Here is a 72089-nt window from a genome sequence, read left to right as displayed (position 1 = left end):
AACTCAGGCGCAACGACGCTAATTGTTGATCCAAGCAGTACGCAGACGAAAGTAAATAAGGCTACACTGCTTGTAATCATAGTGTTATATACTAGGCCTAATATAATTATAAACTAGAATGTATATAGTATTATGTTTATAAGTAACTATTAAGTTATCAACGATAGGAATTTATAATTTAAATTCCAAAAAGTACACAATTACTAAGTTCTTTACATATATATTATGTATAATATTAGCAACAATAATTAATAATATACTTATTTTTAAATGTATTCATATCGATATTTAATTCTTGATTTCAAGTGTTGATGGTTCACCTTGGAAACCAACACCCGCAACAAGAATTTGCGGTATTCATTTTATTGGGAAAGAGATCAGGACACCCCCAAAACTAGCATACCGTTCACAGTATTTTTCTAAAAGATTACACGAAAAAGACTGCCTCATCTCAACTAGCTCCGGAAAGATACGAAAGAGACGCAAAAAGAAGAAGAAAAGATGAAAATTTAAGTTTTATGGAAGGCGAATGCTCAACAAGTGTTATTTATAAAATTAAGTAGCCATACAGGCAGAAGTAAATCAAACCATTCTTAGTGATTTTGTTTTTCCTTTCACAATTGAATTGTGTGAATTGTCTACTCAAGTGTCTACTCCATTACATGCCGAACTGCAGTCACATAAGAAATGTTATGACAAGAGTTCAGGAACAGATGATATGTTTAATGAAATGCAAGGTTTCCGAGATTATTCTACAATAAAATATGAGACAGAATTACCAGACTTAATGGGAGTGACATTTGTGGTTTTGAATATTTTGTTAAAATTGCTGCCAATTGAAACACAATCATACCCGTAGAATCATAATAAGAAATATTTCCAATTCTATCATTTAATCCAAAAATAGCTACCATAGGCCTAGATAGTCGAAACGACCCACGATGTAGACAATACATATTTTTTTTTTCCATTTTTATTAGTGGATTTCACATCGAAAGCTTTCGAAAAATTCTGTCCAAGAGTAAGATTAGTAAAGAAAATCGTGTACTCATATTTTCAAATTAAAATGAAAACTGGATTGTCGTATTCTGCTATGTGGGTGATGTTCGGAGTTAATCGTACAATAATTATAATTAAGGTGTATTTTTACCGCCACTTTAATGTTGTTGACATCCATAATGGTTAGTGTAATTTTGGGTTTTGGCCTAGCAGAGAAAATATTCAGGAAACAATGCCTGCAATATTGAAAAATGCAGAGTGACAATTAATTGTTCAAAAGTGGAACAGCCACCCAACGTGGATCAGATGGTGGCCTTCAAATCTAAATGCTACCGAGGCAGATCGAGTGACACATTTATAACAACTGATTGCGGATTATTGACTTTATTACAAGGTGGTGATGAAGTCAGGTTTGCCTGGAATGATAACAAACCTCTCCGATAAAGGGATCATTGTTGTTACTCCACCGTATCTGCATGATGACATGGTAAATTAACAGCTGAAGAAGTCGAAACTACTTACAGCGTTGCCAGTGTTCGAATTCATGTTGAAAGGTGCATTCAGCGAATTAAAATATACAGTATAACATTTTACACAAACTATCAATTGAACTGCTTCCGCATGATGATCTTGTTGTTTATTCAACTTTCCAAAAAGAAGTCTGATCCTCACAAGTGATACCAACAAGGCACCACTTATGAGGCAACTAGGCCAGAATATCACGGGGTAGGGTGGCCAGTTCCTTTTCTCTTCCATTGCATATATCGCCGACTAGCTACATATTACACTAGTCAGACTTCATATGCATACAAACAATATTATTCATCCTCTGGCACATATTGTCAAGTGAGATGTACAGCCTGGTAAAGATGTACATATCAGCCAGAACCTCAGTCAGAGGTAGTATGTTATGATATTGTTCATTATGTGTTGTGTTTTAGAGAATTTGCAATCGCCCATTATTCAGGAAGTGTAATGAAGACTACTTTTAGAATTAAATCACATTAAAATACGTAATTTATACAGACATTATACACACATAAATATTACACACGTCATGACATCAAATATAAGTACCGGTATATCAATATTTTCGTAATATGACTGTTCACCCTCATTCAATGGTCTGAAATCTGATTTAAATGCCGAACAACTACACTGATATTTCAGGAACTTTGTAGTTAACATTTTACACTCCTCTAGCAGTACTGAACTTTCCACTGAGTCTATTAAATAATTAAAGACTGGCGATTGCTGGGTTTGCAGTGAAAGACCTGCCTCTGGGCAGAACACTATGAATCAATGAACCCATTCTTACTAATATTACAACTTTTTATCGGCAGAAAGCCGCATGTAATTTCTATATCACACATGACTAGTGAATGACTGCGAGCCTGTAGTTAATTAGGAATTGAGACATTGCGCAGCGCCACCAGTACGAATTTGAGACCCATGCACGGTGCCTATAGGGGTTGAATCATTTTGCAACGCAACTTATTTGCATACATATTGCGAGTTAAAAGGTTTCATGGATTAGATGAGGGGATAGCTAAGCGACAAAAGGCCGAGGAATGCGACAAGGTTGGAGTGGATTAGATAAGGGGATAAATAATGTGAGAGGAGACATTTTATTGTATTTGTATTGCATAATTGTTTGTGTATTGTAATTTTATTTTGTATTGCTTATATTGTTTATATAGGTCTCGCAAGTACGGATTACCGACGGAAGGAATGCGAATCAAACACTGCGATAAGGAAGAGCGGGCGAGAGGAAAGGTCAAGAGATAACTTGAATGACATTCAAGAGTACAGTCGGAAGAGAAATGACATCGATAGAATCAGTCTAGCGTTGAGATAGTTACATTACGACTTTATTTTCTTCCATTGCATGTGAATACGTGTCTTGTATCGCACGGTATTATTATTTCATTCGTAAACAAATGTAGCGCGTTTAATTAGTTTCGAATTTTTCTCTTGCTACGTTCTTTATTTCCACAGCGATGTCCTCATTTGTTCATCTTCTTGGAAGAGACAGTACTTCCATCGGTTCGCACCTCTCCCCCCTCGGTTGCCAACATACACACGTCAAAATAGACAGCAACGCCACCATTGGTTTTCGGTAATCGTTTCTTGCGTGAGCTATACCACTGCCACCGAGTGCTTGCCCACTTGCAGTGTAAATAAATACACTAAAAACCCGCTCGCATTTTCTTTTGTTTCAATATGGTCGAATGTGATTGCGCTTGGCTAATGATGTATTTTTTGTAGTGGGTTTTTTACGACGTTTTATCCACATGTAGGTTATTTAGCGTCTGAATGAAATGAAGGTGATAATGCCGGTGAAATGAGTCCGGGGTCCAGCACCGAAAGTTAAACAGCATTTGCTCGTATTCGTTGAGGGAAAACCCCGGACTAAACCTCAACCAGGTAACTTGTCCCGACCGGGAGTCGAACACGGGCCATCTGGTTTCGCGGCCAGACGATCAACATCTATGGTTATCTAGCGTCTGAATGCTATGAAGGCGATAATGACAGTGAAATGAGTCCAGAGACCAGTGCCGAAAGTTACCAAGAAATTGCTCTTAATGGGTTGACGTAAACTCCCGAAAAAAATCTCAACCAGGATTTGAACCCGTGCCCGCTCGTTTCACGGTCAGGCAAACTAACCGTTACTCCACACACAGCGGTGGACGCTAGTGATGTTTCTAATCGCCCATGGTTCTGATGATAATTTTTTTCGTAAAATTGATAGGCCTAAGCAATGTTATGAACACAATAATTAATTTTATGGGAGCTGAACATTTCTTTCGTAAAGACGAGCTATTTTCTCTGAACCAAAAATACAATGCCAATGCAGTAATAATTACGTAGCCTAGCGAGCGCTTGACGACGATTGCCACGAAATTTGATTTCGTGATTTCAGTGATATTTCCTATAGCACATCATATTTCTCCTTCATTTAGCTGTAATAACCAGATATATCATCTTACTAAATCTGTATTTTCTTCTAGTACATTCAAAAGACCCACGTTATACTACGTAAACCTTGCATTTGAAATAATGCTTAAAGAATATAGTCGCGAATTTACTAGCGAAATTTCGATTGTCCTATTTCGGTACGGCCAGGTCACTAGTGGCGAGCATAGTCGGCGCAGCTATGCCGTCCGCCTTATCCAGTTGTTCCGAGAGATGAAATGAAGGAGAAGTGAAGTGTTGGAATGAAAGAGGGAAACAGAGTACCCCGAGAAAACCCTTATGCAACGTCTATTTTACCATTATACATTCCACGCAGACCGAACCCGGACCGTCTTCATGGAAGGCCAGTGCACTAGCACTGTAGCCACACATGCGGCATGAATAGGTGTTACACGTCCAGCTTCCATGCACGTCCACACTTACTGCAACTTCAACGCTCTGGATCCTTTGATTTTTCCTTGGAATAAACGACAAGTGGTGCAACTCAGTGCCCCTCGGTCCGTAACGCTCAGGTTGCGGGCTCACGCTACGCGCCGATGTTGCTAAGTATCGTTCGCTGTCCAGATAGGATCGCTGTTCTCTGCAAGTCTGGACGCAACTCAAGAACTCAAAAGGAGTACAGCAATGGCAAAGGAAGATTTAATAGAAAGATTTGCCGTTCTCTGGAGAAAGAAATAAGAATGAGGAGAGCTTTGTGTGGATTGTAGCATTGTACACGACAAAAACATGGACATTACGACGAAGTGAAGAGAAGCGACTAGAAGCAATTGAAATGTGAGTTTGGAGAAGGATGGAGCATGTCAAATGCACAGTCACAATAAGAAACGAAGCTGTGTAGGAAAGAGTGGATGAAGAACGAATGATGCTGAAACTGAGCAAAAAGAGGAAAATGAATTGGTTGAGAAGAAACTGCCATCTGAAGGATGCACTGGAAAGAATGGTGAACGGGAGAAGAGTTCGGGGAAGAAGAAAATACAAGATGGTAAACGACATTAAGATATATGGATCAAATGAGGAGACAAAGAGGATGGCAGAAAATAGGAAAACTGGAGAATGCTGGATTTGCAGTGAAAGACAGACCTGCCCATGTGCAGAACACTATGAATGAACGAATTATTTTTCTTAGTTATTAGGTTTAAAGACATAGACAAATGAGTTACAATTCGTAAAGTGCTCACATTTAAATATAGCTCTACAGCAGTGGTCGGCATTACTTGACTCGCGTGTCAACCCCACATTAGGCCAGAGGGCGGAGGGGTAAGACTTGATCTGCGTCCCATTACTAATCACTTGTTCATTCAATGTTACGCAGTTTGGGTATACTCACCCGCCAATCTTCCCCTTTGCTGTTTATGAGGGCTGCACTTTATATGACGTAATCTTCGCTGACCACTGGTTTACAGTAACCATCGAAATCATAAAATTTCACACACAACAGTTATCTGAACGTATTCAGTTAAGATAAAGTTAATCTTCAGGTTCTATACATGTTTTGACTCTATTTCCGCCTAATTTTCGGTAACAGATACTGTACTTGTTGCCTACATTCTAATAAAATTGTCTTGTATTTCGAAATTTTAAATAAATATATGGGGATATTGTTACATGACAAATATATTTCATAGTCAGGTCCATACTCCACTTTTCATTCAATAAAATTCAGCATTTCACAATATTCTATCATATATTACTCTTTTACTTAACATAAAATTAATTATTTTTTATTTCATTACTTGCCACAACATAAGCAATTTTATGCGAATTAGTAATAAAACTGTGAATTAAACTGATTCATGAATTTATACCAATCAATTGTTTGTCACGAATGAATATTCCATAATTAAGATATCAGTCATATTTGTCAGTTTATTCTCCAAGAAACAACAAATTCAAGAAGAAAATCCTCCGAAATTAACGTCTATAATTAGCTAGTTGTGATGACATTTACAGTCAATTAACAAAGACGAAACAGTGGTAAGTTTCTATTAAAGCAATGGTGATATGAGAACTAGCTATTTTTCACTTTATCAAAACTGTCACTTCGAACTGTTACAAACTAAAAGTAAGTCAAACTACACGGAATTGTGTGTGTCGTGTGTGTAAAGAATGACAAAAGTTTCCATATCAATCATTCGTATTAATAAATATCTCACAATGCCGGCTGTTTCTATGGAAACTTAAGGACAAACGTAAGCTGAGGCGTGATGTTCTTGGAAGACAATCAAGCAAGATCGCTAATTTCGTATTATAGAAGGTGAGTTACCCGTCATCCCACTCAACTCTCTCCATGGGGCTACATTAGAGTTCCTCACATTATTAAATTCTAGTTACGATCGGGTATCGGTAAACCACCGCCGCCATCTTGACTTAGACCACGCGGATTACTCCGGTCCAACATTCTTCACCTTCCTAAACTACGAGTATTTTTAGGCTGATACTTCCAGTACTGCTTTCGGAAGGCTATGACTGTCCAGTCTCTATCCGTTACTTTTAAATTTGAAGGATCCACACAAAAAATATGCTAATTCACTAATCTTAAATTTTACAGGGTAGCTTTTCCAATTCACTGCGGGCTGAAGCAGGAAGGTGCATTGTCACCTCTACTTTTTAACTTTACTCTAGAATATGCCATTAGGAAATTTCAGGATAACACAGAGGGTTTGGAATTGAACGGGTTACATCAGCTTCTTGTCTATGCGGATGACGTGAATATGTTACGAGAAAATCCACAAACGATTAGGGACAACACGGAAATTCTACTTGAAGCAAGTAAAGCGATAGGTTAGGAAGTAAATCCCGAAAAGACTAAGTATATGATTATGTCTCGTGACCAGAATATTGTACGGAATGGAAATATAAAAATTGGAGATTTATCCTTCGAAGCGGTGGAAAAATTCAAATATCTTGGAGCAACAGTAACAAATATAAATGACATTCAGGAGGAAATTAAACGCAGAATAATTATGGGAAATGCCTGTTATTATTCGGTTGAGAAGCTTTTGTCATCTGATCTGCTGTCAAAAAATCTGAAAGTTAGAATTTATAAAACAGTTATATTACCGGTTGTTCTATATGGTTGTGAAGTTTGGACTCTCACTTTGAGAGAGGAACAGAGATTAAGGGTGTTTGAGAATAAGGTTCTTAGGAAAATATTTGGGGCTAAGAGGGATGAAGTTACAGGAGAATGGAGAAAGTTACACAACGCAGAGCTGGACGCATTGTATTTTTCAACTGACACAATTAGGAACATTAAATGCAGACGCTTGAGATGGGCATGGCATGTAGCACGTATGGGCGAATCCAGAAATGCATATAGAGTGTTAGTTGGAAGGCCGGAGGGAAAAATACCTTTGGGGAGGCCGAGACGTAGATGGGAAGAAAATATTAAAATGGATTTGAGGGAGGTGGGATATGATGGTAGAGACTGGATTAATCTTGCTCATGATAGTTGTACTTGGGGATGTATTTTAGACCCGGCTGGCCCAGGCAGCGTCAAGGTATATTTTTCGAGGAGAGATGTCGCCAGGACACATTTTTTTTTTTCTTTTGCGAAAAGTTGTATTTTATTCACATTTAAACATTTTCACAGTGAAATGTACTCCGCAGACCAAACAAACAAGATTTGATTCCATACATTTTCGACTCACATTACGTAAGTATTCCTGTGTAAATGATAGTCAGAAATTAATAAATATTCAGCAAATCAATAAAAAATAATATAATAAATATATACATAAATATCGCAAAAATTACAATGAATACTCTAAGAATACATTCGAATTTGTCTATACAGAAATAAAAATGTAAAGAAACCTGCACTAAAAAAGAATAAGAAAAAAAGATGGTGGCGATGACGACATAAACAACCACCGATACTACCGAAATTCCAGAACCAGGGCACATTTTGCTTAGAAATACATCACTCGTTCTGCTATACCCCAGGCGGGCGCAGTGGTGACTCGACGGTCGTCCAATATCAAGACGACAAACGTTTACAAATTAAAAAATGCCGCAATGGTGGCAAGAAATTGATAAAAATATAATAGCCTTCCGAATATATTTATACAGTTACGATATGTTCGTGCTATACTCAATCACGTGTTCACATCTCGGCATTCGAATACTAACCTATACAAGTATTTCTTCTAAATCAACATATGACCATTACCTCCCTAATGGAACAAACACAACTATTCTTGATACACCTATATTACAGTACAGAATGAAAGATCGGTTAAATAAAACAGCTGTCCTAATATAATTCGAGAGTTATTTTAAGCCCGTAAAACTTACAACCCATATAATAGTACGTTATGCAACGAGCCTATAAAGATAGTAATTAAGAAACGAGTATGGATGTTTCTGAAACTAGCGCAATCGAGTTTCATAATTTTCATACGAGCTTCTTAATTACCGTTATAGGCGAGTTTCAAACGACTTTTTATGCTCGACCATATTTCTAACTTAAAATTATTCAGATGTATACATTTTATTTGCATCTGACTACATCGGAAATTACTTTGTTCTAGGTCGTGAATTCTGAGATGTGCGCAGACGCGAAAGAATTGTTTTTTTTTCCAAGGAACAATAAAGTCATTGACCTTGATGTAATCCCGTTAAACTTGATATAACCTTGATTATTGAATTCGACTTTGAAAAACGAGATGACAATTTGAATTAATTTGAATATTATCTACAATTAACACTAATTATTATAGTAACAGAACATAACATTCTGCGACAGTATTGGATTTCCAGCCTTCGTGACTTTTCGCTAATTCTCTTTCGATTGCATATCCGAGAATAATCGATACTTGCGGTTTTATAACGGTACAAAGCTGACTTTACATTGGCTGAACACCTGTAAGCTCAGTAGTCATTGGCTGAGCACCTGTACTTTAATGAGTAGGTGTACTTTAATGACATGCATTAAAGGACTGCTACCAGGTGTATAATTACTACATTTCGGCATGGTCGAGCATTAAGTAACATGTTAACTACAAACCGTAGAACTTTGAGGTGTCATTATTTCTAGTGGCTAATTTCACTATTCCTGGTAGGTCTAATTTCTTTGTTCGAACTTATGCAAAAGCAGAGAGACAGATGTCGAAACAGCAACAACAGAGATCTTGTATTTCGTGTAACCATCGAACATATGTTCCAATTCGAGTCAGTAGAGACACATATTTCAATTCAAATCACCAACGATAAAGTTGTTTCAATTAAGTTCAAATGTACAATGACACAAGTTTCAATTCGAGATAGTGACGACACATGTTTCAATATTCTATTCCTTCTATTCCAGTCAGCGGTGAAAAATGTGCAACAAACAGCGGTTCTCCAATTGCCAGAGATAGCGGTGTCACATTTGCCAGAGGCTGCAATGTCAGTGTTGGCAGAGGCAGCTATGTCGGTGTTCCCGCTGGCAGTGTCATCGGTGACATCAGAAGCAGCTCTTTCGGTACTTCCAGCTGCAGCTGTTTCGGTATTTCTAGCTGCAGCTGTCCGGTATTTCTAGCTGCAGCTGTCCGGTATTTCTACCTGCAGCTGTCCGGTATTTCTACCTGCAGCAGTCCGGTATTTCTACCTGCAGCTGTGCGGTATTTCTACCTGCAGCAGTCCGGTATTTCTAACTGCAGCTGTCCGGTATTTCTACCTGCAGCTTTCCGGTATTTCTAGCTGCAGCAGTCCGGTATTTCTACCTGCAGCTGTCCGGTATTTCTAGCTGCAGCTGTCCGGTATTTCTAGCTGCAGCTGTCCGGTATTTCTAGCTGCAGCTGTCCGGTATTTCTACCTGCAGCTGTCCGGTATTTCTACCTGCAGCTGTCCAGTATTTCTACCTGCAGCTGTCCGGTATTTCTACCTGCAGCTGTCCGGTATTGCCAGCTACAGCTGTTTCGGTATTTCCAGAGGCAGCGGCTTCTTTGTTGCCGGAGGCAACGGAATCTGCGTTACCAGATGCTCCGGTGCAGCGGTTGCCAGAAGCGGCAGTGTAAAAGTTGACACATGCGCCGAAGTAGCACTTGAGAGAAGAGAATCAGTAACAGTTCAGAGATCTGCAGAGTAAATCTAGAGAGAATGGGCGGAGTAACAGTTAAGAGACGCGGCGAACTAATATTTGAGAGAAGGGGCCGAAATGCTGCGGAGTAACAGTTAAGAGATGTGGTGGAGTATCACTTCAGCATAAGGGGCTCACTAAGAGTTCAGAGATGCGGGGGAGTAACTAATCAGAGAAGGGACTTTGTAATAGTTCAGAGATACGAGGGAGAAAATCTACAGAGAAGCGGCGGAGTAAAATCTGCGAAAAGCGGCGGAGTAACAGTTTAGAGATGCGGCGAAGTTAAAGCTTTGACAAGCTGCAGAGTAACAGTTGAAACATGGGGCGGAATAACACCAGTGAGAAGAGCGGAGTAACAGTTGAGACATGCGGCATGGTAAAAGTTGTGAGAAGCAGCAGAGTAACAGTTGAGACATGCAACGGTGTAAAAGCTATGAGAAGCGGCGGAGTATAATTTGAGACATGCGGCGGAGTAAAACCTGTGAAAAGCGGCAGAGTGACAGTTGAGACATACGGCGGAGTAAAACCTGTGAGAAGCGGCGAAGTATCAGTTGATACATAGAGCGGTGTAAAAGCTCTTTAAAGCGGCAGAATAACAGTTGAGAAATGCGGTGGAATAAAACCTGTGAGAAACGGCGGAGTAAAAGTTGAGATATGCGGCGGATTAAAACCTGTGAGAAGCGGGGGAGTAACAGTTGATACATAGGGCTGTGCAAAAGCAGTGAGAAGCGGCGGAGTAACAGTTGATACATATGGCGGTGTAAAAGCTGTGAAAAGGGGCAGAATAACAGTTGATACATGAAGCGGAGTAATAGCTGTGACAAGCGGCGGAGTAACATTTGAGACATGCGGCGGAGTGAAAGCTGTGAGAAGCGGTGGAGTAACAGATGAGACTTGCGGCGGAGTAAAACATGTGAGAAGCGGCGGAGTAACTTTTGAGACATGCGGCGGAGTAAAAGCTGTAAGAAGCGGTGGAGTAACAGTTGGTACATTGGGCGGTGTAAAAGCTGTGAAAAGCGGCAAAATAACAGTTGAGACATGCGGCGGAGTAAAACCTGTGAGAAACGGCGGAGTAACAGTTGAGATATGCGGCTGAGTAAAACCTGTGAGAAACGGCAGAAAAACAGTTGATACATAGGGCGATGTAAAAGCTGTGAAAAGCGGCAAAATAACAGTTCAGACATGCTTCGGAGTAAAACCTGTGAGAAGCGTCGGAGTAACAGTTGATACATAGGACTGTGTAAAAGCAGTGAGAAGCGGCGGAGTAACAGTTGAAACATAGGGCGGTGTAAAAGCTGTGAATAACGGCATGATAACACTTGAGACATGCGGCGGAGTAAAACCTGTGTGAAGCGGCAGAGTAACAGTTGATACATAGGGCGGTGTAAAAGCTGTGAAAAGTGGCAGAATTACAGTTGAGATATGCGGCGGAGTAAAACGTTTGAGGAGCGGCGGAGTAACAGTTGATACATAGGGCGGTGTAAAAGCTGTGAAAACGGCAGAATAACAGTTGAGACATGCGGCGTAGTAAAACCTGTAAGTAACAGCGGAGTAACAGTTGAGACATGCGGCAGAGTAAAGCTGTGATGAGAGGCACAGTAACAGTTGAGACATGTGGCGGAGTAAAATCTGTGATGAGCGGCACAGTAACAGTTGAGACATGCGGTGGAGTAAAGCTGTGGTGAGCGGCTGATTACCAGTTGAGACATGCGGCGGAGTAAAAGCTGTGATGAGCGGCACAGTAACTGTTGAGAAATGCGGCGGAGTAAAGCTGTGATGAGCGGCGGAATACCAGTTGAGACATGTGGCGGAGTAAAAGCTGTGATGAGCGGTATAGTAACAGTTGAGACATGCGGCGGAGTAAAGCTGTGATGAGCGGCGGAGTACCAGTTGAGACATGTGGCGAAGTAAAAGCTATGATGAGCGGCAGAGTAGCAGTTGAGACATGCGGCGGAGTAGACGCTGTGATGTGCGGCACAGTAACAGTTGAGACATGCGGCGGAATAAAGCTGTCATGAGCGGCGGATTACCAGTTGAGACATGCGGCGGAGTAAAGGCTGTGATGTGCGGCACAGTAACAGTTGAGACATGCGGCGGATTAAAGCTGTGATGAGCGGCGGATTACCAGTTGAGACATGCGGCGGAGTAAAATCTGTGATGAACGGCACAGTTACAGTTGTGACATACGGCGGAGTAATACTTCAGAGAAGGGGCTCAGTAAAACTTCAGCTATGCGACGGTGTAACACATTCAATAAATTAACGAGTTATTGGGAAACTTAATGTTCGCTATGAATTAATGAATTATTGAATCTTAAACTAAATTTTGCAGTGACTGTAATAAAATACTTATCGAATTAAAATACATGTTTATTCAACAATTATTGTGTTGAAAACTTCTTATTCTCCAATTCGAGGTCCGCTCAGAGTTACAAATATATGGCGGACTTCGTCTTGGACATACGACACATTCTGCAATATATGAATAAATTTACACGAGTTATCAATATTATAAAACAGTTTCAACCTCTGGTCATGAGTGCTTTATATGGAGACTTTAAACTCTGTAAACATTAATTAATCCAAAGCCAATATCAGGATGAGAACATAGAAGTTCCCCAAATGTTTTGAGCTGTGTAATTTTAATTGAATCGGTCATTCCAGAAAGGGGATATCATGAAGAACGCGAAAATGAGTTAAGAGTGCCATTGTTTTCTCCAGACCTAGACACAAATTTCCATACGGAAATGGGACAAATTTGTCCATTCTCAACGCAAAGCAGAGTACCATAAGCGGTGCAGTCATCGCAGAAAGGGGACAAGTCAGCGACTTACCTTCTTTCTGCACTGACTGACGACGTGACGCAACTGAGTATCGCGGATCTAATAAGTTACGCTCCCATCAGCTGATTAGGAAAATGACAGATAAGCTAGAAGTAGTAAGTGACCCAGGGGAAGAAAGCTGTTTTATTAGTGGTAAATATAAACGCAATGAAATTAACTACTGCAGAAATGTATATAAGAAAAGTAAACTGAAGGCATTGAAACGTCAATTCCATTGGGAAGGCTGTAGCAGCACGTACGACAGGAGAACAATGTGGGTAAGAAACTGATATTTGTTTTTTTAGATGCAGCTTGGGGTTATCAATTTTCAACATTCACAATTTCGAAGACCATACGGCGCACTTCTATTCCTATCATGAAATTATAGGCCACAAATCTTCAAATGAGATGTGTTCCTTCTGAACCACATTGCAAATGTCCCTTCTTCAGTCTGATAACTGTGCAGGGCAAAATAAAAATCATTCCTTAATTCGATTGTTGCTTGCACTGACCCAAATGGGGAGATTTAACAAAATCATTCATTATTTTCCACAACGAGGCCATTCATTTTGTTCCCTGTCACCGCAACTTTGGTTTAGTGAAGGACACACTAAGGAAGATTGGGAATAAGTGCCAGACCAATACAATACCTTGATCCACCAGGCAGTCCACACCTGTGAAGTAAAGGTCAGAGTGTCTGGACGCGAAACCAGGTGGCCCGGGTTCGAATCCCTGTCGGGGCAAGTTACCTGAATGAATGAATGAATGAATGAATGAATGAATGAATGAATGAATGAATGAATGAAATAGCCTTTGTATTTCCCGTGAAGGGCTATGGCCTCCTGAAAAGGGGAGCTCTTTAGAGATCATGCGGTGAGCTACCTAAGATGAGGTTTTTTTCCGGTTTTCCCTCAACCGAATACGAGCAAATGCTGGGTAACTTTGGGTGCTGGACCCCGGATTCATTTCGCCGGCATTACCACCTTCACTTCATTCAGACACTAAATAACCTAGATGTTGACACAGCGTCGTAAAATAACCCAATAAAGTAAAATAAATCCACCAGGCAAACACAAACAACAGATTTTCTGTAGAATCAGTTACTACTGATGATATTTTGAATTTTAAATACTGGTGGCCACAGATTTACAGGAAAACCACCTGCTCATTAGACACACTAAGAAAGAAATGGAAAGATGAGAATATGTTTTCTTCAGCACAATTCAGTGAATTTGTTCACTCTAAAGATGATCCAGGATGTGTGAGTGAATTGAGGAAACACAGATTCTGTATTTAAAAACCAGGCTCTGGACGCATAGTAATGCCTACACAAAAGCATACAATGGGAAAATTCCCATTAATACGAAAAAAAACTTGGAGATGTATCGAAAGTGAGGCAATAAATTCCATTGGAACACACTTTCTATTACGAAGAGATCCTGAACTGGCCACCTTGTGACAAGGAATCTACAAATGACGTGGCTTCCAACGTCTAACAATACACTCTATAACAATTAAAACAAATGATTTTGTGTAGTGTTTTAGTGTATTTTTATTGTGCTCTCCTATATGCAGTTTTTAAGTATTAGTTTAAAAGTAGAGTTTTGATTTAAAACTGTGATATAAAATCACATTTCTATAGTAGGAATAATGATTAAAATGCAAAAATAATTATGTAAATGGTGACAGTAATGTAGTAATTACACACAAAAACATCGTTATCATTGTAATTATTAACATTTAGTTTATTTTCAAATATTACATTAGCCCAAAATTGTAAATTATATATATATTGTGACAGCGACGTGAGATTCGAACTCACGACCAGCGTTCCGCAAGAGAGGAGATCGCGCGCAGCAATTTGGGATGGCGCGCGGCGTAGAGGGGAAAGGGCCAACGCGGCGAGAGAGTGGAGAGAGTTTGCGCGCGCATCTTCTGCTTGCCTAGAGAGGCCGAGAAATCCGTCGAAATGGAAGACTCGCGAATTCGAACTTTCGAGGCTACGTCGCTGTAGTTATAAATTACGGTCGCGAAGGAACGACAGCAGTTTCAGAGTTTCAGAGTTTTAAGTTATTCAGTCAGTGAGAAAGTCAGAGCAAGCAAGCCAGCCGGAGTTCGACTCGAGTGTGCGTCCGCATCTGCGTCAGCATCCGAAGGCCTGAGTTCGAGTGCAGTGGACCGCAGTTGGAGGGACCTGAGTTCGAGTGCAGTGAACTGTCTCTGAAGGTCTGTGGTTCGAGATACCGTGAACTCGAGTGACTGAGATAGAAGAACTGTGAGCTGAGAACTGGTAGTTCTGATTTGTAAATAGTGCTTTGTAAATATTAGTTAAGATTAACAGTTCATTGTTGTGCGTAATATTCCAAGTAAATTGTCATTGTCGTCGGTGGAGTGCTATAACGAATACGGTGTTGAGTGAAGATCCAATTGTTGACGAGAGCGTTTAAGGTGAATTGTAGAAAGGAATTATTGTTGTGACGAATAAATTACATTGTTGTTACTAATAAAATTTACAATATTTTTATATTTAACAATTCCTTGCAGAAAGATGACAAGTCATGGTTCAATTAAACAGCTTTAAACAAAAGTGCTTGAGATGTCAGATGTCTAACATGATGTATTATACTTCACTATTCACATAGAAAGTAAGAAAAATATTTATAATTATTACTCCAGTATTGGAAGAAGAAAACAGTTTTTATTGATTATCTCAAAAGTAAGATTATATGGATTGTCCCCTTTCTGCAATGACCGATTCGATTAAAGTTACGCTTAAGCATCAATGTTTACTGTCTGCTACAGTAGTATCATTCATTCTCAATAAAGGGTTTCTGATATTACATAATACTTGCAGAACTTGGAGCGACAAAGTTTTACTGAGAATGACATTCTCAGTAGGGAAACAAAATGGAAAAACATGTATTCAAAACCTGTATTTCTGTGTATTATTTGGGTTGCACCTAAGAAACCAAATTCATGAATATCTCTCATGAAGGAATCCAGCCAACAGACACCCTGGCAATAGAGTAATTCTGCCTACAACAATGAGGATTGTCAATATTGGCACCGAAAGAATTCAAGGCTCTCCAGCAACGGGACATAAGGATAGAAATGTGCAGTATGTAATGGAATGCAATTGATGGCAAATATTTGTTGAAAATTTGTTATGTTACATAGTAACCAAAGTTATAATTTCTTCGAATGGGTTTATAACTACATTTTGGTCACCCTATTTTTTTATCAAGGTGAAACGTTTTACGCATTTCCCAACAATCCACTTTTATTTTATAGCGAATTATACGTATTCATTTTTAGAGTTTATTTTCCATTAATATTTAAAAGTCTTATTTCAAATAAAACTTTACAACCGAATAATAAGGTACTTTTTGTTTGTTGCAATAGCCTACATACAAAAGAAATATAAATGACACTCGGGAGGAAATTAAACGCAGAATAAATATGGGAAATGCCTGTTATTATTCCGTGTAGAAGCTTTTGTCATCCAGTCTGCTGTAAAAAAAAACCTGAAAGTTAGAATTTATACAACAGTTATATTACAGGTTGTTCTGTATGGCTGTGAAAATTTGAGAAACGGATATTAAGGGTGCAAATCAAGATTTAAGGTATAACTCCCTGTAAAGTTGATTTGAATAAGTTCGAGGGAAAAATTGTTCCGGGGCCGGGTATCGAACCCGGGACCTTTGGTTTAACGTACCAACGCTCTACCAACTGAGCTACCCGGGAACTCTACCCGACACCGATCCAGTTCCTCCCTCTATATCCACATACCTTAAAGTGGGCTGACAACTGTCAAGCAACCAACTTCGAGTGCACACTAACTCCGTGTGACTTACATTGTGGTTTTCTGTTAACGAACAGTGACGTGTATTATGCAAATCAAGATTTCAGGTATAACTCCCTGTAAAGTTGATTTGAATAATTTCGAGGGAAAAATTGCTCCGGGGCCGGGTATCGAACCCGGGACCTTTGGTTTAACGTACCAACGCTCTACCAACTGAGCTACCCGGGAACTCTACCCGACACCGATCCAGTTCCTCCCTCTATATCCACATACCTCAAAGTGGGCTGACAACCGTCAAGCAACCAACTTCGAGTGCACACTAACTCCGTGTGACTTACATTGTGGTTTTCAGGTATAACTCCCTGTAAAGTTGATTTTAATAATTTCGAGGGAAAAATTGTTCCGGGGCCGGGTATCGAACCCGGGACCTTTTGTTTTTTGTAATCGTTTTTTTGCACGAGCTATACTTTACGACTGTAGTTTGTTCCATTGCATGCGAATTCGTGTCTTGTATCGCACGGTATTATTATTTCATTCGTAAACATATGTAGCGCGTTTAATTAGTTTCGAATTTTTCTCTTGCTACGTTCTTTATTTCCACAGCGATGTCCTCATTCGTTCATCTTCTTGGAAGAGACAGTACTTCCATCGGCTCGCACCTCTCCCCCCTCGGTTGCCTACATACACAAGTCAAAATAGACAGCAACGCCACCATTGGTTTTCGGTAATCGTTTCTTGCGTGAGTTATACCACTGCCACCGAGTGCTTGCCCACTTGCAGTGTAAATAAATACACTAAAAACCCGCTCGCATTTTCTTTTGTTTCAATATGGTCGAATGTGATTGCGCTTGGCTAATGATGTATTTTTTGTAGTGGGTTTTTTACGGCGTTTTATCCACATGTAGGTTATTTAGCGTCTGAATGAAATGAAGGTGATAATGCCGGTGAAATGAGTCCGGGGTCCAGCACCGAAAGTTAAACAGCATTTGCTCGTATTCGTTGAGGGAAAACCCCGGACTAAACCTCAACCAGGTAACTTGTCCCGACCGGGATTCTAACACGGGCCACCTGGTTTCGCGGCCAGAAGATCAACATCTATGGTTATCTAGCGTCTGAATGCTATGAAGGCGATAATGACAGTGAAATGAGTCCAGAGTCCAGTGCCGAAAGTTACCAAGCAATTGCTCTTAATGGGTTGACGTAAACTCCCGAAAAAAATCTCAACCAGGATTTGAACCCGTGCCCGCTCGTTTCACGGTCAGGCAAGCTAACCGTTACTCCACACACAGCGGTGGACGCTAGTGATGTTTCTAGTCGCCCATGGTTCTGATGATAATTTTTTTCGTAAAATTGATAGGCCTAAGCAATGTTATGAACACAATAATTAATTTTATGGGAGCTGAACATTTCTTTCGTATTTTCTCTGAACCAAAAATACAATGCCAATGCGGTAATAATTACGTAGCCTAGCGAGCGCTTGACGACGATTGCCACGAAATTTGATTTCGTGATTTCAGTGATATTTCCTATTGCACATCATATTTCTCCTTCATTTAGCTGTAATAACCAGATATATCATCTTACTAAATCTGTATTTTCTTCTAGTGCATTCAAAAGACCCACGTTATACTCCGTAAACCTTGCATTTGAAATGAAGCTTAAAGAATATAGTCGCGAATTTAATAGCGAAATTTCGATTGTCTTATTTCGGTACGGCCAGGTCACTAGTGGCGAGCATAGTCGGCGCAGCTATGCCGTCCGCCTTATCCAGTTGTTCCGAGAGATGAAATGAAGGAGAAGTGAAGTGTTGGAATGAAAGAGGGAAACAGAGTACCCCGAGAAAACTCTTATGCAACGTCTATTTTACCATTATACATTCCACGCAGACCGAACCCGGACCGTCTTCATGGAAGGCCAGTGCACTAGCACTGTAGGCACACATGCGGCACGAATGGGTGTTACACGTCCAGCTTCCATGCACGTACACACTTACCGCAACTTCAACGCTCTGGATCCCTTGATTTTTCCTTGGAATAAACGACAAGTGGTGCAACTCAGTGCCCCTCGGTCCGTAACGCTCAGGTTGCGGGCTCACGCTACGCGCCGATGTTGCTAAGTATCGTTCGCTGTCCAGATAGGATCGCTGTTCTTTGCAAGTCTGGACGCACCTTTAGGTGCTGCCAAGAACTCAAAAGGAGTACAGCAATGGCAAAGGAAGATTTAATAGAAAGATCTGCTTTTCTCTGGAGAAAGAAATAAAAATGAGGAGTGCTTTGTGTAGATTGTAGCATTGTACACGACAAAAACATGGACATTACAACGAAGTGAAGAGAAGCGACTAGAAGCATTTGAAATGTGAGTTTGGAGAAGGATGGAGCATGTCAAATGTACAGTCACAATAAGAAACGAAGCTGTGTTGGAAAGAGTGGATGAAGAACGAATGATGCTGAAACTGAGCAAAAAGAGGAAAACGAATTGGTTGAGAAGAAACTGCCTTCTCAAGGATGCACTGGAAGGAATGGTGAACGGGAGAAGAGTTCGGGGCAAAAGAAAATACAAGATGGTAAACGACATTAAGATATATGGATCAAATGAGGAGACAAAGAGGATGGCAGAAAATAGGAAAACTGGAGAATGCTGGATTTGCAGTGAAAGACAGACCTGCCCATGTGCAGAACACTATGAATGAACGAATTATTTTTCTTAGTTATTAGGTTTAAAGAGATAGACAAATGAGTTACAATTCGTAAAGTGCTCACATTTAAATATAGCTCTACAGCAGTGGTCGGCATTACTTGACTCGCGTGTCAACCCCACATTAGGCCAGAGGGCGGAGGGGTAAGACTTGATCTGCGTCCCATTACTAATCACTTGTTCATTCAATGTTACGCAGTTTGGGTATACTCACCCGCCAATCTTCCCCTTTGCTGTTTACGAGGGCTGCACTTTATATGAAGTAATCTTCGCTGACCACTGGTTACAGTAACAATCGAAGTCATAAAATTTCACACACAACAGTTATCTGAACGTATTCAGTTAAGATAAAGTAAATCTTCAGGTTCTATACATGTTTTGACGCTATTTTCGGCTAATTTTCGTTAATATATACTGTACTTGTTGCCTACATTCTAATAAAATTGTCTTGTATTTCGAAATTTTAAATAAATATATGGGGATATTGTTACATGACAAATATGTTTCATAGTCAGGTCCATACTCCACTTTTCATTCAATAAAATTCAGCATTTCACAATATTCTATCATATATTACTCTTTTACTTAACATAAAATTAATTATTTTTTATTTTATTACTTGCCACAACATAAGCATTTTTCTGCGAATTAGTAATAAAACTGTGAATTAAACTGATGCATGAATTTATACCAATCAATTGTTTGTCACGAATGAATATTCCATAATTAAGCTATCAGTCATATTTGTCAGTTTATTCTCCAAGAAACAACAAATTCAAGAAGAAAATCATCCGAAATTAACGTCTATAATTAGCTAGTTGTGATGACACTTACAGTCAATTTACAAAGACGAAACAGTGGTAAGTTTCTAACAAAGCAATGGTGATATGAGAACTAGCTTTTTTTCACTTTATCAAAACTGTCACTTCGAACTGTAACAAATTAAAAGTAAGTCAAACTACACGGATTTGTGTGTGTCGTGTGTGTAAAGAATGACAAATGTTTCCATATCAATCATTCGTAATAATAAATATCTCACAATGCCGGCTGTTTCTATGGAAACTTAAGGACAAACGTAAGCTGAGGCGTGATGTTCTTGGAAGACAATCAAGCAAGATCGCTAATTTCGTATTATAGAAGGTGAGTTACCCGTCATCCCACTCAACTCTCTCCATGGGGCTACATTAGAGTTCCTCACATTATTAAATTCTAGTTACGATCGGGTATCGGTAAACCACCGCCGCCATCTTGACTTAGACCACGCGGATTACTCCGGTCCAACATTCTTCACCTTCCTAAACTACGAGTATTTTTAGGCTGATACTTCCAGTACTGCTTTCGGAAGGCTATGACTGTCCAGTCTCTATCCGTTACTTTTAAATTTGAAGGATCCACGCAAAAAACATGCTAATTCACTAATCTTAAATTTTACAGGGTAGCTTTTCCAAAACTGCGGGCTGAAGCAGGAAGATGCATTGTCACCTCTACTTTTTAACTTTACTCTAGAATATGCCATTAGGAAAGTTCAGGATAACACAGAGGGTTTGGAATTGAACGGGTTACATCAGCTTCTTGTCTATGCGGATGACGTGAATATGTTACGAGAAAATCCACAAACGATTAGGGAAAAAACGGAAATTCTACTTGAAGCAAGTAAAGCGATAGGTTAGGAAGTAAATCCCGAAAAGACTAAGTATATGATTATGTCTCGTGACCAGAATATTGTACGGAGTGGAAATATAAAAATTGGAGATTTATCCTTCGAAGCGGTGGAAAAATTCAAATATCTTGGAGCAACAGTAACAAATATAAATGACATTCAGGAGGAAATTAAACGCAGAATAAATATGGGAAATGCCTGTTATTATTCGGTTGAGAAGCTTTTGTCATCTGATCTGCTGTCAAAAAATCTGAAAGTTAGAATTTATAAAACAGTTATATTACCGGTTGTTCTATATGGTAGTGAAGATTGGACTCTCACTTTGAGAGAGGAACAGAGATTAAGGGTGTTTGAGAATAAGGTTCTTAGGAAAATATTTGGGGCTAAGAGGGATGAAGTTACAGGAGAATGGAGAAAGTTACACAACGCAGAGCTGCACGCATTGTATTTTTCAACTGACACAATTAGGAACATTAAATGCAGACGCTTGAGATGGGCATGGCATGTAGCACGTATGGGCGAATCCAGAAATGCATATAGAGTGTTAGTTGGAAGGCCGGAGGGAAAAATACCTTTGGGGAGGCCGAGACGTAGATGGGAAGAAAATATTAAAATCGATTTGAGGGAGGTGGGATATGATGGTAGAGACTGGATTAATCTTGCTCATGATAGTTGTACTTGGGGATGTATTTTAGACCCGGCTGGCCCAGGCAACGTCAAGGTATATTTTTCGAGGAGAGTTGTCGCCAGGACACATTTTTTTTTTTTTCTTTTGCCAAAAGTTGTATTTTATTCACATTTAAACATTTTCACAGTGAAATGTACTCCGCAGACGAAACAAACAAGATTTGATTCCATACATTTTCGACTCACATTACGTAAGTATTCCTGCGTACATGATAGTCAGAAATTAATAAATATTCAGCAAATCAATAAAAAATAAAATAATAAATATATACATAAATATCGCAAAAATTACAATGAATACTCTAAGAATACATTCGAATTTGTCTATACAGAAATAAAAATGTAAAGAAACCTGCACTAAAAAAGAATAAGAAAAAAAGATGGTGGCGGTGACGACATAAACAACCACCGATACTACCGAAATTCCAGAACCAGGGCACATTTTGCTTAGAAATACATCACTCGTTCTGCTATACCCCAGGCGGGCGCAGTGGTGACTCGACGGTCGTCCAATATCAAGACGACAAACGTTTACAAATTAAAAAATGCCGCAATGGTGGCTAGAAATTGATAAAAATATAAAAGCCTTCCGAATATATTTATACAGTTACGATATTTTCGTGCTATACTCAATCACGTGTTCACATCTCGGCATTCGAATTCTAACCTATACAAGTATTTCTTCTAAATCAACATATGACCATTACCTCCCTAATGGAACAAACACAACTATTCTTGATACACCTATATTACAGTACAGAATGAAAGATCGGTTAAATAAACAGCTGTCCTAATATAGTTCGAGAGTTATTTTAAGCCCGTAAAACTTACAGCCCATATAATAGTACATTATGCAACGAGCCTATAATGATAGTAATTAAGAAACGAGTATGGATGTTTCTGAAACTAGCGCAATCGAGTTTCATAATTTTCATACGAGCTTCTTAATTACCGTTATAGGCGAGTTTCAAACGACTTTTATGCTCGACCATAATTCTAACTTAAAATTATTCAGACGTATACATTTTATTTGCATCTGACTACATCGGAAATTACTTTGTTCTAGGTCGTGAATTCTGAGATGTGCGGAGACGCGAAAGAATTCTTTTTTTTTTCCAAGGAACAATAAAGTCATTGACCTTGATGTAATCCCGTTAAACTTTATATAACCTTGATTATTGAATTCCACATTGAAAAACGAGATGACAATTTGAATTTATTTGAATATTATCTACAATTAACACTAATTATTATAGTAACAGAACATAACATTCTGCGACAGTATTGGATTTCCAGCCTTCGTGACTTTTCGCTAATTCTCTTTCGATTGCATATCCGAGAATAATCGATACTTGCGGTTTTATAACGGTACAAAGCTGACTTTACATTGGCTGAACACCTGTAAGCTCAGTAGTCATTGGCTGAACACCTGTAATTTAATGAGTAGGTGTACTTTAATGACATGCATCAAAGGACTGCTACCAGGTGTATAATTATACATTTCGGCATGGTCGAGCATTAAGTAACATGTTAACTACAAACTGTAGAACTTTGAGGTGTCATTATTTCTAGTGGCTAATTTCACTATTCCTGGTAGGTCTAATTTCTTTGTTCGAACTTATGCAAAAGCAGAGAGACAGATGTCGAAACAGCAGCAACAGAGATCTTGTATTTCGAGTCACCATCGAACATATGTTCCAATTCGAGTCAGTAGAGACAGATATTTCAATTCAAATCACCAACGATAAAGTTGTTTCAATTAAGTTCAAATGTACAATGACACAAGTTTCAATTCGAGATAGTGACGACACGTGTTTCAATATTCTATTCCTTCTATTCCAGTCAGCGGTGAAAAATGTGCAACAAACAGCGGTTCAAAATTGCCAGAGATAGCGGTGTCACATTTGCCAGAGGCTGCAGTGTCAGAGTTGGCAGAGGCAGCTCTGTCGGTGTTCCCGCAGGCAGTGTCATCGGTGTCATCAGAAGCAGCACTTTCGGTATTTCTAGCTGCAGCTGTCCGGTATTTCTAGCTGGAGCTGTCCGGTATTTCTAGCTGCAGCTGTCCGGTATTTCTAGCTGGAGCTGTCCGGTATTTCTACCTGCAGCTCTCCGGTATTTCTAGTTGCAGCTGTCCGGTATTTCTACCTGCAGCTGTCCGGTATTTCTAGCTGCAGCAGTCCGGTATTTCTACCTGCAGCTGTCCGGTATTTGTAGCTGCAGCTGTCCGGTTTTTCTAGCTGCGGCTGTCCGGTATTTCTACCTGCAGCTGTCCGGTATTTCTAGCTGGAGCTGTCCGGTATTTCTACCTGCAGCTGTCCGGTATTTCTACCTGCAGCTGTCCGGTATTTCTAGTTGCAGCTGTCCGGTATTTCTACCTGCAGCTGTCCGGTATTTCTAGCTGCAGCAGTCCGGTATTTCTACCTGCAGCTGTCCGGTTTTTCTAGCTGCGGCTGTCCGGTTTTTCTAGCTGCGGCTGTCCGGTATTTCTACCTGCAGCAGTCCGGTATTTCTACCTGCAGCTGTCCGGTATTTCTACCTGCAGCTGTTCGGTATTTCTACCTGCAGCTGTCCGGTATTGCCAGCTACAGCTGTTTCGGTATTGCCAACTACAGCTGTTTCGGTATTGCCAGAGGCAGCGGCTTCTTTCTTGCCAGAGGCAACGGAATCTGCGTTACCAGATGCTCCGGTGCAGCGGTTGCCAGAAGCGGCAGTGTAAAACACTTGAGAGATGTGGTGGAGTATAACTTCAGCATAAGGGGCTCACTATGAGTTCAGAGATGCGGAGGAGTAACTACTCAGAGAAGGGACTTTGTAATAGTTCAGAAATACGGGGGAGAAAGTCTACAGAGAAGCGGCGGAGTAAAATCTGCGAAAAGCGGCGGAGTAACAGTTTAGAGATGCGGCGAAGTTAAAGCTTTGAGAAGCTGCAGAGTAACAGTTGAGACATACGGCGGAGTAAAACCTGTGGAAAGCGGCAGAGTGACAATTGAGACATACGGCGGAGTAAAACCTGTGAAAAGCGGCAGAGTGAAAGTTGAGACATACGGCGGAGTAAAACCTGTGAAAAGCGGCAGAGTGACAGTTGAGACATACGGCGGAGTAAAACCTGTGAAAAGCGGCAGAGTGACAGTTGAGACATACGGCGGAGTAAATCCTGTGAAAAGCGGCAGAGTGACAGTTGAGACATGCGGCGGAGTAAAACCTGTGAAAAGCGGCAGAGTAATAGTTGAGACATACGGCGGAGTAAATCCTGTGAAAAGCGGCAGAGTGACAGTTGAGACATACGGCGGAGTAAAACCTGTGAAAAGCGGCAGAGTGACAGTTGAGACATACGGCGGAGTAAAACCTGTGAAAAGCGGCAGAGTGACAATTGAGACATACGGCGGAGTAAAACCTGTGAAAAGCGGCAGAGTGAAAGTTGAGACATACGGCGGAGTAAAACCTGTGAAAAGCGGCAGAATGACAGTTGAGACATACGGCGGAGTAAAACCTGTGAAAAGCGGCAGAGTGACAGTTGAGACATACGGCGGAGTAAATCCTGTGAAAAGCGGCAGAGTGACAGTTGAGACATGCGGCGGAGTAAAACTTGTGAAAAGCGGCAGCGTAACAGTTGAGACATACGGCGGAGTAAAACCTGTGAAAAGCGGCAGAGTGACAGTTGAGACATACGGCGGAGTAAATCCTGTGAAAAGCGGCAGAGTGACAGTTGAGACATGCGGCGGAGTAAAACCTGTGAAAAGCGGCAGAGTGACAGTTGAGACATACGGCGGAGTAAAACCTGTGAGAAGCGGCGAAGTATCAGTTGATACATAGAGCGGTGTAAAAGCTGTGAAAAACGGCAGAATAACAGTTGAGAAATGCGGTGGAATAAAACCTGTGAGGAACGGCGGAGTAAAAGTTGAGATATGCGGCGGATTAAAACCTGTGAGAAGCGGGGGAGTAACAGTTGATACATAGGACGGTGTAAAAGCTGTGAGAAGCGGCGGAGTAACAGTTGATACATAGGGCGGTGTAAAAGCTGTGAAAAGCGGCAGAATAACAGTTGAGAAATGCGGTGGAATAAATCCTGTGGCAAACGGCGGAGTAACAGATGAGATATGCGGCGGATTAAAGCCTGTGAGAAGCGGGGGAGTAACAGTTGTTACATAGGACGGTGTAAAAGCTGTGAGAAGCGGCGGAGTAACAGTTGATACATAGGGCGGAGTAAAAGCTGTGAAAAGTGGCAGAAAAACAGTCGAGACATGCGACGGAGTAAAACCTGTGAGAAGCGTCGGAGAAAAAGTTGATAAACAGGCGGTTTAAAAGCTGTGAGAAGCGGCAGAGTAACAGTTGAGACATGCGGCGGAGTAACAGATGATACATAGGGCGATGTAAAACTGTGAAAAGCGGCCAAATAACAGTTGAGACATGCGGCGAAGTCAAATCAGTAAAAAGCGGCGGAGTAACAGTTGATACATTGGGCGGTGTAAAAGCTGTGAAAAGCGGCAAAATAACAGTTGAGACACGCGGCGGAGTAAAATCAGTGAGAAACGGCGGAGTAACAGTTGAGATATGCGGCTGAGTAAAACCTGTGAGAAGCGGCAGAAAAACAGTTGATAAATAGGGCGATGTAAAAGCTGTGAAAAGCGGCAAAATAACAGTTCAGCCATGCATCGGAGTAAAACCTGTGAGAAGCGGCGGAGTAACAGTTGATACATAGGACTGTGTAAAATCAGTGAGAAGCGGCGGAGTAACAGTTGAAACATAGGGCGGTGTAAAAGCTGTGAAAAACGGCATAATAACACTTGAGACATGCGGCGGAGTAAAACCTGTGTGAAGCGGCAGAGTAACAGTTGATACATAGGGCAGTGTAAAAGCTGTGAAAAGTGGCAGTATTGCAGTTGAGACATGCGGCGGAGTAAAACGTGTGAAGAGCGGCAGAGTAACAGTTGATACATAGGGCGGTGTAAAAGCTGTGAAAACGGCAGAATAACAGTTGAGACATGCGGCGTAGCAAAACCTGTAAGTAACAGCGGAGTAACAGTTGAGACATGTAGCGGAGTAAAATCTGTGATGAGCGGCACAGTAACAGTTGAGACATGCGGTGGAGTAAAGCTGTGGTGAGCTGCGGATTACCAGTTGAGACATGCGGCGGAGTGAACGCTGTGTTTTGCGGCAAAGTAAGAGTTGAGACATGCGGCGGAGTAAAGCTGTGATGAGCGGCGAATTACCAGGTGAGACATGCGACGAAGTAAAACCTGTGATGAGCGGCGGATTACCAGTTGAGACATGCGGCGGAGTAGACGCTGTGATGTGCGGCACAGTAACAGGTGAGACATGCAGCGGAGTAAAGCTGTGATGAGCGGCGGATTACCAGTTGAGACATGCGGCGGAATAAAAGCTGTGATGTGCGGCACAGTAACAGTTGAGACATGCGGCGGAGTAAACGCTGTGATTTGCGGCACAGTAACAGTTGATACATGCGGCGGAGTAAAGCTGTGATGAGCGGCGGATTACCAGTTGAGACATACGGCTGAGTAAAAGCTGTGATGAGCGGCTCAGTAACAGTTGAGACATGCGGCGGAGTAAAAGCTGTGATGAGCGGCGGATTACCAGTTGAGACATACGGCGGAGTAAAAGCTGTGATGAGCGGCTCAGTAACAGTTGAGACTTGCTGCGGAGTACCAGTTGAGACATGCGGCGGAGTAAAAGCTGTGATGAGCGGCACAGTAACAGTTGAGACATGCGGCGGAGTAAAAGCTGAGATGTGCGGCACAGTAACAGTTGAGTCATGCGGCGGAGTAAAAGCTGTGATGAGCAGCACACTAACAGTTGAGACATGCTGCGGAGTACCAGTTGAGACATGTGGCGGAGTAAAAGCTGTGATGAGCGGCAGAGTAGCAGTTGAGACATGCGGCGGATTAAATCTGTGATGAGCGGCGGATTACCAGTTGAGTCAGGCGGCGGAGTAAAATCTGTGATGAACGGCACAGTTACAGTTGTGACATACGGCGGAGTAATACTTCAGAGAAGGGGCTCAGTAAAACTTCAGCTATGCGACGGTGTAACACATTCAATAAATTAACGAGTTATTGGGAAACTTAATGTTCGCTATGAATTAATGAATTATTGAATCTTAAACTAAATTTTGCAGTGACTGTAATAAAATACTTATCGAATTAAAATACATGTTTATTAAATAATTATTGTGTTGAAAACTTCTTATTCTCCAATTCGAGGTCCGCTCAGAGTTACACATATGGCGGACTTCGTCTTGGACATACGACACATTCTGCAATATATGAATAAATTTACACGAGTTATCAATATTATAAAACAGTTTCAACCTCTGGTCATGAGTGCTTTATATGGAGACTTTAAACTCTGTAAACATTAATTAATCCAAAGCCAATATCAGGATGAGAACATGGAAGTTCCCCAAATGTTTTGTGAGCTGTGTGATTTTAATTGAATCGGTCATTCCAGAAACGGGATATCATGAAGAACGCGAAAATGAGTTAAGAGTGCCATTGCTTTCTCCAGACCTAGACACAAATTTCAATACAGAAATGGGACAAATTTGCCCATTCTCAACGCAAATCAGAGTACCATAAGCAGTGCAATCATCGCAGAAAGGGGACAAGTCAGCGACTTACCTTCTTTCTGCACTGACTGACGACGTGACGCAACTGAGTGCCGCGGATCTAATAAGTTACGCTCCCATCAGCTGATAAGGAAAATGACAGATAAGCTAGAAGTAGTAAGTGACCCAGGGGAAGAAAGCTGTTTTATTAGTGGTAAATACAAACGCAATGAAATTAACTAATGCAGAAATGTAAATAAGAAAAGTAAACTGAAGGCACTGAAACGTCAATTCCATTGGGAAGGCTGTAGCAGCCCGTACGACAGGAGAACAATGAGGGTAAGAAACAGATCTTTGTTTGTTTAGGTGCAACTTGGGGGTCATCAATTTTCAACATTCACAATTTCGAAGACCATACGGCGCACTTCTATTCCTATCATGAAAGTATAGGCCACAAATCTTCAAATGAAGTGTGTTCCTTCTGAACCACATTGAAAATATCCCTTCTTCAGTCTGACAACTGTGCAGGACAAAATAACAATCATTCCTTAATTCCATTGTTGCTTGCACTGACCCAAATGGGGAGATTTAACAAAATCATTCATTATTTTCCACAACGAGGCCATTCATTTCTTCCCTGTCACCGCAACTTTGGTGTAGTAAAGGACACACTAAGGAAGATTGGGTATAAGTGCCAGACCAATACAATACCTTGATCCACCAGGCAGTCCACACCTGTGAAGTAAAGGTCAGAGCGTCTGGCCGCGAAACCAGGTGGCCCGGGTTCGAATCCCTGTCGGGGCAAGTTACCTGAATGGAAGAATGAACGAGTGAATGAATGAATGAATGAATGAATGAATGAATGAATGAATGAATGAATGAATGAATGAATGAATGAATGAATGAATGAATGAATGAATGAATGAATGAATGAATGAATGAATGAATGAATGAATGAATGAATGAATGAATGAATGAATGAATGAATGAATGAATGAATGAATGAATGAATGAATGAATGAATGAATGAATGAATGAATGAATGAATGAATGAATGAATGAATGAAATAGCCTTTGGATTTCCCGTGAAGTGCTATGGCCTCCTAAAAAGGGGAGCTCTTTAGAGATTATGCGGTGAGCTACTTAAGATGAGGTTTTTTTCCGGCTTTCCCTCAACCGAATACGAGCAAATGCTGGGTAACTTTGTGTGCTGGACTCCGGACTCATTTCACCGGCATTACCACCTTCACTTCATTCAAACACTAAATAACCTAGATGTTGATACAGCGTCGTAAAATAACCCAATAAAGTAAAATAAATCCACCAGGCAAACACAAACAACAGATTTTCTGTAGAATCAATTACTACTGATGATATTTTGAATTTTAAATATTGGTGGCCACAGATTTACAGGAAAACCACCTGCTCATTAGACACACTAAGAAAGAAATGGAAAGATGAGAATATGTATTCTTCAGCACAATTCAGTGAATTTGTTCACTCTAAAGATGATCCAGGATGTGTGAGTGAATTGAGGAAACACAGATTCTGTATGAAAAAACCAGCTTTTGGACGCATAGTAATGCCTACACAAAGTATACAATGGGAAAATTCCCATTAATACGAAAAAAAAAACTTGGAGATGTATCGAAAGTGAGGCAATAAATTCCATTGGAACACACTTTCTATTAGGAAGAGATCCTGAACTGGCCACCTTGTGACAAGGAATCTACAAATGACGTGGCTTCCAACGTCTAACAATACACTCTATAACAATTGAAACAAATGATTTTGTGTAGTGTTTTAGTCTCTTTTTATTGTGCTCTCCTATATGCAGTTTTTAAGTATTAGTTTAAAAGTAGAGTTTTGATTTAAAACTGTGATATAAAATCACATTTATATAGTAGGAATAATGATTAAAATGCAAAAATAATTATGTAAATGGTGACAGTAATGTAGTAATTACACACAAAAACATCGTTATCATTGTAATTATTAACATTTAGTTTATTTTCAAATATTACATTAGCCCAAAATTGTAAATTATTTATATTTTTTTATATTTTACAATTCCTTGCAGAAAGATGACAAGTCATGTTTCGATTAAACATCTTTAAACAAAAGTGCTTGAGATGTCAGATGTCTAACATGATGTATTATACTTCACTATTCACAAAGAAAGTAAGAAAAATATTTATAATTATTACTCCAGTATTGGAAGAAGAAAACAGTTTTTATTGATTATCTCAAAAGTAAGATTATATGAATTGTCCCCTTTCTGCAATGACCGATTCGATTAAAGTTACGCTTAAGCATCAATGTTTACTGTCTACTAAAGTAGTATCATTCATTCTCAATAAAGGGTTTCTGATATTACATAATCCTTGCAGAACTTGGAGCGACAAAGTTTTACTGAGAATGACATTCTCAGTAGGGAAACAAAATGGAAAAACATGTATTCAAAACCTGTCTTTCTGTGTATTATTTGGGTTGCACCTAAGAAACCAAATTCATGAATATCTCTCATGAACGAATCCAGCCAGCAGACACCCTGGCAATAGAGTAATTCTGCCTACAACATTGAGGATTGTCAATATTGGCACCGAAAGAATTCAAGGCTCTCCAGCAACGGGACATAGGGATAGAAAAAGTGCAGTATGTAATGGAATGCAATTGATGGCAAATATTTGTTGAAAATTTTTTATGTTACATAGTAACCAAAGTTATAATTTCTTCGAATGGGTTTATAACTACACTTTGGTCACCCTATTTTTTTTATCAAGGTGAAACGTTTTACGCATTTCCCAACAATCCACTTTTATTTTATAGCGAATTATACATATTCATTTTTAGAGTTTATTTTCCATTAATATTTAAAAGTCTTATTTCAAATAAAACTTTACAACCGAATAATAAGGTACTTTTTGTTTGTTGCAATAGCCTACATACAAAAGAAATATAAATGACACTCGGGAGGAAATTAAACGCAGAATAAATATGGGAAATGCCTGTTATTATTCCGTTTAGAAGCTTTTGTCATCCAGTCTGCTGTTAAAAAAAACCTGAAAGTAAGAATTTATACAACAGTTATATTACAGGTTGTTCTGTATGGCTGTGAAAATTTGAGAAACAGATATTAAGGGTGCAAATCAAGATTTAAGGTATAACTCCCTGTAAAGTTGATTTGAATAAGTTCGAGGGAAAAATTGTTCCGGGGCCGGGTATCGAACCCGGGACCTTTGGTTTAACGTACCAACGCTCTACCAACTGAGCTACCCGGGAACTCTACCCGATACCGATCCAGTTCCTCCCTCTATATCCACATACCTCAAAGTGGGCTGACAACCGTCAAGCAACCAACTTCGAGTGCACACTAACTCCGTGTGACTTACATTGTGGTTTTCTGTTAACGAACAGTGACGTGTATTATGCAAATCAAGATTTCAGGTATAACTCCCTGTAAAGTTGATTTGAATAATTTCGAGGCAAAAATTGTTCCGGGGCCGGGTATCGAACCCGGGACCTTTGGTTTAACGTACCAACGCTCTACCAACTGAGCTACCCGGGAACTCTACCCGATACCGATCCAGTTCCTCCCTCTATATCCACATACCTCAAAGTGGGCTGACAACCGTCAAGCAACCAACTTCGAGTGCACACTAACTCCGTGTGACTTACATTGTGGTTTTCTGTTAACGAACAGTGACGTGTATTATGCAAATCAAGATTTCAGTATAACTCCCTGTAAAGTTTATTTGAATAATTTCGAGGGAAAAATTGTTCCGGGGCCGGGTATCGAACCCGGGACCTTTGGTTTAACGTACCAACGCTCTACCAACTGAGCTACCCGGGAACTCTACCCGACACCGATCCAATTCCTCCCTCTATATCCACATACCTCAAAGTGGGCTGACAACCGTCAAGCAACCAACTTCGAGTGCACACTAACTCCGTGTGACTTACATTGTGGTTTTCTGTTAACGAACAGTGACGTGTATCATGCAAATCAAGATTTCAGTATAACTCCCTGTAAAGTTTATTTGAATAATTTCGAGGGAAAAATTGTTCCGGGGCCGGGTATCGAACCCGGGACCTTTGGTTTAACGTACCAACGCTCTACCAACTGAGCTACCCGGGAACTCTACCCGACACCGATCCAATTCCTCCCTCTATATCCACATACCTCAAAGTGGGCTGACAACCGTCAAGCAACCAACTTCGAGTGCACACTAACTCCGTGTGACTTACATTGTGGTTTTCAGGTATAACTCCCTGTAAAGTTGATTTTAATAATTTCGAGGGAAAAATTGTTCCGGGGCCGGGTATCGAACCCGGGACCTTTGGTTTAACGTACCAACGCTCTACCAACTGAGCTACCCGGGAACTCTACCCGATACCGATCCAGTTCCTCCCTCTATATCCACATACCTCAAAATGGGCTGACAACCGTCAAGCAACCAACTTCGAGTGCACACTAACTCCGTGTGACTTACATTGTGGTTTTCAGGTATAACTCCCTGTAAAGTTGATTTTAATAATTTCGAGGGAAAAATTGTTCCGGGGCCGGGTATCGAACCCGGGACCTTTTGTTTTTTGTAATCGTTTTTTTGCGCGAGCTATACATTACGACTGTAGTTTGTTCCATTGCATGCGAATTCGTGTCTTGTATCGCACGGTATTATTATTTCATTCGTAAACATATGTAGCGCGTTTAATTAGTTTCGAATTTTTCTCTTGCTACGTTCTTTATTTCCACAGCGATGTCCTCATTCGTTCATCTTCTTGGAAGAGACAGTACTTCCATCGGCTCGCAACACTCCCCCCTCGGTTGCCTACATACACACGTCTAAATAGACTGCAACGCCACCATTGGTTTTCGGTAATCGTTTCTTGCGTGAGCTATACCACTGCCACCGAGTGCTTGCCCACTTGCAGTGTAAATAAATACACTAAAAACCCGCTCGCATTTTCTTTTGTGTCAATATGGCCGAATGTGATTGCGCTAGGCTAGTGATGTATTTTTTGTAGTGGGTTTTTACGACGTTTTATCCACATGTAGGTTATTTAGTGTCTGAATGAAATGAAGGTGACATGCCGGTGAAATGAGTCCGGGGTCCAGCACCGAAAGTTAAACAGCATTTGCTCGTATCCGTTGAGGGAAAACCCCGGACTAAACCTCAACCAGGTAACTTGTCCCGACCGGGAGTCGAACACGGGCCATCTGGTTTCGCGGCCAGACGATCAACATCTATGGTTATCTAGCGTCTGAATGCTATGAAGGCGATAATGACAGTGAAATGAGTCCAGAGTCCAGTGCCGAAAGTTACCAAGAAATTGCTCTTAATGGGTTGACGTAAACTCCCGAAAAAAATCTCAACCAGGATTTGAACCCGTGCCCGCTCGTTTCACGGTCAGGCAAACTAACCGTTACTCCACACACAGCGGTGGACGCTAGTGATGTTTCTAGTCGCCCATGGTTCTGATGATAATTTTTTTCGTAAAATTGATAGGCCTAAGCAATGTTATGAACACAATAATTAATTTTATGGGAGCTGAACATTTCTTTCGTAAAGTCGAGCTATTTTCTCTGAACCAAAAATACAATGCCAATGCAGTAATAATTACGTAGCCTAGCGAGCGCTTGACGACGATTGCCACGAAATTTGATTTCGTGATTTCAGTGATATTTCCTATAGCACATCATATTTCTCCTTCATTTAGCTGTAATAACCAGATATATCATCTTACTAAATCTGTATTTTCTTCTAGTACATTCAAAAGACCCACGTTATACTGCGTAAACCTTGCATTTGAAATAATGCTTAAAGAATATAGTCGCGAATTTACTAGCGAAATTTCGATTGTCTTATTTCGGTACGGCCAGGTCACTAGTGGCGAGCATAGTCGGCGCAGCTATGCGGTCCGCCTTATCCAGTTGTTCCGAGAGATGAAATGAAGGAGAAGTGAAGTGTTGGAATGAAAGAGGGAAACAGAGTACCCCGAGAAAACCCTTATGCAACGTCTATTTTACCATTATACATTCCACGCAGACCGAACCCGGACCGTCTTCATGGAAGGCCAGTGCACTAGCACTGTAGCCACACATGCGGCACGAATAGGTGTTACACGTCCAGCTTCCATGCACGTCCACACTTACTGCAACTTCAACGCTCTGGATCCTTTGATTTTTCCTTGGAATAAACGACAAGTGGTGCAACTCAGTGCCCCTCGGTCCGTAACGCTCAGGTTGCGGGCTCACGCTACGCGCCGATGTTGCTAAGTATCGTTCGCTGTCCAGATAGGATCGCTGTTCTCTGCAAGTCTGGACGCAACTCAAGAACTCAAAAGGAGTACAGCAATGGCAAAGGAAGATTTAATAGAAAGATTTGCCGTTCTCTGGAGAAAGAAATAAGAATGAGGAGAGCTTTGTGTGGATTGTAGCATTGTACACGACAAAAACATGGACATTACGACGAAGTGAAGAGAAGCGACTAGAAGCAATTGAAATGTGAGTTTGGAGAAGGATGGAGCATGTCAAATGCACAGTCACAATAAGAAACGAAGCTGTGTAGGAAAGAGTGGATGAAGAACGAATGATGCTGAAATTGAGCAAAAAGAGGAAAACGAATTGGTTGAGAAGAAACTGCCTTCTGAAGAACGCACTGGAAGGAATGGTGAACGGGAGAAGAGTTCGGGGCAGAAGAAAATACAAGATGGTAAACGACATTAAGATATATGGATCAAATGAGGAGACAAAGAGGATGACAGAAAATAGGAAATCTGGAGAATGCTGGATTTGCAGTGAAAGACAGACCTGCCCATGTGAAGAACACTATGAATGAACGAATTATTTTTCTTAGTTATTAGGTTTAAAGACATAGACAAATGAGTTACAATTCGTAAAGTGCTCACATTTAAATATAGCTCTACAGCAGTGGTCGGCATTACTTGACTCGCGTGTCAACCCCACATTAGGCCAGAGGGCGGAGGGGTAAGACTTGATCTGCGTCCCATTACTAATCACTTGTTCATTCAATGTTAGGCAGTTTCGGTATACTCTCCCGCCAATCTTCCCCTTTGCTGTTTATGAGGGCTGCACTTTATATGACGTAATCTTCGCTGACCACTGGTTTACAGTAACCATCGAAGTCATAAAATTTCACACACAACAGTTATCTCAACGTATTCAGTTAAGATAAAGTTAATCTTCAGGTTCTATACATGTTTTGACTCTATTTCCGCCTAATTTTCGGTAACAGATACTGTACTTGTTGCCTACATTCTAATAAAATTGTCTTGTATTTCGAAATTTTAAATAAATATATGGGGATATTGTTACATGACAAATATATTTCATAGTCAGGTCCATACTCCACTTTTCATTCAATAAAATTCAGCATTTCACAATATTGTATCATATATTACTCTTTTACTTAACATAAAATTAATTATTTTTTATTTCATTACTTGCCACAACATAAGCAATTTTCTGCGAATTAGTAATAAAACTGTGAATTAAACTGATTCATGAATTTATACCAATCAATTGTTTGTCACGAATGAATATTCCATAATTAAGATATCAGTCATATTTGTCAGTTTATTCTCCAAGAAACAACAAATTCAAGAAGAAAATCCTCCGAAATTAACGTCTATAATTAGCTAGTTGTGATGACACTTACAGTCAATTTACAAAGACGAAACAGTGGTAAGTTTCTAACAAAGCAATGGTGATATGAGAAGTAGCTTTTTTTCACTTTATCAAAACTGTCACTTCGAACTGTAACAAACTAAAAGTAAGTCAAACTACACGGAATTGTGTGTGTCGTGTGTGTAAAGAATGACAAATGTTTCCATATCAATCATTCGTAATAATAAATATCTCACAATGCCGGCTGTTTCTATGGAAACTTCAAGACAAACGTAAGCTGAGGCGTGATTTTCTTGGAAGACAATCAAGCAAGATCGCTAATTTCGTATTATAGAAGGTGAGTTACCCGTCATCCCTCTCAACTCTCTCCATGGGGCTACATTAGAGTTCCTCACATTACTAAATTCTAGTTACGATCGGGTATCGGTAAACCACCGCCGCCATCTTGACTTAGACCACGCGGCCTACTCCGGTCCAACATTCTTCACCTTCCTAACCTACTTTTAGGCTGACACTTCCAGTACTCCTTTCGGAAGGCTATGACTGTCCAGTCTCTATCCGTTACTTTTAAATTTGAAGGATCCACACAAAAAACATGCTAATTCACTAATCTTAAATTTTACAGGGTAGCTTTTCCAATTCACTGCGGGCTGAAGCAGGGAGATGCATTGTCACCTCTACATTTTAACTTTACTCTAGAATATGCCATTAGGAAAGTTCAGGATAACACAGAGGGTTTGGAATTGAACGGGTTACATCACCTCCTTGTCTATGCGGATGACGTGAATATGTTACGAGAAAATCCACAAAGGATTAGGGAAAAAACGGAAATTCTACTTGAAGCAAGTAAAGCGATAGGTTAGGAAGTAAATCCCGAAAAGACTAAGTATTTGATTATGTCTCGTGACCAGAATATTGTACGGAATGGAAATATAAAAATTGGAGATTTATCCTCCGAAGCGGTGGAAAAATTCAAATATCTTGGAGCAACAGTAACAAATATAAATGACATTCAGGAGGAAATTAAACGCAGAATAAATATGGGAAATGCCTGTTATTATTCCGTTGAGAAGCTTTTGTCATCTGATCTGCTGTCAAAAAATCTGAAAGTTAAAATTTATAAAACAGTTATATTACCGGTTGTTCTATATGGTTGTGAAGTTTGGACTCTCACATTGAGAGAGGAACAGAGATTAAGGGTATTTGAGAATAAGGTTCTTAGGAAAATATTTGGGGCTAAGAGGGATGAAGTTACAGGAGAATGGAGAAAGTTACACAACGCAGAGTTGCACGCATTGTATTCTTCAACTGACACAATTAGGAACACTAAATGCAGACGCTTGAGATGGGCATGGCATGTAGCACGTATGGGCGTATCCAGAAATGCATATAGAGTGTTAGTTGGGAGGCCGGAGGTAAAAATACCTTTGGCGAGGCCGAGACGTAGATGGGAAGAAAATATTAAAATAGATTTTAGGGAGATGGAATATGATGGTAGAGACTGGATTAATCTTGCTCATGATAGTTGTACTTAGGGATGTATTTCAGACCTGGCTGGCCCAGGCAGCGTCAAGGTATATTTTTCGAGGAGAGTTGTCACCAGGACACATTTTTTTTTCTATTTTTTTTTTCTTTTGCCAAAAGTTGTATTTTATTCACATTTAAACATTTTCACAGTGAAATGTACTCCGCAGACCCAACAACCTAGATTTGATTCCATACATTTTTGTCTCACCTTACGTAAGTATTCCTGCGTAAATGGTAGTCGGAAATTAATAAATATTTAGCAAATCAATATAAAATAAAATAATAAATATTCACATAAATATCGCAAAAATTACAATGAATACTCTAAGAATACATTCAAATTTGTCTATACAGTAATAAAAATGTAAAGAAACCTGTACTAAAAAAAATTAAAAGAAAAGGTGGTGGCGGTGACGACATAAACAACCACTGATACTACCGAAATTCCAGAACCAGGGCACATTTTGCTTAGAAATACATCACTCGTTCTGCTATACCCCAGGCGGGCGCAGTGGTGACTCGACGGTCGTCCAATATCAAGACGACAAACGTTTACAAATTAAAAAATGCCGCAATGGTGGCAAGAAATTGATAAAAATATAAAAGCCTTCCGAATATATTTATATAGTTACGATATTTTCGTGCTATACTCAATCACGTGTTCACATCTCGGCATTCGAATTCAAACCTATACAAGTATGTCTTCTCAATCAACGCATGACCATTACCTCCCTAATGGAACAAACACAACTCTTCTTGATACACCTATATTACAGTACAGAATGAAAGATCGGTTAAATAAACAGCTGTCCTAATATAATTCGAGAGTTATTTTAAGCCCGTAAAACTTACAGCCCATATAATAGTACATTATGCAACGAGCCTATAATGATAGTAATTAAGAAGCGAGTATGGATGTTTATGAAACGAGCGCAATCGAGTTTCATAATTTTCATACGAGCTTCTTAATTACCATTATAGGCGAGTTTCAAACGACTTTTTATGCTCGACCATATTTCTAACTTAAAATTATTCAGATGTATACATTTTATTTGCATCTGACAACATCGGAAGTTACTTTCATCTAGGTCGTGAATTCTGAGATGTGCGCATACGCGAAAGAATTTTTTTTTCCGAGGAACAATAAAGTCATTGACATTGATGTAATCCCGTTAAACTTTATATAACCTTCATTATTGAATTCGACATTGAAAAACAAGATGACAATTTGAATTTATTTGAATATTATTTACAATTAACACTACTTATTGTAGTAACAGAACATAACATTCTGCGACAGTATTGGATTTCCAGCCTCCGTGACTTTTCGCTAATTCTCTTTCGATTGCATATCCGAGAATAATCGATACTTGCGGTTTTATAACGGTACAAAGCTGACTTTACATTGGCTGAACACATGTAAGCTGAGTTGTCATTGGTTGAACACCTGTACTTTAATGAGTAGGTGTACTTTAATGACATGCATTAAAGGACTGCTACCAGGTGTATAATTACTACATTTCGGCATGGTCGAGCATTAAGTAACATGTTTACTACAAACTGTAGAACTCTGAAATGTCATTATTTCTAGTGGCTAATTTCATTATTCCTTGCAGGTCTAATTTCTTTGTTCGAACTTATGCAAAAGCAGAGAGACAGATGTCGAAACAGCAACAATAGAGATCATGTGTTTCGAGTCACCAACGAACATATGTTCCAATTCGAGTCATTAGAGACAGATATTTCAATTCAAATCACCAAAGTTAAAGTTGTTTCAATTAAGTTCAAATGTACAATGGCACAAGTTTCAATTCGAGATAGTGACGACACATGTTTCAATATTCTATTCCTTCTATTCCAGTCAGCGGTGAAAAATGTGCGCCAAACAGCGATTCTCCAATTGCCAGAGATAGCGGTGTCACATTTGCCAGAGGCTGCAGTGTCAGAGTTGGCAGAGGCAGCTATGTCGGTGTTCCCGCAGGCAGTGTCATCGGTGTCATCAGAAGCAGCTCTTTCGGTATTTCCAGCTGCAGCTGTTTCGGTATTTCTAGCTGGAGCTGTCCGGTATTTCTAGCTGGAGCTGTCCGGTATTTCTAGCTGAAGCTGTCCGGTATTTCTAGCTGGAGCTGTCCGGTATTTCTACCTGCAGCTGTCCGGTATTTCTAGCTGGAGCTGTCCGGTATTTCTACCTGCAGCTGTCCGGTATTTCTAGCTGGAGCTGTCCGGTATTTCTAGCTGTTGCTGTCCGGTATTTCTAGCTGGAACTGTCCGGTATTCTAGCTGGAGCTGTCCGGTATTTCTACCTGCAGCTGTCCGGTATTTCTACCTGCAGCTGTCCGGTATTTCTACCTGCAGCTGTCCGGTATTTCTAGCTGGAGCTGTCCGGTAATTCTACCTGCAGCTGTCCGGTACTTCTAGCTGGAGCTGTCCGGTATTTCTAGCTGCAGCTGTCCGGTATTTCTACCTGCAGCTGTCCGGTATTTCTAGCTGGAGCTGTCCGGTATTTCTACCTGCAGATGTCCGGTATTTCTAGCTGCAGCTGTCCGGTATTTCTAGCTGCAGCTGTCCGGTATTGCCAGCTGCAGTTTTTTCGGTATTGCCAGAGGAATCTGCGTTACCAGATGCTCCGGTGCAGCGGTTGAAAAAAGCGGCAGTGTAAAATTTGACACATGCGCCGAAGTAGCACTTGAGAGAAGAGAATCACTAACAGTTCAGAGATCTGCAGAGTAAATCTCGAGAGAATGGGCGGAGTAACAGTTAAGAGACGCGGCGAACTAATATTTGAGAAAAGGGGCCGAGTAACAGTACAGAACTGCTGCGGAGTAACATTTAAGAGATGTGGTGGAGTATCACTTCAGCATAAGGGGCTCAGTCTACTGAGAAGCGGCGGAGTAAAATATGCGAAAAGCGGCGGATTAACAGTTTAGAAATGCGGCGAAGTTAAAGCTTTGAGAAGCTGCAGAGTAACAGTTGAGACATGGGGCGGAATAAAACCTGGGAGAAGCGGCGGAGTAACAGTTGAGACATGCGGCATGGTAAAAGCTGTGAGAAGCAGCAGAGTAACAGTTGAGACATGCAACGATGTAAAAGCTGTGAGAAGCGGCGGAGTAACAGTTGAGACATGCGGCGATGCAAAAGCTGTGAGAAGCGGCGAAGTAACATTTGACACAAGCGGCGATGTGAAAGGTGTGAGAAGCGGCGGAGTAACAGTTGAGACATGCGGCGATGTAAAAGCTGTGAGAAGCGGCGGAGTAATAGTTGAGACACGGGGGGGGGGAATAAAATATGTGAGAAGCGGAGGAGTAACAGTTGATACATAGGGCGGTGTAAAAGCTGTGAAAAGCAGCGGAGTAACAGTTGACACATGCGGCGGTGTAAACGCAGTGACATGCGGCACAGTAACAGTTGAGACATGTGGCGTAATAAAACCTGTGAGGAGCGGCGAAGAAACAGTTCAGAGATGCGGCGAATATAAAGGTGTGAGAAGCGGCGGAGTAATAGTTGAGACATGCGGCGGTGTAAAAGCTGTGAAAAGCGGCACGGTAACAGTTGAGACATGGCGCGTAAGAAAACCTGTGAGAAGCGGAGCAGTAAGAGTTGAGACAAGTGGCGGTGTAAAATCTGTTAAAAGCGGCGGAGTAACAGTCGACACATGCGGCGGTGTAGGAGCTGTGGGAAGCGGCAGAGTAACAGTTGAGACATGCGGCGGTGTAAAAGCTGTGAGAAGCGGAGGAGTAACTGTTTGAGACATGAGGCGGTGTAAAAATGTGAGCTGCGGCAGAGTAACAGTAGAGAAATGCGGCGGTGTAAAACCTGTCAGCAGTACCGGAGTAAAAGGTGATACATAGGGCGGTGTAAAAGCTGTGAGAATCGGAACAATAACATTTGAGACATGCGGCGGAGTAAAACCTGTAAGAAACAGCGGAATAACAGCTGATACATAGGGCGGTGTGAAAGCTGTGAGAATCGGAACAGTGACATATGAAACATGCGGCGGAGTAAAACCTGTGAGAAGCAATGAAGTAACAGTTGATCATAGGGCGGTGTAAAAGCTGTGAGAAGCGGCTCATTACAGTTGAGACATGAGGCGGAATAAAAGTGTGAGAAGCGGCGGAGTAACAGTTGATACATAGAGCGGTGCAAAAGATGTGAGAAGCGGCGTAATAAGGGTTGAGACATGCGGCGGAGTAAAACCTGTGACAAGCGGCGGAGTAACAGTTGATACATAGGGCGGAGTAAAAACTGCGAAAAGCGGCAGACTAACAGTTGAGACATACGGCGGTGTAAAAGCTGTGAGAAGCGGCGGAGTAACAGTTGAGACATGCGGTGGATTAAAACCTGTGACAAGCGGCGGAGTAACAGTTGATATATAGGGCGGAGTAAAAACTGCGAAAAGCGGCAGACTAACAGTTGACACATACGGCGGTGTAAAAGCTGTGAGAAGCGGCAGAGTATCATTTGAGACATGCGGCGGAGTAAACCCTGTGAGAAGCGGCGAAGTATCAGTTGATACATAGAGCGGTGTAAAAGCTGTGAAAAGCGGCAGAATAACAGTTGAGAAATGCGGTGGAATAAAACCTGTGAGAAAGGGCGGAGTAACAGTTGAGATATGCGGCGGATTAAAACCTGTGAGAAGCGGGGGAGTAACAGTTGATACATAGGGCTGTGCAAAAGCAGTGAGAAGCGGCGGAGTAACAGTTGATACATAGGGCGGTGTAAAAGCTGTGAAAAGCGGCAGAATAACAGTTGAGAAATGCGGTGGAATAAAACCTGAAACAAACGGCGGAGTAACAGTTGACATATGCGGCGGATTAAAGCCTGTGAGAAGCGGGGGAGTAACAGTTGATACATAGGGCGGTGTAAAAATTGTGAGAAGCGGCGGAGTAACAGTTGATACATAGGGCGGTGTAAAAGCTGTGAAAAGCGGCAAAATAACAGTTGATACATGCTGCGGAGTAATAGCTGTGACAAGCGGCGGAGTAACATTTGAGACATGCGGCGGAGTGAAAGCTGTGAGAAGCGGTGGAGTAACAGTTGAGACAAGCGCCGGAGTAAAACCTGTGAGATGCGACGGAGTAACAGTTGATACATAGGGCGTTGTAAAAGCTTGTGAAAAGTGGCACAAAAACAGTTCAGACATGCGGCGGAGTAAAACCTGTGAGAAGCGTCGGAGTAAAAGTTGATACATAGGGCGGTTTAAAAGCTGTGAGAAGCGGCAGAGTAACAGTTGAGACATGCGGCGGAGTAACAGTTGATACATAGGGCGATGTAAAACTGTGAAAAGCGGCAAAATAACAGTTGAGACACGCGGCGAAGTAAAACCTGTAAAAAGCGGCGGAGTAACAGTTGATACATAGGGCGGTGTAAAAGCTGTGAAAAGCGGCAAAATAACAGTTGAGACATGCGGCGGAGTAAAACCTGTGAGAAGCGGCGGAGTAACAGTTGATATATGCGGCGGAGTAAAACCTGTGAGAAGCGGCAGAAAAACAGTTGATACATAGGGCGATGTAAAAGCTGTGAAAAGCGGCAAAATAACAGTTCAGGCATGCTTCGGAGTAAAACTTGTGAGAAGCGGCGGAGTAACAGTTGATACATAGGACTGTGTAAAAGCAGTGAGAAACGGCGTAGTAGCAGTTGATACATAGGGCGGTGTAAAAGCTGTGAAAAACGGCAGAATAAGAGTTGAGACATGCGGCGGAGTAAAACCTGAGTGAAGCGGCAGAGTAACAGTTGATACATAGGTCGGTGTAAAACTGTGAAAAGTGTCAGAATTACAGTTGAGACATGCGGCGGAGTAAAACGTGTTAGGAGCGGCGGAGTAACAGTTGATACATAGGGCGGTGTAAAAGCTGTGAAAACGGCAGAATAACAGTTGAGACATGCGGCGTAGTAAAACCAGTAAGTAACAGCGGAGTAACAGTTGAGACAAGCGGCGGATTAAAACCTGTGAGAAGCGGAGGAGTAACAGTTGATACATAGGGCGGTGTAAAAGCTGTGAGAAGCTGCAGAGTAACAGTTGAGACATGCGTCGGAGTAAAACCTGTGAGAAGCGGCGGAGTAACAATTGAGCCACGCGGCGGAATAAAACCTGTGAGAAGCTGCAGAGTAACAGTTGAGACATGCGGCGGAGTAAAACCTGTGAGAAGTTGCAGAGTAACAGTTGAGACCTGCGGCAGAGTAAAACCTGTGAGAAGCTGCAGAGTAACAGTTGAGACGTGCGGCGGAGTAAAACCTGTGAGAAGCTGCAGAGTAACAGTTGAGAATTGCGGCGGAGTAAAACCTGTGAGAAGCTGCAGAGTAACAGTTGAGACATGCGGCGGAGTAAAACCTGTGAGAAGCTGCAGAGTAACAGTTGAGACGTGCGGCGGAGTAAAACCTGTGAGAAGCTGCAGAGTAACAGTTGAGACTTGCGGCGGAGTAAAACCTGTGAGAAACTGCAGAGTAACAGTTGAGACATGCGGCGGAGTAAAAGCTGTGATGAGCGGCGGAGTACCAGCTGAGAAATGCGGCGGAGTAAAAGCTGTGATGAGCGGCGGTGTAACAGTTGAGACATGCGGCGGAGTAAAAGCTGTGATGAGCGGCGGTGTACCAGTTAAGACATGCGGCGGTGTAAAAGCTGTGATGAGCGGCGGAGTACTAGTTGAGACATGCGGCGGAATAAAAGCTGTGATGAGCGGCGTAGTAAAAGCTGTTATATGCGGCACAATAGCAGTTTAGACATGCTGCGGATCAATACTTGAGAGAAGGTGCTCAGTAACACTTCAATAATTAACGATTTATTGGCTAAATTAAAGTTTGCTATAAATTGATAAAATATTGAATCTTAAACTAAATTTTGCAGTGACTGTAGTAAAACACTTATCGAATTAAAATACATGTTTATTAAACAATTATTGTGTTGAAAACTTCTTATTCTTCAATTCGAGGTCCACTCAGAATTACACAAATCGCGGAGTTCGTCTTGGACACATGACACATTCTTCAATATATGAATAAAATTACACGAGTTATCAATATTATAAAACAGGTTCAACCTCTGATCATGAGTGCTTTATATACAGACTTTAAACTCTGTAAACATTAATTAATCCAAAGCCAATATCAGGATGAAACCATGAAATGTCCCCAAATGTCTTGTGAGCTGTGTGATTTTAATCGAATCGGTTATTGCAAAAATGGGATGTCATGAAAAACGTGAAAATGAGTTAAGAGTGCTATTGCTTTCTCCAGACATAGACACAAATTTCAATACAGAAATGGGACAAATTTGCCCATTCTCAACGCAAAGCAGAGTACCATAAGCAGTGCAGTCATCGCAGAAAGGGGACAAGTCAGCGACTTACCTTCTTTCTGCACTGACTGACGACGTGACGCAACTGAGTATCGTGGATCTAACAAGTTACGCGCTCATCAGCTGATAAGTAAAATGACAGGTAAGTTAGAAGTAATAAGTGACCCAGGGGAAGAAAAATGTGTTATTAGTGGTAAATATAAACGCAATGAAATTAACTACTGCAGAAATGTATATAAGAAAATTAAACTGAAGGAATTGTAACGTCAATTCCATTGGGAAGGCTGTAGCAGCCTGTACGACAGGAGAACAATGTGCGTAAGAAACTACTCTTTGTTTATTTAGATGCAACTTTGGGTCATCAACTTTCAACATTCACAATTTCAAAAACCATACGGCGCACTTCTATTCCTATCATGAAGGTATAGGCCACAAATCTTCAAATGAAGTGTGTTCCTTCTGAACCACATTGAAAATGTCCCTTCTTCAGTCAAGGAACTGTATCTTTTCTCTGATAACTGTGCAGGGCAAAATAAAAATCATACCTTAATTCGATTGTTCCTTGCACTGACCCAAATGGGGAGATTTAACAAAATCATTCATTATTTTCCACAACGAGGCCATTCATTTCTTCCCTGTGACCGCAACTTTGGTGTAGTGAAGCCCAAACTAAGGAAGCCTAGGATATAAGTGCCAGACCAATACAATATATTGATCCACCAGTCAGTCCACACCTGTGAAGTAACTTTCAGAGCGTCTGGCCGCGAAACCAGGTGGCCCGGGTTTGAATCCCGGTCGGGGCAAATTTACCTAGATGAGGTTTTTCCGGTTTTCCCTCAACCCAATACGAGCAAATGCTGGGTAACTTTGGGTGCTGGATCCCGGACTCATTTCACCGGCATTACCACCTTCACTTCATTCAGACACTGAATAACCTAGATGTTGATACAGCGTCGTAAAATAACCCAATAAAGTAAAATAAATCCACCAGGCAAACACAAACAACAGATTTTCTGTAGAATCAGTTACTACTGATGGTATTTTGAATTTTAAATACTGGTGGCCAGAGCTTTACAGGATAACCACCTGCTCATTAGACACACTGAGAAAGAAAGGGAAAGATAAGAATATGTTTTCTTCAGCACAATTCAGTGAATTTGTTCACTCTAAAGATGATCCAGGATGTGTGAGTGAATTGAGGAAACACAGATTCTGTATTTAAAAACCAGGTCTGGGCGCATAGTAATGCCTACACAAAAGCATACAATGGGAAAATTCCCATTAATACGAAAAAAAACTTGGAGATGTATCGAAAGTGAGGCAATAAATTCCATTGGAACACACTTTCTTTTACGAAGAGATCCTGAACTGGCCACCTTGTGACAAGGAATCTACAAATGACGTGGCTTCCAACGTCTAACAATACACTCTATAGCAATTGAAACAAATTATTTTGTGTAGTGTTTTAGTGTATTTTTATTGTGCTCTCCTATATGCAGTTTTTTAATATTAGTTTAAAAGTAGAGTTTTGATTTAAAACTGTGATATAAAATCACATTTCTATAGTAGGAATATTGATTAAAATGCAAAAATAATTATGTAAATGGTGACAGTAATGTAGTAATTACACACAAAAACATCGTTATCATTGTAATTATTAACAATTAGTTTGTTTTCAAATATTACATTAGCCCAGAATTGTAAATTATATATATATATATATATATATATATATATATTTTTATATTTAACAATTCCTTGCAGAAAGATGACAAGTCATGGTTCGATTAAACATCTTTAAACAAAAGTGCTTGAGATGTCAGATGTCTAACATGATGTATTATACTTCACTATTCACAAAGAAAGTAAGAAAAATATTTATAATTATTACTCCAGTATTGGAAGAAGAAAACAGTTTTTATTGATTACACTAGTCAACAAGGTTTTTGTCACAGAGGTGAAAATGGTCATTTTAGATCAATGTTTGTGTGCTGATAGTGAATCTAAACTTTAAAAATTTCCATCACGTACCATTTAAGAGGAAAATTGGAAATTGTGAAAAAAAAGTAATGAATTTAGCAAAGAAATCGGGTATCGAACTGTGGACTTTATTTAAACGGTTACACAGTATATTCATACGTTTTATAAATTATTGTTGCTCAGAATATACTAGAAGTGTATTTTAAGGAATAGGTTATTTCAAATACACGATTCTGCATTAATAAGGCGCGTAGTGGGTGATAGATTGCATTTTAGGATTAGTTGAATATTGTTTGAGTTTGTGACAAGTTGTATCGCTGGTTTTAAGTGTTTATCTTCGTGTTAATTTACGCTTTCTCAGAATGAAAAAGTCTCGTCGTGCTTGTGTAAATTCGACGGACAGAATTTGCGGCAAAATCGCAGCATCGGCCTTTATCAGATTAGTTAAAACAAGCATATTATTGCTATTTAGAATGTAATGTGTGTGATGAGGACAAATCATGGTCTCCCCATGTGTGCTGCATAACATGTTACTCAAAACTGATAAAATGCATGGAGAGAAGAATCGAAGTATGCCGCTTGCAGTTCCAATGATCTGGCGTGAACGATAAGCCATGCTGAAGATTGTTATTTCTGTTTAACAAATATTACGGGATTTTCAAAGAAAACAAGATCTAAAATTGAATATCCTAATGTTCCATTTGCAATAAGACCTGTATCACAAAACGCCCTATTCCTAATCCACCTTCGCAATTGGAAGAATTGGTTCTTCCAATACAACAAACAGATGACTTGGCTCAACCATCAACATTGTCTGATCCGTCCTATAGTCCAGAACATCATAAAGAACCCCATTTAATTGAACAATATGAACTGAGCGACTTAATAAGAAATCTTAATCTCACTAAACAACAAACTGAGATTTTAGGGTCTAGACTGTAACAATGGAACCTGCTAGCAACAGATACTAGAATTTCATTGTAGAGGAAGGGACATGAACGGTTTTCGAAGTATTTTCTAATGAAGAATTCTATGTGCGTGTGTAAATTTATAGTCCAGTCGCTCTAATTTCCTGCAGCCAATCACGTTGCAAGTCGGCTACATTTAAACGTGTGCGTCTTGTGATTCGCTGATGAAGATGTTAAGCATTTCCTAAGGCTGGATAAATACTTAATATATAATCGCCCGCCATTTTTGCTCTTTCGTTTGCGTTAGCAGAACGCACACGAGGACGTTATTTGCCGCTCAATTATTTGCTGAATTACAGTGCGTTTGATTTATTATCATAGGAGCTACGACATGATAATATTTAACGGTGTGGCAAATAGATCCCTCGTCTGGTACCTCGGCAACGAAAGAACAAAAATGGCGAACGATAATACCTACCTAGCCTTTATAGAGCCTTGACTTCCTAAGACGTAAGCAAAGAGGAGGAGTCACGCCGGGAATAACAGCGTCGCGACTATAGAAGGCTTAATGGAAGAACTAGGATTTCAATTCATTCAAGTTATTCATATATTCTTCCAAAATAAGTTTTAAAGCAGTGTCATTGCATAATGGAAACACTAAACCATCAATTCCAGTGGCGTATTCAATGGTTTGAAGGAAACTTATACAAATTTGTCATTGTTACTAGATGTAATCCAATATAAAAAATACTGCTGGCAACTCTGCGGAGATTTGAAAACTTTCGCCTTATTGCTCGGACTTCAGGGTGGATTCACAAAATACTGTTGCTTTCTCTGTTTTTGAGATAGTAAAGCGACTGAAAAATACTATATAGTGAAAGACGGCCTCCCAGAGAAAGCTATGTCCCAGGAGAACATAATATCAAGTCTGTCCCTTTAGTATAACCGGAAAAATTACTGCTTCCTCCTTTACATATCAAGCTTGGTTTAATAAAGAAATTCGTTAAAAGCTATGGATAAAAATGGAGAAGATTTTGCATATGTAAGAAATATGTTTCCGAAACTCAGTGAAGCTAAAGTGAAAGAGGGAATTTTTGTTGTCCCTGAAATTAGGAAACTTTTGAAAGATGAGGGCTTGGAAAAAAAAATTAAGTGTTGAGGAACTAGAAGCTTGGAATGCCTTTGGAAGTGTTGTTAGTGGGTTTTAGGTAATAATAAAGTTTACAATTACCAACAGCTTGTACAAGAACTCCTGCATAGTTACCAGAAGCTTGGTGGTCGAATGTCTTTGAAAATATACTTCCTACATTCCCATCTGGACTGTTTCCCAGAGAACTTAAGCTGTAAGCGATGAACGAGGGGAAAGGTTTCATCAAGTTATACTCAGAAGGAACAACGATATCAAAGAAAGTGGGATTCTATTATGATGGGAGATTACTATCGGTTTTTGTTCGGAGAAGGCGACTCAAACTACAAGAGGAAAAAAATAACTATAAGTAACTAAATATATTTCTTAAAAATCTAGCTTAAAGTCTGTATATGGTTGTTTACTTCAATATAGGGCTCCTAAGTTATTTGATTTGAGGTTTTAATCAATTTAATTTAGAATTCTTAAAAAATCATAGTTGAATTGATGCAGTTTTAAATTAATATAATAAAAGCCTATTTTGAAAGGAAAAAAGGAACATAATGCTACTTTTCCTTATTGTAATTATTATTTATGCAGCGTTATTATTTTTCTGTGAAACGTTAGTGTATTTTGTGTATAAATTTTCTATCTTAGGAATTTATTTATTTTCACTGTTGTAATTACGTATTTTGAAATGCGCGAGATCGTTTTTTTAAATCAAAATACTTCCCCGTCTGCCACACAAAAATGTTACGTGTTACAGATTTTTCGCTGTCATTTTCGTAATCAGCATGGTCGATTTAGTAAAAATCAGCTGATTTCATTTCTGTGACAGACATAAAAGTTAAAATTTGTTGACTAGTGTTATCTCAAAAGTAAGGCCGGGTGCACACAGAATCAGACGCGGAGCGGCGCGACGCTACATTTTGTCTCGTGATACTTGTCTCCCATTGATTTCTTATGATGCGATGCAAACAGAATCAGACGCGGCGCGACGGTCGCGAGCAGACACGAGGAGACAGGAAGAGACAACATCGAATGACTGCTAGAAGTTCGTCGCGAGGAGACTGTCTGATAGCTGCAGTGTACTGCGCATCGTTAGTAGTGGCTATGATTGCACGCTTTCATTATCTACAAAAAATACTATTGTTGTGTAGTGCACATCATTCATAATGGAGCTCGATGCGGATAAATTAGTTGTTTTAGTACAGGAAAAATATATTCTGTGGGCCTACAATCTTTGAAACAATACCACGAGAATAATGTGGTTTCTGAAAATATTTGAGAAGTTCCAAATGAGATGAAAGCACCAGGTGAATAATAATTTATAATAATAACACTGCGTAACAAATTTAACCTGTTTTTTTGCGCTGGGCATGTGATACATGTTTTTTTATATAATTTGAGCCTCCTGAATACGAATATGACAATAAAAAACAGTAGTTGGTTACGGTTTTTGAGAAATTTTCCAATTTATATCTATTCAAAATATTGCTTTATATAATGACAATAAGGCTAAATATTCACTGTTCTGAAGATTACAGCTTTCTTTTTCTGCATTTTCTTTTACACTGGGCATCAGGTACATCAAAAGCTAAAGTCCAACAATAGTCTGCTAGCATATTGGTACTCCACTGTCCTTGGTATCTTTTTTTCCATAGTTGAAATTTCTTGATCGAAGCGCTCACCATGCTCATCACTGAAATCGCCACAATTCTCGGGAAAAAAGTCAAGATGTGAGTGGAGGAAGTGAATTTTCAGGCACATGTTACAACCCCTAGTTTCATACACCAACAGTAAATTTTGCACTAGTTCTTCATAGTTCTCACTTCCACAGTTACCCAGAAAATTTAATACATTTGTCTCTTTTTCTTGCAACAAAGATTCGAAGTGATTGTCCTTCATTATTTATCTTATTTGTGGTCCATTGAGAACTCCCTCTTTTATTTTTGAATCACTAGTAGCAGGAAATGTTACGGAATGCGCGCTGGTCCGAGTCCTCATGGAGGAAGAAATTTTCTCATGAAATTTCTGCCAGTGTATGGGACCGGTGCCCACCCAGCATCGTGATGCACTTGGGGAGCTACGATAGGTAGCGAAAGTCGGTTGCGAAAGCCAGATATAACGATCATCGTGCTAACCACACGATACCTCCATTCTAGTTGGATGATCGTCCACCCCTGCTTTGGCATGTGGACGTGAGGCCAGCAGCCGGCTGGTCGGTCTGGGCCCTTCACGAGATGTAGCGCCACGGATTATTAATAGCAGGAAATTTTTCCTGGATATGTTTTAATGCTTCAGTTTTATAATTTATCCCTCTAACAAAATTCTTCATTAACCCTAACTTATTCTGTAAAGGGGGTAAAATTACTTCGCTTTGAGGTACAAGGGATTGATGTATAATATTTTTCTTCCTTGGCTCTAGTGATTGTCGTTTTATTTTATAATGCTTATCTCGAGCGCGACTGTCCAATTCGTACAGAAACAGCAAAATTTTGTGTAGCCTAACTGCATTCCAAAAAGCAATGCTACAACCTTCAAATCCGCACATATAAACCATTCGTACTTTGAATATTATCATTAAAGCACACTTTAAAGAAATACACGTCTTATACAGAATACTAACACCACAGAAATATCCTGGTAAACTAAAGCGTTTTCATACGGCGAACGTGTTTCTTCCCCTAACAAATGGAACCGAAAAGGGCAATAAAACAATTTCCGCTTCTAGAAGTGGTTTTGACATGGTGATCTATTGCAAAATATAAACTACAGGAATGTAATTAAAGCTCACCGTGAAAGAAATGCACATCAAGTAAAATCAGGTAAACTCAAGTGAATTTATACCGCGAACCTATTTCACCCCCTCCAAATAGACTCGTAGAAGGGCAATAAAATAATATCCCTTTCTACAAGTGCTTCTAACATGGTGCCCTACTTATACTAATATTGCTTTCACATAATGGGTCTTCAAATTTGTAAAACAAAATAGTTACACACCAAATACGGTGATTTTTTAAAAATAAAATGCATAGAAAATGAATTATATTGTGCATCTCGAAAACTCGAAGTGATGGAACATTTTGCTTGTTATTTTTTAATTCAGGAGGTCGAAATTAGTAAATTAAATAATGGTTTATTTAACGACGCTCGCAACTGCAGAGGTTATATCAGCGTCGCCGGTGCGCAGGAATTTTTGTCCCGCAACAGTTCTTTTAAATGCCAGTGAATCTACTGACATGAGCCTGTCGCATTTAAACACACTTAAACGCCATCGACCTCAGCCGGGCTCGAACCCGCAATCTCGAGCATAGAAGGCCAGCGCTATACCAACTGCGCTACCGAGGGCGACTCGAAATTAGTAAGAAATTGTTAGTTTTATATCTGGCACAAAATGACTGTTGACCAGTGTAATTTGTAGTAAGCCTAATTCTCTGCTCTATACTATCACTTATTATTGATTTAATATATTATTTTTCTTTATTGTGAGTCGTGAAGTAGTCTTAAACATACAAAATGACATTTGAGCAGTACATTTTAATTTTAAGACTCTTTCAATCGTAGACTATAGATTTTTAGGAGCTTGCGTCCTTAGGAAATAATAAGCAAATACAATAGAATTTTTCATATAGATAGTCCTCTATTATTGACGCCATTTTCTAGCCTAGGCCAGTTTTCCAAACCCACACAGCCAGCAAATCAGTTGTCGCGAGCAGACAGTTTTAAGCTGTCGCCAGGCGTTGTAAAGCAAAACGTAGCGTCGCGCCGCGCCGTGTCGCGTCGCGTCTGATTCTGTGTGCACCCGGCCTAAGATTATATGATTTATCCCCTTTCTCCAAAGACCAATTCAATTAAAGTTACGCTTAAACATCTATGTTTACTGTCTGCTAAAGTAGTATCATTCATCCTCAATAAAGGGTTTCTGATATTACATAATCCTTGCGGAACTTGAAGCGACAAAGTTTTACTGAGAATGACATTATCAGTAGGGAAACAACATCGAAAAATATATATTCAAAAGCTCTTTTCCTGTGTCTGATTTGGGTTGCACCTAAGAAATCAAATTCATGAATATCTCTTATGAACGAATCCAGCCCGCAGACACCCTGACAATAGAGAAATTCTGCCTACAACACTGAGGATTGCCAATCTTGGCACCGAAAGAATTCAAGTCTCTCCAGCAACGGGACATAAGGATAGAAAACTGCAGTATGTAATGGAATGCAATTGATGGCAAATATTTGTTGAAAATTTTTTATGTTACATAGTAAACAAAGTTATAATTTCTTCGAATGAGTTTATAACTACATTTTGGTCAACCTATTTTTTTTACGAAGGAGAAATGTTTTACGCTTTTCCCAACATTCCACTTTTATTTTTAAGCGAATTATACATATTCCTTTTTAGAGTTTATTTTCCATTCGAATTTAACAGTCTTATTTCAAATAAAACTTTACAACCGAATAACAAGGTACTTTTTCTTTGTTGCAATAGCCTACATACAAAATAAATATAAATGGAACTCGAGAGGAAATTAAACGCAGAATAAATATGGGAAATGCTTGTTATTATTCCGTTGAGAAGCTTTTCTCATCCAGTCTGCTGTAAAAAAAAAAAACCTGAAAGTTAGAATTTATACAACAGTTATATTACAAGTTGTTCTGTGAAAATTTGAGAAACAGATATTAAGGGTGTTTGAGAGTAAGGTTCTTAGAAAAATATTTGGGGCTAAGAGGGATGAAGTTTCAGGAGAATGGAGAAAGTTACACATCGCAGAACTGCACACATTGTTTTCTTCCCCGGACATAATTAGGAACATTAAATCCAGACGTTTTAGATGAGAAGGGCATATAGCACGTATGGGCGAATCCAGAAATGCATATAGAGTGTCAGTTGGGAGAACGGAGAGAAGAAGACCTTTGTGGAGGTCGAGACGTAGATTAGAGGATAATATTAAAATGGATTTGAGGGAGGTAGGATATGATGATAGAGACTGGATTAATCTTGCACCTGATAGGGACCGACGGCGGGCTTATGTGACGTCGGGAATGAACCACCGGGTTCCTTAAAAACCACTTGTATGTAAGTAAGTATGCATTACATACAACATATCATATAAATTAATTTAAATTATATTTGTTTCATTATATTTTGTTCTAATACTATTTTATTTGCTGGACAATGTGCTCACCCTAATCTGTTATAGAGTATACAAAACCTACAGTGTTGCAGTCTCAGTCTTTCGAAACTAAGAAAACTGAAAAGACTATTACTTTAATCAAACCTATACATAGCTATTCAAAGATAGGAGAAGAAACAAAGAGGAAGTGAAATAGGAAGAGCAGTACGACAAGGATGCCCTTTATCACCTACACTGCTCTACATCTAATTGTAGGATTTAGTGAAGAATTGTTTTCAGAACATGGGAGAAGTGATAGTAGCAAGGATGAAGAATGATGTGTATAAGATTTGCTGATGATATAGCGTTGTTAGCAGAAGAGAAGATGATACTAAGGGATATGCTACTAGAGCTAAATGATGGCTGTCGGTAGTATGGAAAATTTTATGTTACGGTATATTTAAGGACGCTCGCAACTGCCGAGGTTATATCTATTCGCCGGTGTGCCGGAATTTTGTCCCGCACGAGTTCTCTTACATGCCTGTAAATCTACTGACATGATCCTGTCGCATTTAAGCACAGATTGGGCCGGGATCGATCCCGCGACATCGAGCACAGAAGGCCAGCGCTATACCAACTGCGCTACCGAGGTCGACGGCGGTATGGAATAAAGATAAATGCCAACAAGACGAAGACCATGGCCATAGGAAGAAATGTAAAGAAGGTAAACTTCCGAATTCTAAATGAGGCAGTACAGCAAGTTGACAGCTTCAAATACTTGGGGTGTAGTACAAGCAGTACATTAGGTGCTGCCAAGAATTAAACAGGAGTACAGCAATGGCAAAGGAAGTTTTTAATAGAAAAAAGAGATCTTCTGCGGTTCTCTGGAGAGAGAAATAAGAATGAGGAGTGCTTTGTGTGGATTGTAGCATTGTATAGGACAAAAACATGGACAATACGACGAAGTGAAGAGAAGCGACTAGAAGCATTTGAAATGTGAGTTTGGAGAAGGATGGAGCATGTCAAATGTACAGGCACAATAAGAAACCAAGCTGTGTTGGAAAGAGTGGATGAAGAACGAATGATGCTGAAACTGAGCAGAAAGAGGAAAAGGAATTGGTTGAGAAGAAACTGCCTTCTGAAGGATGCACTGGAAGGAATGGTGAACGGGAGAAGAGTTCGGGGCAAAAGAAAATACAAGATGGTAAACGACATTAAGATATATGGATCTAATGGGGAGACAAAGAGGATCGCAGAAAACAGGAAAACTGAAGAATGCTGTGTTTGCTGTGAAAGACAGACCTGCCGTGGGCAGAACTCTATGGATGAAGGAATTATTTTTCTTTATTATTAGGTATAAAGAGATACACAAATGAGTTACAATTCGTAAAGTGCTCACATTTAAACATAGGTAGAGCAGTGGTCGGCATTACTTGACTCGCGTGACAAAACCACATTACGCCAGCAGGGCGGAGGAGTAAGGCATGGTCTCCATCCCCTTAGCCGTCACTTGTTCATTCAATGTTACGCAGTTTGGGTATACTCTTCCTCCTATCTTCACCTTTGCTGTGTATTGCGGGCTGTACGTTATATGACGTAATCCTCGCTGACCACAGGGTTACATTAACCATCGAAATCATAAAATTTCACACACAACAGTTATCTGAATGTATTCAGTTAAAATAATGTTAATCTTCAGGTTCTATACATGTTTTGACGCTATATCCGCCTAATTTTCGAGAACAAATACTGTACTTGTAGCCTACATTCTAATAAAATTGTCTCGTATTTCTAAATTTTAAATAAATATATGGGGATACTGTTACATGAAAAATATATTTCATAGTCACGTCCATACTTCACTTTTCATCCAATAAAATTAAACATTTCACGATATTCTATCATATATTACTCTTTTATTTAACATAAAATTAATTATTTTTTATTTTATTACTTGAGACAACATAAACAATTTTCTGCGAATTTATTAGTAGACTAATAAAATTGTGAATTAAAGTGATTCATGAATTTAAACCAATCACTTGTTTGTCACGAATGAATATTCCATAATTAAGCTATCAGTCATATTTGTCAGTTTATTCTACACGGCACAACAAATTCACGAACAAAATCCTCCGAAATTAACGTCTAAAATTAATTGTGATGACACTTAAAGTCAATTTACAAAGACGAAACAGTAGTAAGTTTCTAAAAAAGCAATGCACTTATAAGAACTAGATATTTTTCACTTTATCAAAACTGTCACTTCGAACTGTATCAAACTAAAATTAAGTCAACATTTGTGTGTGTCGAGTGTGTAAAGAAATGACAAATGTTTCCATATCAGTCATTCATAATAATAAATATCTCACAATGCCGGCTGTTTCTATGGAAACTTCTAGACCAACGTAAGCTGAGGCGTGATGTTCATGGAAGACAATCAAGCAAGATCGCTAATTTCGTATTATTGAAGGTGAGTTAAACGTCATCCCACTCAACTCTCTCCACGGGCTACACTCGAGTTCCTCACATTATTAAATTCTAGTTACGATCGGGTATCGGTAAAACACCGCCGCCATCATGACTTACACCATACGTCCTACTCCGGTCCAACATTCTTGACCTTTCTAAACTAATTTTAGGCTGACACTTCCAGTACTGCTTTCGGAAGGCTATGTCTATGCAATCTCTATCCGTTACTTTTAAATTTGAAGGATCCACGCAAAAAACATGCTAATTCACTAATCTTAAATTTTACAGGGTAGCATTTCTTAACATTAATACACTGATAGGACATCATTAGTTGTACTTAGGGATGTACTTCAGGCCTGGCTGGCCCGGGCAGCGTCAAGGTATATTTTCCGAAAAGAGATAGCGCCACCACACACGTTTTTTATTTATTTATATTTCATCTTTTTTTTTTTTGCCAGAAGATATATTCATACGTTTTTAAACATTTGACAGTGGAATGTACTCCGCAGACACAACAACCTAAATTTGATTCCATATATTTTCGTCTCATATTACGTAAGTACTCCTGCGTAAATGGTAGTTTGAAATTAATAAATATTAAGAAAATCAATAAAAAATTAAATAAATATTCTCGTAAATATCGCAGAAAGAAAAATAAATAACATAACAATACGTGCAATTTTGTTTATAATAATAAAAATATCAAGTAAAACTGCAGTAAAAAATATTTAAAAAAAATTATGGTGGTGGTGTTGGAGGTGGTGGTGGTGGTGGTGGTGGTGGTGGTGTTGGTAGTGGTGGTGGTGGTGGTGGCGGCAACGACATAAATAACAATTACATATATTAACGAAATTCCAGAACCATGGCACATTTTGCTTACAAATACATCACTCGTTGCTCTGCTCTGCCCCAGGTGGGCGCACTGGTGACTCGACGGTCGTCCAATATCAAGACAATAAACGTTCCCAAACTAAAAAATGGCGCAAGAAATTGATAAAAATAAAAAAGCCTTCCCAATATATTTATATAGTTACGATATTTTTGGACTATATAGTCAATCACGTCTTCACATCTCGGCACTCGAATTCAAACCTATACAAGTATTTCTTTTAAATCAACGTATGACCATTACCTCCCTAATGGAACAAACACAACTCTTCTTGATACACCTATATTACAGTACAGAATGAAAGATCGGTTAAATAACCAGCTGTCCTAATATAATTCGAGAGTTATTTTAAGCCCGTAAAACTTACAGCCCATGTAATAGTACACAATGCAACGAGCCTATAATGATAGTAATTAAGAAGTGAGCTTCTTAATTACCATTATAGGCGAGTTTCATACGACTTTTTATGCTCGACCGTATTTCTAACTTGAAATTATTCAGATGTATATAATTTATTTGCATCTGACAAAATCGGAAGTGACCTTGTTCTAGGTCGTGAATTATGAGATGTGCGCAGACGCGAAAGAATTGATTTTTTCCGAGGAACAATAATGTCATTGACCTTGATGTAATCCCGTTAAACTTGATATAACCTTGATTATTGAATTCGACATTGAAAAACGAGATGACAAATTGAATTTATTTGAATATTATTTACAATTAACACTAATTATTATAGTAACAGAACATAACATTCTGCGACAGTATTGGATTTCCAGACTCCGTGACTTTTCGCTAATTCTCTTTCGATTGCATATCCGAGAATAATAGATACTTGCGGTTTTATAACGGTACAAAGCGGACTTTTCATTGGCTGAACACCTGTAAGCTGAGTTGTCACTGGCTGAACACCTGTACTTTAATGAGTAGGTGTACTTTAATGGCATGCATTAAAGGACTGCTACCAGGTGTATAATTACTACATTTCGGCAATATCGAGCATAAAGCAACATGTTTACTACAAACTGTACAATTTGAGGTGTCTTCATTTCTAGTGGATAATTTCACTATTACTGGTAGGTCTGATTTCTTTCTTTGAACTTCTGCAAAAGCAGAGAGACAGATGTCGAAACAGCAACAACAGAGATCTTGCGTTTCGAGTCACAAACGAACATATGTTCCAATTCGAGTCGGTAAAGGCAGATATTTCAATTCAAATCACCATCGCCAAAGTTGTTTCAATAAAGTTCAAATGTATAATGACACACGTTTCAATTCGAGATAGTGACCACACATGTTTCAATATTCTATTCCAGTCAGCGGCGAAAACTTTGCGCCAAACAGCGGTTCTCCAATTGCCAGAGATAGCGGTGTCACATTTGCCAGAGGCAGCAGTGTCAGAGTTGGCAGAGGCAGCTGTGTCGGTGTTCCCGCAAGCAGTGTCATCGGTGTCGTCGGACGCAGCTGTTTCCGTTTTGCTACATGTAGCTGTTTCGGTATTGCTAGCTGCAGCTGTCCGGTATTTCTAGCTGCAGCTTTCCGGTATTTCTAGCTGCAGCTGTCTGGTATTTCTAGCTGCAGCTGTCCGGTATTTCTAGCTGCAGCTGTCCGGTATTTCTAGCTGCAGCTGTCCGGTATTTCTAGCAGCAGCTTTCCGGTATTTCTAGCTGCAGCTTTCCGGTATTTCTAGCTGCAGCTGTCCGGTATTTCTAGCAGCAGCTGTCCGGTATTTCTAGCAGCAGCTGTCCGGTATTTCTAGCTGCAGCTGTCCGGTATTTCTAGCTGCAGCTGTCCGGTATTTCTAGCTGCAGCTGTCCGGTATTTCTAGCTGCAGCTGTCCGGTATTTCTAGCTGCAGCTGTCCGGTATTTCTAGCTAAAGCTATTTCGGTATTGCCAGAGGCAGCGGCTTCTGTGCTGCCAGAGGCAACGGAACCTGCGTTACCAGATGCTCCGGTGCAGGGGTTGCCTGAAGAGGCACTGTAAAATTTGAGAGATGCGCCAAAGTAGCACTTGAGAGGAGAATCAGTAATAGTTCAGAGATGCTGCGGAGTATATCTTGAGAGAATGGGCGGAGTAACAGTTAAGAGATGCGGCGAACTAATATTTCAGAGAAGAGGCCGAGTACCAGTTCAGATATTCTCCGGAGTAACACTTAAGAGATGTGGTGGAGTATCACTTCAGCCTCAGGGGCTCACTAAGAGTTCAGATGCGGGGGAGAAACTATTCAGAAAAGGGGCTTTGTAATAGTTCAGAGATACGGGGGAGAAACACTACGGAGGAGCGGCGGAGTAAAATCTGCGAAAAGCGGCGGAGTAACAGTTCAGAGATTCGGCGAAGTTAAGGCTGTGAAAAGCGGCAGAGTAACAGTTGAGACATGGGGTGGAATAAAACCTGTGAGAAGCGGCGGAGTAACATTTGAGACATGCGACGGTGTAAAAGCTGTGAGAAGCGGCTGAGTAACAGTTGAGAGATGCGGCGGTGTAAAAGATATGAGAAGCGGCGGAGTAACAGTTGAGACATGCGGCGGTGTAAAAGATATGAGAAGCAGCTGAGTATCAGTTGAGACATGCGGCGGTGTAAAAGATATGAGAAGCGGCGGAGTAACAGTTGAGACATGCGACGGTGTAAAAGTTGTGAGAAGCGGCTAAGTAACAGTTGAGAAATGCGACGGTGTGAAAGGTGTGAGAAGCGGCGGAGTAACTGTTGAGACATGCGGCGATGCAAAAGCTGTGAGAAGCGGCGGAGTAATAGTTGAGACATGGGGCGGAATAAAACCTGTGAGAAGCGGAGGAGTAACAGTTCAGACAAGTGGCGTTATAAAAGCTGTGAAAAGCGGCGGAGTAACATTTGAGACATGCGGCGGATTAAAACCTGTGAGAAGCAGCGGTGTAAGACTTCATACATAGGGCGGTGTGGAAGCTGTGAAAAATAGCAGTATAACAGTTGAGAAATGCGGCGGAATAAAACCTGTGAGAAGCAGCGGAGTTACAGTTGAGACATGCGGCGGATTAAAACCTGTGGGAAACGGCGGAGTAACAGTTGATATACAGGGCGGTGTAAAACCTGTGAAAAGCGGCAGAATAAGAGTTGATTCATGCGGCGGAGTAAAAGCCGTGACAAGCGGCGGAGTAACAGTTGAGACATACGGCGGAGTAAAAGCTGTGAGAAGCGGTGGAGTACCAGTTGATACATATGGCGGTGTAAAAGCTGTGAAATGCGGCAGAATAACAGTTGAGATATGCCGCGGAGTAAAACCTGTGGGAAGCGGCGGAGTAACTCTTGATATATAGGGCGAAGTAAAAGCTGTGAAAAGCGGCAGAGTAATAGTTGAAACAAATGGGCGGAGTAAAACCTGTGAGATGCGACGGAGTTACAGTTGATACATAGGGCGGTGTAAAAGCTGAGAAAAGTGGCAGAAAAACAGTTGAGACATGCGGCGGAGTAAAACCTGTGAGAAGCGTCGGAGTAACAGTTGATACATAGGGCGATTTCAAAGCTGTGAGAAGCGGCAGAGTAACAGTTGAGACATTCGGCGAAGTAACAGTTGATACATAGGGCGGGTTAAAAGCTGTGAACAGCGGCAAAATAACAGTTGAGACATTCGGTGAAGTAAAACCTGTGTGAAGCGGCAGAATAACAGTTGATACATAGGGCGGTGTAAAAGCAGCGAGAAGCGGTGGAGTAAGAGTTGATACATAGGGCGGTGTAAAAGGTGTGAAAACGGCAGAATAAGAGTTGAGACATGTGGCGGAGTGAAACCTATAAGAAACGGCGGAGTAACAGTTGACACATGCGGCGGATTAAAACCTGTGAGAAGCGGCGGAGTAACAGTTGATACATAGGGCGGTGTAAAAGCTGTGAAAAACGCCAGAATAACAGTTGAGAATTGCGGCGGAGTAAAACCTGTGAGAAACGGCGGAGTAACATTTGATACAAAGGGCGGTGTAAAAGCTGTGAGAAGCGGCGGAGTAACAGTTGATACATAGGGCGGTGTAAAAGCTGTGAGAAGCGGTGGAGTACCAGTTGAGACATGTGGCGGAGTAAAACCTGTGAGAAAGGGCGGAGTAACATTTGATACATAGAGCGGTGTAAAAGCTGTGAGAAGCGGCGGAGTAACAGTAGATACATAGGGCGGTGTAAAAGCTGTGAAAAGCGGCGGAATAACAGTTGATACATGCGGCGGAGTAAAAGCTGTGACAAGCGGCGTAGTAACAGTTGAGACATACGGCGGAATAAAAGCTGTGAAAAGCGGTGGAGTACCAGTTGAGACATGTGGCGGAGTAAAACCTGTGAAAAACGGCGGAGTAACATTTGATACATAGGGCGGTGTAAAAGCTGTGAGAAGCGGCGGAGTAACAGTTGATACATAGGGCGGTGTAAAAGCTGTGAAAAGCGGCAGAATAACAGTTGATACATGCGGCGGAGTAAAAGCTGTGACAAGCGGCGGAGTAAGAGTTGAGAAATGCGGCGGAGTAAAATCTGTGAAAAACGGCGGAGTAACAATTGATACATGCAGCGGAGTAAAACCTGTGAGAAGCGGAGGAGTAACAGTTGATACATAGGGCGGTGTAAAAGCTGTGGAAAGCGACAAAATAACAGTTGAGACATGCGGCGGAGTAAAACCTGTGAGAAGCGGCGGAGTAACAGTTGAGGCATGCGGTTGAGTAAAACCTGTGAGAAGCGGCAGAGTAACAGTTGATACATGCGGCGGAGTAAAACCTGTGAAAAGCGGCGGAGTAACAGTTGATACATAGGGCGGTGTAAAAGCTGTGAGAAGCGACGGAGTAGGAGTTGAGACATGCGGCGGAGTAAAACCTGTGAGAAGCGGCGGAGTAACAGTTGAGACATGCGGCGGAGTATAACCTGTGAAAAGCACCGGAGTAACAGTTGAGAAATGCGGCGGAGTAAAACCTGTGAGAAGCAGCGGAGTGTCAGTTGAGACATGCGGCGGTCTAAAAGCTGTGAGAAGCGGCGGAGTAACACTTTAGTGATGCGGCAGATTAACTGATTCATTTAACGAGTAATTGGCAAAATTAAAGTTCGCTATGAATTAATAATGTATTGAGTCTTAAACTAAATTATGCAATGACTTTAATAAAATACTTATCTAATTATTCTACATATTTATTAAACAAGTATTGTTTTTAAAACTTCTTCTTATTCCTCAATTCGAGGTCCACTTAGAAAGCGTTCCAACAGCGCCCAGTCCAGTTTCAATCCCATAGCAGATGCTCAACTAGCACATGCGCATATGATCCTACAGGAACGGTAATTGAACTGATCTATGAACCGCTTGTAGGATCGAACATGTTGTTTCTCAATGGATACGGCGCTCTTTTTCCTAGTATAATGCAGTTTTCCGCTATAATCGTCAGTCATTTGTGATGGACAACTTGAGCGAGAGTCTCATTGTGTACTGTAATTCTTCAGCAATTGGAGAAACAGCATCAACTTGAAACACTTGAGGAGTACTATAAGCAGTAACTGGTGAGTACTGCATATTGTTTATGTTCACATAAAATAATTGAAACATAATTGAGGCGCTGACATGGGAAACGTTGTAACTGCCAAAAACAAATTTTTTCAGGGGAAGCAAAAAACAAATTTATGAACACTTTCTCACTTACGTTATTATGAAAACTGCTTTAAGTTAAAGGCATACATTCATGTTTGTGTTATATATGAAATTTGAAAGGTCTGGCACAGATTTATCTGTGAAATCCTATTTTATGAAAATACAACATTGAAATCACTCCTTAGCCAAACTGAGAATTAACGTTATTTATACATCATGCACAAATTTTTCGGTAAAATGCATGATACTTTTCATCGAGGAAGTCTAACATAGATAAAAAGTCTCTCTTCTCTGCATCAGGGACGACTTTTCTTCTTTCAAGGAGTTGCAAGCACTGCAAGTTAGTGATTGACGTTAATGAGTGTCCCTTCTTTAAAAGCCTGTGCTCTGTCCACATTTCAAGGTCATTAAAAGACTGTCTTGTTTTTTATTAGAGGAAAATCAGCTCTTGAGAGTTTAGTCTAGTTGAGGGTGCTGATTTTGATAGGAGTTGTATTCAAAAACTTGTCACATTCTGCAGAAAAGTCGAAGAAATCCTCATCCTTCATCATTATTACATTATTGGAACCTCTTCTGGAACCATGGTCTTGCATCTTTTTTTTCTTTCTTTCATTTCTCTATGATGCCAAATTCCCTATCACATGGCATGTAGGAATGTTCCGAAACCGGGAATTTCATGTCCATTGAATCAAAATGTTGCTTGGCAATAAAGTAAACACGGTCTAGTATATACAGTCGCAAAGCTCAATACGTAGTAAATATGCAAACATTATATTGTTGCTCACCACTAGATCGCTAATATCGCCTCATTACAGGCAATGCAAAATAGTACCATCACAGTTTATTGTTTCTAGCACCTTCAAAACTCAAGCTTCGTGACTGTATATAGTAGAATGTGATGTAAATCAGGACCATTAGAATCATCCGATTCTTATTCTGCCCTGCACAGTTATCAGCCCATATTTGTCTAGACAAACTCTGATGTTGTAAAAGGAGTTACTACCTTCTCCGCGCCAACAGCTGTGCACATACAACTTACAACATCTAATGCCTACGTTTCCAACTTCGTTTCATTACATACGACATACACCTTCTCTTTGCTATTGGCATGGCCATTTACTACCTTCTCAATGAAAAACCTAAAAATTCGAATTTTTGGCAGTTACGACCTTTCCCATGTTAATGCCTCAATTAAACTTTTTCCCCGATTTTTAGCACACAAAAAATAAATATTTTCCCGATTTTAGCACCTAAACGTCCTGGCCCTACTGATAACGAATAGGAGGACACCATGGTCAAGTAGACAGTAGGACACAAATCCATCTTAAAAGACAACAAATACAAAATTCAATACAAGGACATAAGGCCAGTATTGTTAATAAGTAACTTGTGTTCTCCTAGTGGAAATCAAACCCAAATCTGCTGAAATTTTTAGTTAGAAACTTTGCAGCTTTAATCAAGGACGGAGGTCTCTTTTCATAATAAGTCTTCAAATTTTAATCACAGACATATTCCGATTTTGCAGGAAGAACTCTACTCCGTTTTGTAACACGTAGCTTAATACTCGAAAGTCATTAATTATAATGAAGGATAGAGTCTTCATTTAATTCCGAAGCGTAATCTTTTTCGTGGTTGTAGGTAAATTAGACCTTATAATAATTTTCGTCTTCTGTGATTAACGATGCTGACCTTTGAAAACATACAAACTTTATACATCCCATTCCAATTACATATGTTTTGAGCATGGTCAGTTCCACAGCTTAAATGAGTTCTCGGGAGAACAACGAAATCAATGCTGGCACACCCTTCACACAGACTAAGAATCATTCTTGCTTAAGCATGCCACAATTGCGTGTATCACATACTGATCATGAAATGCAAAATAAATTTATAATGATAGCAACATTTCAAACATTATTAGGATTCTATTGCAAAAATTAGCCACCAGTTTTAGAACCTAAAACAGCTACGTGTTTTTAAATATTAAGTCAAATTTTTCAACTTACAAAGCAAACATTCTCATGTATATATGTTTTTTCTTCCACCATGTTAATAATGTTGAAACAAGTGCTTATACAAATTTTGGACACTCCAAGTGCTTATACAAATTTTGGACACTCGAGCGCAATTACGAGGACTCTTCAGAAAGTAAGTTTCCCTGGGGCCGTTTACAAAAATGAAACACAATTTCATGGAAAGATTTATTGGAACAGATACAGCAATTGTTGAGTTATTTTTCAACATATTCCTCACCGGAATTGAGACTTTGCCATACCGTGGAATCAACAGAGTAGTGCAAACGCCTGTCACAACCCGGTTCCGAACTCAGACGGCAGACTTCTACAAGACAGGATACAAAGGTGATCCCACGGTATGATAAATGTCTCAATTCAGATAGGGAAAATGTTTAAAAATATCTCAACAATAATAATTGTATCCGTTGCAATAAATCTTTCCATGAAACCGTTTTTTCTTTCTGTAAACAGCTCCAGGGAAGCTTACTTTCTGGACGGCCATTGTAAATGCGCTGGAGTAGCCAAAATGTGTATGTAGGCTTATAGGCACTTGTTTTCACATTATTAACATGGTGGAAGAAAAAAATAACTTTTTTATCTGCCCCCACGAGAAGTTTTGCTTGTTAGTGCTGGTTACGAAGACTATGGACTCGAGTTCAGATCCCGGCGCTGGCTGATTTGTATTTATGGTGGACAAAGCCAGGGTGCTGAGGGTTTTTCTGGGTTCCTCCCGTTTTTCCCTCATTATTCCAGAAACACTTCTCACAATTTTTCTTTGAATATAATCTGCGTTAAAAAATTAGGTTAGGCACATCAGCAAATTTTATATATAATATAATATAATACAGGGTGTCCGGGACAAAATTTACCAATAAGCAAGTTTAATAACTCACCAAATAATTGATGGATGAAAATGCTGTTTGCGGGAATTGACAAAGGTACTTCCAAAGTTTCGAATGACACTAATAAACTTCTATGTGTGCACCTCTTGTAGCACGACAGATGTCCAGGCGATATTCAAGTTCTTGCCATGTGTTTCGTAACATCTCTGGAGTGACAGTTGCACAAGCAGCGACAATTCTCCGACGCAGATCCTCCAAATCTGCCACTACAGTCTTGTACACAATGTCTTTTATGTATCCCCAAAAAAAGAAATCCAGTGGGGTTAGGTCTTGGGATCTGGGAGGCCATGCTGTAGGTCCACCTCGACCAATCCATCGCTGAGGAAAGCATTCATTCAAGTGATCTGTAACATGTAATGCATAATGAGGCGGAGCTCCGTCTTGTTGGAAAACATATCCCTGTGGAATTTGAGGAATTGCGTAATTTTGCAGCACATCAAGATACACATTTCCATTGATAGTGTTTTCCACAAATAAAGAACGGTCCAATCACAGTTTCATGTAGTAGTAGTATTTATTTATTTAACCTGGTAAAGATAAGGCCGTCAGGCCTTCTCTGCCCCTCTACCAGGAGATTCCAACTACAATATGAACAATAAAATTACAATTAGTATTAAAGTGTGTAAGTCCGCACCAAACATTAATCTTAGGGCTGTCTCTTTCCAATTCCCTCAGTACATGCGGATTTTCTGATCCCCAGATGCGACAATTATGCCTGTTGACGATCCCACAGACGTGGAAGGTGGACTCATCACTAAACACGACCTTCTGCAGATATCCATTTTCAATATCAATTTTCAACAGCATGTCACTAGCGAAATCATATCGTGGAGGCAAGTCGTTTGGTTTTAACTTTTGAACCAATTGAATCTTGTATGCATGCATACGTAACCTCTTGTGCAGAACATCGTGGATAGTTGACTTTGGAATTGCAAGTTCCCTGCTGGCACGGCGAACAGACTTACACGGGCTCCGTTGGAAAGCTTGCTGAATTCTGTCGACTTGCGCTTGTGTCAATTTCTTCCCGGTCTCAAGAAGCTTTCTATGCCAAGTTGTTATTGTGTGCCTATCTGGTGGTTGCTTCTCAGGCCACTGTTGTCTAAATCTTCTCTCCACTATCTTCGGATACTTGAATACGGCAAGCCAATAGCAGCATTGAACTTTTTGTTGCACTGTGAACGCCATTTTAATTACAGCTATGTCAACAAGAATGACCAAATGTTGCCAACATCAAACATAAAACTTAAAATGTCCCTCTTTCATTTGGCGCAAATTTCATTTTCCTATCTCCATTATTACGCGAGTTATTAAACTTTCTTATTGGTAAATTTTGTCCCGCACACAGTGTACATGAAACAAAAATGAACATGCCAAATATTAAAACAAAACATAAATATAAAGTAAATCAATTTACCCCCGTATGAGCAAACGCTCGTCATCGGGAGTTCAAAACTACACAATAAATATAGGGGAGAGTTGCCGAAATTGGACCGTTGCCTAAATTGGACCGCAGTTGTATTTCCATATATAGAAGTATTTGGAACATTTCAGTTGGCACCTCTGCTTGCTAACGCTGCCTAAGTTACTCATTTTGAAGTTCAGTGAGCTGCAGCCATCTTAGCGAATAGGATTGCCGTTAACGTGTTTCGGCGTTTTCTCTTACAATTTTTGCGCTACGTATCTTAAGCTTCTGTATACAGCGGGAGTAAGTAATAACTATTTATATACTACACATTCCAAGTATTTTTCATTAGCTACTATATGCGTGTATTAAAACTAGTTTTTAATTTCATGTGTTTGTTTAGTGTCGTCTGTCTGCATACGTGAACAAGTTGCCTAGGTTGGATCTCTGCGCGTTGCCTGGATTGGACTGGTCCAATTTAGGAAACTTTTAGTATTTTTTTCAACATAAATATTAAGCATTATATTAGGGTCAGCGTTAAGATAAAGTAATGTATTGTGGGATTCTGTGTCTTTATGTTTCCAAGATGTCAAAAAGGGGAACCTACCAGAAATGAAATGATACCCTGAAGATGGCGGCAGCAGCATAAAGGAATGGTGACTGTGGACTCAACGAGTGTCCTCGCGTATATGGAGTGCCATAGGCTACAGCAAAGAGACATGCTCATTGTATAAACGCTTTCCAATGAAGTCCTTCGGAAGGGAGGCAACCTTCAATAGAGATATGGAAAAATTATTGCCAACCACATTCTTTTGTTTGAAGAAAGGTTTGATGGGTTTTCAATCAAAGATATGCATAAGCTTACTTTTGATGTCACAGAAAAATATGATGCTCCCTACACCTTTGACAAGGAGGGAAAAAAATGCCGGAAAGAAGTGTTTTGTGCTTCTATGAAGCGAAACTCAAAAATTTCTTTCCGTCACCCAGAAGGGACATCAATGGCCCGAGCTAAAGATTTCAATAGGGAGAGAGTTAATCAGTTTTCCAACCTGCTGGAAAAACTGTCACAGCAAACACTGTGTTCAACGTTGACGAATCTGGGTTTACAACGGTGCAAGAGAGGTAACAGAAAGTTATAGCCCAGAAAGAGAAGCACCTAGTCGGAGCCATAAGTGGTGAAAGAGGTGTAAACACCACAGTAGTCTGTGTTGTTAATGCGGCGGGGTTCTTTACTGCCTTGAATGCAATAGTGTTTCTGTAATTAATTTATCTTCTTTTTCTTTAATGTTTCATCAAAGTTCAGAGAATTGTGTAACGTCTTTCACCAAATGTTAATATCTGATACATTTTAACGTAAAATTTGGTGAATTAAAGATATTTATAATCAATACCCTTCTTCTACTGATTTGTTTAATATTACTGATGCATTTTTGACAGGTCCAAATTGGGACTCTATGAGTCCAAATTAGGCAACCGGTTTCCAAATTTGGACCATTTCCATGATTTTGGTTTTACATTTTTATATTTATTAGGAATTGTGTAATTTAAAATATAACACTATAGAATGAAAGTACATAGAATGTAGAATGTACTAGAACATATTTTGATTTAATTAAATCATTATTAAAGACATGGGATTAAAAAAACAAAAAACCTGGTCCAATATAGGCAACCTTCCCCTAAGTAATAAAGTAGCACAAATTACAAAAAACAAGAGCCTGTGTTGAAAAAGCCACTGGTCCAGCTCAACAAAGGTTTCTCCGGGAGCTCCGGTTACCCTGTGGCATCCCAAAAATCTCCATCATCATCTCATCGCGGGTGTAGCGTAGACAATCCTCTTACGGCTCACCCTGCGCAACGACTCTCTGGCTAAATTGTTCTACGCAACTGACTTTATATGGGTAAGTGACGAAGGGTCAAGTACTCGCCATATACTGTGTATCAGTGTCACGGGATTGATGTTTGGAGCAAGAGGAACGATGCCTAACTTCTGTTCTCAATTCTGTAAGACTCTAGGGCTGCACAAATCTTTTCTAAATGAACTGGCCCTCCTCATAATTAGGGAGTCAGTCAAAATCTTACGAAACCACCTATATGGAATTGAATTCAGAATACTGAAAAAACTGACGCACCACTATTATTTTTCTTTTTCTTATTAGCTTTCATTGCTTCTTTACTTGTTTGTCACTTTTCTTATTCTGTTAACTGTCATTGTTTGTTTTTGTTTGTTTTTCTTTTTGTTTAATTGTTTGTCAATTTTCCTACTCTGTTAACTTCCATGTTTGTTTGTTTGTTTGTTTGTTTGTTTGAGTACTTCAGGACTGGGCACCAAGAGCGGATTCTACTCTCTCACGGGGTGCCATATGATTTCTCTTCATACCCTTTCTTCCTCGCCGAACACCCCACAGCGTTGATTCAGGGCGGAATTCATAGTCGTCACTTATAAATGAGTGAACCCTTAAGTGGTTATTTTATACTCGTTTCTAATTCATAGTTCTCCCTCATTCACATAATGTGTGATTACTTAAGTGAGCTCTCCTGTAACCTTAAGTGACCATTCATTTTCAAAATGGATACTGAGAAAGATTTTGAGGATTTTGGGGAGTTTGTTGAAAGAAATGAGAAAAATATACGTGTCCCAAAAAAAGGTATATTAGAGACATGGAGAATCGTCTGGAAATGTATAGTGAACTGGAATTTAAGAAGCGATATCGTTTTCGCAAGACCACAGTTGTTGATATTTTCCATACAACAGAGGATTACCAGTCCCATCGCTGTTGAAAATGTTGATACCACCACCAGTTTTCAGTAAGCTTCTCTTTTTTGCCGTGAATTATGCCTTCCTAAGAAATTTTATATTTTCCCATAGTTTCTTCAATTGCTCGACATTCCTTGCAATATTTTCGGAGTTGGAATTGAATTCTGACACAATAGCTTCCCAAGCAGCTTTCTTTCTTCGAACAGAGACACAGTCAGATTGCCTGTTTTCTACGATGTCTTTATGGCTTAAAACAAGCTCTCGAAGCCGAAGTCGTGCTCCTTCAGAAAAATTCTTTCTTTTCGGCATACTTCTTTTCAGCCAAATTGATCGTTATTTATTCATCCATCCATCCATGTAATTAATTAATTAATTAATTAATTTATTTATTTATTTATTTATTTATTTATTTATTTATTTATTTATTTATTTATGTCTATAACAGGGCAAAGCCCCAATTACAATAAACAGTACAGATATTTGTGTAAAAAAACATAGAATTGCATATAACATGAAAAGAGATAAAACAGATACAAATGCAAGATACAAGTGTAATTACAAATGGAAAAAAAATAGATACTACCTAAATAAAAGACACAGATGTAGATATAAATCTAAAATATCAAATAAAAGTAAATTAAAAAGAGTTAAGTATATAATATATCTTAGCCAAAAATGTAAAATGTAGCTGTAATTGGCAAATTACAGAGTAAATATAACACTATGTTAATAAATTCAATATACAGTAGTAGGCCTAATAGGCTTAATTTATTTATTTAAGAAATTCACTACTACAGAACATGTGTTCCAGTTAGTAGGATATCTGATTATAACTATAAGTACATGTAACTAGAATTTAACATATCATGAAACTATTGCTGTATATAACTTATTGAGTACAATAACATTGATAACTCGTTGTTAGAGCAACTCCACATATAGACCTGCTTTCCATTAGTTCAATGAGAGCCAGCTTTTGTTATGACGTCATGTCCGGAAGCTGTAAGTAAGCACTCATTACGTGAAAATAAGTGTTGTCTATGAATTCGGAACTGACTTAAGAGTTCCCTTATTATAAGCAAACTTTTATTACTTAAGGGTTCACTCATTTTATAAGTGACGACTATGAATTCCAACCTCAGTGACGGATGAATATTAATTAGAGAGTGGTTCCGCTCCCGATGCCCAGCACTGGTTTACTTGTCATTTTTCTTAGATACTCTGTTATCTTTCATTGTCTATTTGTTCATTTTTTTTGTTTTCTATGCTTTGACTAATGGCAGCCTCTTATTTGAGGAAGCTCTGGTAACTAAATAAATTATTATTTTTATTATTATATCGATAGTATTGACAAATTTCACGTTTCTCATTTATTGGTAAATTAAAACGAAATTAAATGTATCGTCATGGAAAGGAACACAGACAGATGCTCCATATTTTCACGAAAATACTTTATGTAAGAAAGACTGCTAAGGATGCCAAAACAAAATTTGATTGTTTTGAACTTAAAGCCCTGAACTTGCGCCTTCAGACTACCAACTATTTCAATCCACGGCCCACTTCCTGCGTGGAAAAAATTTCTAGAACTTGAAAGCCGTTGAAATGGGCATTACCGGTACCGGATTCACCGCAACAAAGACCAGAAACCGGTACAGTCATCGCAGAATAACATATCTCGCTGAAAGGGTTTCTGAATGGTAGTCTGTACATTGAATGGTAGTCTCTATAGCCCAATTGATGAATTGTATATGCTGTAAACTGTATAGTAGTCTGTATAGCTCAACTGATGAATTGTTTATGATTATAACTTTAATTAATCTACTTGCTATTAATTGCACAAATTTGTATAGCGTAATGAAAGTATGCTACTTTTTAATATATATATTCGTATAGTTTTGGCCGATGAATTATATATGCTTTAAATTGAATAGTAATCTATATAGCTCTATTCATAAATTGTTTGTGTTTGTAATTTGAAGTAGTTTGCATGATATATACACATATGCGTGCTGCAATAGATGAATTTATTTATTTTATTGGGTTATTTTACGACGCTTTATCAACATCTAGGTTACTTAGCGTCTGAATGAAATGAAGGTGATAATGCCGGTGAAATGAGTCCGGGGTCCAACACCGAAAGTTACCCAGCATTTGCTCGTATTGGGTTGAGGGAAAACCCCGGAAAAAACCTCAACCAGGTAACTTGCCCCG

The 72089-nt window shown here is 39.8% G+C and overlaps 6 non-coding genes across 6 annotated transcripts; all 6 read right to left on the bottom strand.

Annotated features, from left to right (window-relative positions):
- Positions 1–16525: 16525 nt before the first annotated feature.
- Positions 16526–16598, bottom strand: TRNAN-GUU (transfer RNA asparagine (anticodon GUU)). The gene has a single exon. It is a non-coding gene; the product is annotated as a tRNA-Asn (tRNA).
- A 14870-nt stretch (positions 16599–31468) lies between these two features.
- Positions 31469–31541, bottom strand: TRNAN-GUU (transfer RNA asparagine (anticodon GUU)). The gene has a single exon. It is a non-coding gene; the product is annotated as a tRNA-Asn (tRNA).
- Positions 31542–31754: 213 nt separating this feature from the next.
- TRNAN-GUU (transfer RNA asparagine (anticodon GUU)) lies at positions 31755–31827 on the bottom strand. The gene has a single exon. It is a non-coding gene; the product is annotated as a tRNA-Asn (tRNA).
- Positions 31828–32039: 212 nt separating this feature from the next.
- TRNAN-GUU (transfer RNA asparagine (anticodon GUU)) lies at positions 32040–32112 on the bottom strand. Its single transcript has one exon. It is a non-coding gene; the product is annotated as a tRNA-Asn (tRNA).
- Positions 32113–32324: 212 nt separating this feature from the next.
- Positions 32325–32397, bottom strand: TRNAN-GUU (transfer RNA asparagine (anticodon GUU)). Its single transcript has one exon. It is a non-coding gene; the product is annotated as a tRNA-Asn (tRNA).
- A 172-nt stretch (positions 32398–32569) lies between these two features.
- On the bottom strand, positions 32570–32642 carry TRNAN-GUU (transfer RNA asparagine (anticodon GUU)). The gene has a single exon. It is a non-coding gene; the product is annotated as a tRNA-Asn (tRNA).
- Between the last annotated feature and the right edge of the window lie 39447 nt (positions 32643–72089).

Source organism: Periplaneta americana, chromosome 7 (genome assembly GCF_040183065.1).
Source record: "Periplaneta americana isolate PAMFEO1 chromosome 7, P.americana_PAMFEO1_priV1, whole genome shotgun sequence".
Taxonomy (NCBI): Eukaryota; Metazoa; Arthropoda; class Insecta; order Blattodea; family Blattidae; genus Periplaneta; species Periplaneta americana.
This window is presented reverse-complemented; position numbering and strand designations above follow the sequence as displayed.